At 44.5% G+C, this 67,611-nt stretch overlaps 1 protein-coding gene across 2 annotated transcripts; it reads left to right on the top strand.

Moving 5' to 3' along the window:
* The first annotated feature begins 35,277 nt into the window (after window positions 1-35,277).
* On the top strand, window positions 35,278-48,807 carry Pdyn (prodynorphin). Of its 2 annotated transcripts, none has more exons than XM_029536694.1 (4): window positions 35,278-35,395; window positions 36,603-36,662; window positions 45,444-45,589; window positions 46,796-48,807. In XM_029536694.1, the coding sequence occupies exons 3-4, from the start codon at window positions 45,458-45,460 to the stop codon at window positions 47,408-47,410; spliced, it is 747 nt and encodes a 248-aa protein (XP_029392554.1). In that variant the 5' UTR covers window positions 35,278-35,395; window positions 36,603-36,662; window positions 45,444-45,457; the 3' UTR covers window positions 47,411-48,807. The 2 variants fall into 2 exon arrangements, with proteins under 2 accessions (XP_029392554.1, XP_021050608.1); XM_021194949.2 differs by having other exon boundaries at window positions 45,441-45,589.
* Window positions 48,808-67,611: the final 18,804 nt, after the last annotated feature.

The raw sequence follows: 67,611 nt of genomic DNA, 5'->3' as shown, positions 1-67,611 counted from the left end.
AATCCGCCTGCCTCTGCCTCCTGAGTGCTGGGATTAAAGGCGTGCGCCACCAAGCCCGGCAACAGAAGAGGGTGCCAGATCTCATTACAGGTGATTGTGAGCCACCATGTGGTTGCTGGGAATTGAACTCAGGACCTTCGGAAGAGCAGTCAGTGCTCTTACCCACTAAGTCATCTCTCCAGCCCGGCTCTAGTTTATAAGTCTTTAAATATATAGAAATTCTGCACTCCCATTTCCCTAGTATCCGTTGTAGAGTTATGAGGAGCACTGGTATTAAGTAAACTTGCATTCTAGAGCAAGCTAACTCCCTGACTCCAACATGACTTCTTTTCTCAAACTGTGGCTAATTTTAAGAACTGTTCCACCCTGTGTGTGTAAGCTTTTCTGTAGTTACCTGAGTATCTCCTTGGACTCCTAGCCACAGATAAAGTAGTGGGTCTTCCCCTACCTTGTGAAGTTCAATCAAAAGCCCTGACTCTGCCTGAGTAGTGGTGGCATTCTGACTGTGCCTGAAGAGGCATATCTTTTTATTATTTGAACATACTCCTGCATCTTGCCCCCTTTCACTAACCCAGTTATGAGATATTTTACAGCAGGGGCAATTTTCTGGCCTTTTGTGTCTGCTGTCTGTTCTTACCCTGTGACTCTCCTGAGCAATTTCCTGTCACTGTTGTACACCAGCGACACTCTGGTCTGTCAAGGACAGAGACAATAAGATGACCGATTGTCACCAAGTAGTTACTGTGCTTTTTGTCTCACCTCAGTCTTACCTCCATACCACGAGGTAACTCCATTTTCACCCTCCATTTACAGACAAGTGCACTGAAGCTTAAAAATGGGTAGTCACTGGCCTAAGGTTACAGAGCTGCTGATTGGCAGAGCCTCGACTGAATGCAGGTAGTCTGACGTCAGAACCGTGTTTCTCTCAGTGGCACCCTGCCCACCTCCTCTGCCATTAGAGAGATGGATAGGACTATATTTGTCCTACTTGCGTCAAAGGATGGTCTGAGCACAATGAAATGAAATAACTGGAGAGGGTTTTAAAAATAATAAAAAAGAAGTTAGAGATTCAAAGGAAAAGCATTGTCATTAAACCTCGGGGATTTCCAGACATCATTGCATAGTTCCGGTTCTCTGACATTATTATCTGCTGCCATCTGCCCCCTATTAAAGGTTTCCCAAAGGGATGGTGTTGATGAGGACCCAGTGGTACTTAGGAGGAAATTACCCCCCTAAATGCTTCTGGGTGACCCTTAAACCTCTGCCCTTGCAATCAAAGCAGGTTCTGAGACATTCAGTTTTGGTGTTTTATTCAAAAGGATGACAAAGAAGTGGGGGAAAAAATCATTGATTTTCTGGGGAAACTTTTAGGATCTGGTTCTGGATATTGTCTGTCTCCCTTTCTTCAGGCTCCCCTGGGGCCAGAGTCATACCCAATTCTGTATTTATGGCTCACAGTTGATCTGGGGAGGATGCTGTCTAAGATGATGATTGAACATTCAGTAACTCCTATGGGAACTGTGAGTGTCTTAGCAGGTTAAGAGAACTTGCTGCCAAGCCTGATGACCAGAGTCTTGTAACGACACACATAAGTCCTGCAAGTTGTCCTTTGACTTCCACATAAGTGCCTTGGTACATGCACACCCACACACATACTCATACATGCACAGTGTAATAAATAGCTGTGAAACCAGAAACTCTGTCTTGGTCCAGAAGAGGTGTCACCTGTGTGGTGGTGGTGGAGTGGCAGGACACTCTAAGCACAGATGCCACTGGTCACATTCCCTAGTCACAGTCAGGTTCTCATCCTGCTCCAATCAATGGGAGACAGCACAAGCAAGCCCTACTCATTTTTGCATTGACCAAATAATTGCAGAGCCAGGAGCCAGAGAGTTGACTCAGAGGTTAAGAGCACCTGCTGCTCTTGCAGAGGACCTGGGTTCGGTTCCCAGCTTTCACCTTGCAGTTGCAGCCACGTGTAACTCCAGTTCTAGGTGATTTGACACGTTGCTAGCTCACATCCATACATTCATGTAGGTGAAACACTCATACACATAAAATAAAAATAACTCTTTCAAAAGTTACAGAGCTCACTGCTGACAAATCAAGAGAAACTGAAGACAATGTAACTCTGTATCCATTAGAGAGGCTGCTGTGGCTGATACTGACAGTCCCCATTTGCTGTGACAGGAGTGAAGACTTGAGCTTCCTAAGCTCATCTCACTTAACAGCCTCACCAGGTAGGTTCTATTATTATCCCACCTAACAGAGGAAGACACGGCGCTTGGGGCGGTTGAGTCACCTGCCCAAGTGTTCAGGTAGATCACACTCCCCTTTCTCCCCTAGCTTTTCACCGCAAAAAAAGTCAAATCAATAGAAACCTTGTAAAACAGACATTTAAAAGGGTACAGCAGCAGCCATGTGCTTCAGTGGTTATGCTTAATCCTCAACCTATACTTTCTATAGTTCTATTTGATTTCAATTTTCAACATGAACCTGTAGTTGATGAAATGCTAAAATACAATAAAAAATTATGTCTTGTGTTTATACACACCATACCCAGGAGGCGTTACTATGTAAAGGGTTGAGTCCAAGTGAGAGAAAGCTATCTATCTCAGACTGGTTGAAAGGAGAGACGTCCTGCAACAGTTACAACCAGAGAGAAGTCTTAGGAATTCCATAGAAACTTCTTGGGAGTATCTTTTTCTCCGTCTTTGAGTAACTGCTTTTTGTCCTTTCTGTTCATTTGTTGTTGTTGCTGTGGTTTTTGTTGCTATCGCTGCAGGGTTTTTTCCTTGCTCTCCACCTGCACATTTGTAACTGACAAGAGGGTGTGAGGAAGAATGAATGATGGGAAGTGCTAAAAGTTAATGCACTCAGCAAACAGAGAAATCCTAACCAGTAATAAGCATAATTGCTCTTCAAAATCCACCCAAAGCCCTCGCCCCCAACAGCAGGCAACAAAGAGGCAGAACATGTTCACATCAGACACCTCCTTAGCTGGAGGGTGGGAGAGTGTCGGAGGAATGAGTCAGTTGTCAGCTTCTCTGCGAGTTCATCTTGGAGCCTCAGGTACCTGGGCCCGGCTCCAGACTTGATCTGTGTCTCCTTGTTCTATGGCGGAACACAGGGGTTCAGGAGGGGTCTCAAGGTCATACCTGCCTTGGACACTGTGTTGGCATGGCTATGCTCTCATGAACCTGTAGTTTGTGGAACACTAAAATACAATAAAAAACAAATCAGTGTTATGTTTCGAGATGCCTTGTCCACGAGGTGTTACTATGTGAAGCCTTCTGAGTCCAAGGAAGAGAGAGTTATCTCCAACTGATTGGAAGAGAAATCTCGGCAGCTTTGTCTCCCGAGTAGGAGTTAGGAACATGGTCTATTTGTACAGCAGACATCGGGATGATAGAAGACTGTGACCTGTTAATTTATTCAAAGATGCAGGTCGAAGCAGGAGGAGGAAGGTGTAAGAGGGAAGATGGGATATAAAAGCAGTACGTGTTTGCTTTTTGTTTTGTTTTGTTTTCTGTGCTTTGTTTTGATTGGCCTAGGCCCAGGCCGGCCTCGCTCAGCAATCCTGTACGTTAGCTCTCAAAGGCTGAGCTAGCAGGCATGTCCCCACCCAGCGGACAGATACATAGTCCCTGCTCAGATAAGTGAATGGGTTTTGCTGCTAGGACAATAATGTTGAGAGTTTCTTGGGTTGAATAGACATAGAACTTTGGGCACATTATCTTTTTAGCATCACCTTTCTCATCTATAAATGAAATCTCTTAGTCACTTATGTATTAATAGTAAAAGCCAGAGAGAACATTTTTTTTTCTGTTGTTTGGGAAAAATAATTTGATGAGCTTGTAGAGGGTGAGAGACAGATGCCCGCTCTTCCCAGGGCCCCAGATGTGGTAATGTACTGCTGCAGGGCCAGGGAGAGGATGTATTTTGATCCTGGGAGGGGGATAGGTAGCAAGGGAGGGGGGAATATAAGAAAGTGGTCATCAGTTCAGTGTAAGCTTCTCCCTTCCTTCCTGAAACTTCCTCCGAGTCTTTATGCAGGCTGACAAACTCAACAACTGTTCAGTGTGAGCTGCGTTGTCGGATGGATAAATGAAAACGCCGAGCAGATCCAGGGATGTAACAGAGACCATCCTGATAGGTCACCTGTCAGTAAGTAACCCCGCCCTCCATCTGTGGCAATCATAAAGGCAGGATCACAAAGCTAGGGTCTGTATGAGCAAAACCCTTGGTGGACAGCAATGTGTTTAATTTTCACTTAGTATTCTCAGATGCAAGAAGCAAAACTGTTGTGAACCAGGAACTTCAGTTTTGGAGAAATAAAAAATCTTAAATTGTGTAGGCAGGAAAATGAATTGCTATAACTTTTCTTGACAATTTAACCAAAAATTCATCAAATGCCTTAAAAATATGTGTGTTCTTTGACTCAGTAGATGGGTGTTTGCAAAGATTTAGTTCAAGATATACTATAGGCTTAGGTTTTTCAAAACCTACTTTATTTAGGGTTCTTAAACTCTTCAACCTCCCTTCTAGCCCACTGACCAGAGGTGGGGGAGAAAGGAGGTTTACAGGAAAAGGGAGTTGTGGATTTGTTTAGAAGAAGCTCCTTGGGGGCAGTTCTACTCATTGTTGTCAGGTTATCAGCAGTCCTATTCAAAAGCAAACACCAAACACGAATCCGAATCTATAGTGGTAGCTTGATCCAGCAGAAATAACAAGGCCCTGCTGGATGGACCTGAGTCAGGGGGAACGACCAGAATCACCTGGCCTACCATGAGAAGTACTTTGGGGGCATTTCTCTCTAGGAAGTGAAGGCCAATAAAGATCAACTTAGACCAGTGAAGCATTGCACAGCATAGCAATGCAAGAGCATCCTCTTATTGTTTGTGGGGTTCCATTCATATTCTTTCTAAACATCATACCCTCTCAGGAATCTGCTTTCAGCAAAATACCACATGCCCTCTCACAAGACAGCTTCCAGAAAAACATCACTTGACATGACTGAGTTGTTAAAAAAATAAAAAAAAACCAGAAATTTCCACTTCATACTGTGCTGGCCATTGCACTGAAAACAAGAGAACAATAAACAGTTGAGCAACCGAACTTTCATTTGGTGAAATAATGGCCTACCACCTCACAGGACGGTAAAGCAGACTAGATGATGCTGGAAATGCATTGGTTGTTTTCATAGAGAGCTAACTGAAAAGAACAAAGAACAAAACAGAGGGCTGTAGTCCCATGAACAAGCCTCTCATGGCATTAGAACACTGGGCTCACAAGTCAAGCTAGCCAACAGAGGCCAACCCAGAATGGTGATAGACCTTGCTGGAGACAGGAATGAGTACTAAAGACCACACATGCTTCAAGTTGTCATGTCCTTCTTGTGACCATGTGGAAGAGCCTGCTTACCAGGGAGTGGCCCAAGAGAAAGACTACCAATAGTGAAAAGAGCCTTCCTAGAACAGAACTTTCTCTCCCGTCTATGATCTCCCCCAGGTGGGGGTTGGGTAGGACATGTGGTTAACTTCATATTTTATAGCTCAGTGGGGGCCAGGGTAAGTCAATATCTTAGCATCTTTGTGACATCCAATGTGCAGAATCACATTAGGAGCAGCTGCCATATCAGGTTAAATTTTTTTTTCTTAATTACAAATGTTGACAAGTCTTTGAAAAAGCAATCTGGCAGCATGTAGAGCATGACTTAGAATGCTTATGTTTGAAAGTAAAAACTCTACTATAAGGGGTTTACAAAAGAAATAGAATTTATTATTTATCATGATTTTTAAATATTAATTTTTAAAATCCAAGCCTTACTTGTGGGGAAAAAATAAAACCATAGCCAGCACATATTATCAGAGGGAACCTGTGTAAGGTTCTTTGACCTTCTGAGAAACAGAAGACCTGAATAGAGGGTGTATCCCTAAATACCAGGGAAACAGAGAAATTGCAACTACAGCCCGGCTTGGAATTAGTCCCATCCTGATCACTTTAATACCTCTGGTGAAAAAGGAAAGGTGTCATGAACCAAAAAGTCAAGAGTTAATACACATTTTTTATTAAAAAGACTATTAATGGTCTCTATTCCCCTAATAAGATGACATAGACTAACATATTGGAGTAGAAAACAGGATCTGCCTCTTTGTTGTCTCAGAGGAATACAACTAACCAACAAAGACAAATATCTCCTAAGGGTAAATGGGTAGAAAAATGTATTCTAAGCAAATAGAACTAAGAAACAATAAGTGTAGCTATTCTAATATTTGACAAAATCAACTTCAACTCAAAACAAGCCAGAAGAAATATGATGTAAACACAGAGACTCCCAATTTCATAAAAGAAACACTGTTGAATCCACATCACATTGTATCCCAGCAGAGTGATCGTGAGTGATTTTAATACCCCTCTCTTACAAACTGATCATCTGAAAATAAGCTAAAAGAGAAACTATAGAAGTAAATGACATCATAAATCAAAGGGCTTAACAGATATCAACAGAACATTCAACCCGAACAGTAAAGATCTTATTTTTCTCAGCAACCCATGAAATATTCTCAAAAGTTGATTACATATTAGGAAACAAAGCAATATTCAACAAATATGGAAAAATTGAAATAATAGCATGAATTTTATCTGGCAGCAATCAAATAAAGGTGGATATCAATAGTAATACAAACAACAGAAAATACATGAATTTGTAGAAATTAAACACATGCTAAATACTAGTTGGATCAAAAATTAAACCAAGAAGAAAATTTAGAAATTCCTAGAATTGAATGAAAATGAAAATACTACACATCAAAGCCTATGGGACACAATGAAGGCAGTTGTAAGATAGAAATTTATAGAACCTACATAAAAGATTAGAGAAATCTCAAATCAATAAATTAATGAGAATTCATGGTGTAGAAAAAGTAGAGATAAAATGCAAATTGAATAAACATACTATTTAATGAAATTATAGCAGAAAACTTCATAAACTTAGAAAAGAAGTAGCTAAACACAAGTGGTATAAAGAATTCCAAACAGACATGACCAGAGAAAAAAGTCTCCATGACACATCCTAGTGAGGATGTAAAAAATGCGAAGTAGGAGCTGTGGAGATGACTCAGTGGTTGAGAACACTGGCTGCTATTCTAGAGGATCCAGGTTCTATTCCCAGCTGCCAAATGATGGCTCACAACCATTTACAATTCCAGTTTTGGGGACCAAATGCCCTCTTCTGGCCTCCAAGTGCACCAGTAATGCACACAGACATGAATAAGAACATTTTTTTAAAAATCCAAAAAATTGAGATAATTCCTTATATGCTATCAAACCACATCAAAATAAGTCTAGTAATCAACAATTAGAGAAACTACAGACAACATAAAATAATTGTAGATTAAACAATACATTTTAAATTGGATTACCCAAGAAATGGGGGAGAAAATTTAAAAATTCCTAAAGACGCAGTGGTGTGCCTTTAATCCCAGCACTTGGGAGGCAGAGGCAGGTATATTTCTGAGTTCGAGGTCAGCCTGATCTGCAGCGTGAGTTCCAGTACAGCCAGGGCTACACAGAGAAACCCTGTCTCGAAAAGCTCAAAAACTCAATAAAACAAAACAAACAAACAAAAAACCCTCAACAAACAAACAAATAAAAATTCCTAAAGTCAATGCTATTGAGAACACAGTCTATCAGGTCCTTTTGGATGCAGTCAAGGCAGTCCTCAGAGGACCATTCACAGTGATAAGCACTCACATTAAAGAAATATGAGAACTATCAAATAAATGACCCAATGATGTACCTCGACACTCTCACAGAACAACAAGCAGACAATCCAAAATGAAAATAAGGAAAGAAATCAATAAAATAGATACAAACAACAACAACAACCAAAACCAATACACAAAATCAAAGAGTAAGATTTTTGTTGTTGTTGTTGTTTTTTGAGACAGGGTTTCTCTGTGTAGCCCTGGCTGTCCTGGAACTCACTCTGCAGACCAGGCTGGCCTCGAACTCAGAAATTCGCCTGCCTCTGCCTCCGATGTGCTGGGATTAAAGGCATGTGCCACCACGCCCAGCAAGTTAGTTCTTTTAAAAAGTTAGTAAACTAGACAAATCCTTAACTAATCTGATAAATACAAAGAAGGCACAAACTAACAAAAGTTAGTGGTCAAAAGCATGCCATTCCAACGGATTCCATTATAACATAGAATGTTTTGTGAAGATTTATTTTCTAAAGGACTTGAAAACCTAAAAGAAGATTTTCTAAATGTATATCATCTACCTGTCATTTTCAGAGTTCCCCATACGGGCCACCAGATGCCGGGCGCCCCAGCCTCCGGCCAGCAGAAGTGGGGAAAAGACTACACGTATGCCAAGGCAGGGTATGCGCAGCTTCCACAGCGCTTCAGCTTCCTTTACTCTCCCTCAGCTTCCTTTATTCTCTCTCTCTTCCTTTATTCTCCGCTTTATTCTGAGGGATCGCCCAATTTATCCCCCTCCACCCTCTGCACTCCTCTCTCACCACTCTTCATCATCCAATCAGCATTCAGCACACTCTGTACACGAGCNNTGCACGCAGACAGGGTGGGTGTTGATAGGCCAATGACTCAATATCATGCTGTATGACGCTAGCGTGTGCTCATTCAGGTGCGTGATCATTCAGGTGTGTGTGATCATTCAGGTGTGTGTGATCATTCAGGTGCGTGTGATCATTCAGGTGTGCATGATCACTCAGGTGCTTGGTAAACAAGCAGGGATCACAGGGCTTGGCAATGAGCCAGGGCACTGTCTTGGCTGCTGCACGGCCGCACCCTCTTCCCACATCTACCTAAATAAAATCCAAAAGATATAAATAACTTAATCAGACTCATTATAAGCAATGATATCAAAGCTCAAATTCAAAGCCTTCCCATCAAAAAAACAAAAAACAAAAAACAAAAAAACAAAACAAAACAAAAAAACAAACCTGGAACCAGACAACTTCACTGCTGAGTTCTGTCAGACTTTAGAGGAGGAGCTCATATCAGTTCTTTTTAATTTACTCCACAAAATAGAAAGTGAAGGGACACTTCCAAACTCCTTCCATGACACCAGTGTTTTTTGATACAAGAAAACCCCAGTTACTATATAATAATAATAATAATAATAAAACCTACAGGTCAATTTTTTTGATGAACATAGACAGCTACAGTGTACTTACATATAATAAATAAATAAATCTTAAAAAAAAAATTTAAAAAAAAAAGAGAGCAGGCTGAGCAAGCCAGTAAGTAACATCGCTCCATGGCCTCTGCTTCAGCTCCTGCTTCAAAAAAAAAAGGTTATTTATTATGACTGGGTGGAGTTCAATCAAGAAAAGCAAAATTGTTTCAACATGAATAAATCAACAAATATACAAACATAAGGATAGATACCACACAATCATCTTGATTGATGTTGAAAAGGCATTTGACAAACTCCAATATGTCTTCATGATTTCAAGTACTGGAAGCATTAACACTAGATGGAACATACCTCAAAACAATAAAGGCTGTACACAACAAACCTATAGTTAACACTATATCCAGCAAAACTATAGTTAACACTATACACAGCAAATTTATAGTTAACACTATATCCAACAAATCTATAGTTAACACTATATCAAACAAACCTATAATTAACATTATATCCAGCAAACCATAATTAACTCTATATCCAGTGAACCTATAGATAACACTATATCCAGCAAATCTATAGTGAACACTAAATCCAGCAACCCTATAGTTAATGCTATATCCAACAAACGTATACTTAACACTATATACAGCAAACCTATAGTTAACACTATATCCAGAGAACCTATAGTTAACACTATATTCAGTAAACTTATAGTTAACACTATACACAGCAAACCTATAGTGAACACTATTCAAAATACCTATAGTTGACACTACTATATCCAGCAAACCTATAGTTAACACTATAACCAACAAACCTGTAGTTAACCCTTTATTAAATGGAGACAAGCAGAACATTTTTTCTAAAATCAGAAATAAGATGAGAATGCCCACTTTCCCTCTCTTATTTGATTTCATGCCTGAAGTCTTAGCTATAATAGTTAGACAAGACAAAGATGTAAAATGAATAAAAATAGGAAAAGCAGAAGTCCAACTATCCCCATGTGCTCTCTGCATTCATGAATCTTTACTTAAAATATCCCATAGGATCCACCAGAAAACTCTTAGATTTAATAAGAGTTAAATTAACTTTACCCAGCAAAGTTTCAGGACACAAAAATCAATATGAAATCCAGTAGGCTTCACATATCCCTTTAATGTATTCTCAGAGAAGGAAATTAGGAAAAATATCCCACTCAAAGCAATTCTAAACTAATAAATGTCTTGGATTATATCTAGCCAAAAAAGAGAAAGACCCCCTACAATACAACTTTAAGACTTTGAAAAGAAATATCACAGAAGATACTAGATGAAAGAAGATCTTCCACGCTCCTGGATTAGCAGAATTAATATTGCAGAAGTGGCTACATTACCAAAATGGATGTACAGATTTAATGCAATACCTACCAAAATACCAATGCCGCATTCCAGAGATTCTTATAAAAAACAGTCCAAGAATTCACATGGAACTCTAAAAGGCCATGAATACCTGATTTTGGGGAATAAGAAAACAGCTGGTGTTATCACAAATCCCAAACTCAAATTAAACTACAGAGGTACATGATAAAGACAGCTTGGTATTGGATAAAAATGGGCACATATATTAGTGGAACAGAATATAGTTTCTGGAAACTAGCTGACAAAGATAGGGCCACATAATTTCTGACAAAGGATGCAAAAACACAGGAAATTATACTCACCTAAATTTTTATAAAGATGGGCTGTTCAACTAATGGTCCTGGAAAAACTAGATCTCCACAGGCAAAAGAAAATTAGATTTGCATCTTTCTCCTTGTATAAAAAAATCAGTTCAAAATGGATCAAAGACCTTAGTTTAAAGCCTGAAATGCTAAACTGCTGGAAGAAAATGTGGAAATTATTCTTGAAGACCTTGGGGTATGCACAAACTTTCTGAACAGAACTCTAATAGCACAGGAACCAGTCTCAAGTGTCAACAGATGGGGCTTGATGAAATTTAAAAGTTTCTACACAGCAAAGGAAACTGTCAGCAGAGCACAGGCAGCCCACAGAGTGGGAGAAAAATCTGCCAGCTACACTTCAAATGGGCTAACAGGCAGAATTTATAAAGAATTGTAGGAATTAAATACCAAGGAAATAAAATTGCCAAACAACAAATAGGTTAGTGATTGAAAAGACAGTTTAAAAAAACCTAAGTGGACAATATAAATTTTTAAAAGTGTTCAATATCCCTAGCCATCCAAGAAATTCAAATTAAAGTAGTTCGAGATACCATCATGCCCCAGTCAGAGCGGCTGTTATTAAGAGACCTGACAATAAAGGCTGGAGAGGATGTGGAGGAAGAGGAGCCCTTGTTCACTGCTGATAAGGGTGAAAATACAGTTATGGAAATCAGTTTGGAGATTCCTCCAAAAAAAAAAAAACTGAAAATAGCATCATCATACACCCAGAAAAATCCTATACCCTACAAGAGAAATATTTGCACCCCCATGTTTATTGCTGCCCTACTCCCCATAGCAAGGGAATGGAATCAACCTGTTGTCCATCAACAGTTGAATGGACAATAGGAATCTGGACCATATATTAAAAGGAATACTATTCAGCTCTAAAGAAAAATGAAGTCACAAAATCTACAGGAAAATGGATGGACTTAGAATTTATTATACTAAGCAAGGGCACCCATATCAGAAAGAAAAAAAGGCACGTGTCCCTCCTCATATGTGCACATTATATGATAATGCACACAGAGTGTATGTAAACAGATGTGGCTATAGTCTGTCAGTAGAAAGGAGAAAAATTTGATAATATTAGGTGATGAGGAAGGACCAAATGTAGGCAAAGGGTACATGAGTTATAAAAAAGAATGAAAATACAATGAAGCTCCGTGGCTTCACAATGGTCATTCTAAGCATGGGAAGCTTGCTCTTGAGACGTGTTGACTTTAGGTCTGGGCAAGTCCTTGTTTGAGTTGTGACATTAAACTAGCTGTGTGAGGCTTTTGATTTGCATGCCCTAAAATATAATAATGTGATTTTTATTTTAAAAGTATGCATGTATGCATCTGCTGCATGAATGTGTGCACATGTAGGTGCTGTGGAGGGCAGAACTGTCAGATCCCCTGGAGTTTTAGTTATAGGTGGTTGTGAGTGGCCAGACATGGATTGCAGGAACCAAAACCAGGTCTTCTGCAAAGGCAGTACGTAATCCTGAACGCCGGGCCTTCCCTCCAGACCCCATGGCTCTGTCTTAAAATCTTCAGTTTCTAATTGCTCATTGGTACTACACAGAGATATTCATATTTCTACACAGTGGTCTTGGGTCCTGTAACTTTGCCAAACTCACCAATGGTTCTAGGAACTTTTTCTTTTGTAGATACCCTGAGATTTCTTATATTATCTGTGACATATGACCTACAGACATATTATCATCTGTGCATATGAACAGTTTGTTTCATATTTTCTAGTGTGGACCTTATATTTCTTTGATGTGCCTTATTGTAGTGTCCAGGGCTGATTGTAGAACATTGAAATGACACATGGGTGTGGACCTCGTTCCCAGTCTTATGCAGAATGATGTCAGCCATGGCATTCTTACAGATATACTTTGCAGGCTATGGAAACTCTCTTCTGATCCCAGTTTGTTGAAATACTCTAAAAACAAATTACAACAGGATATTTAGTATAACTAAATACTTTTCTGAATCAATTAATATGACCTTTGTGGTTTTTTTCTTTTACAGTGTTAACATGGTGAATTGAATTACTTTTTATATATCGAGCTAGTTTTGTGCTTTTAAGATAAATCTCACTAGGTCCAGACTGTGTGTGTGTGTGTGTGTGTGAGAGAGAGAGAGAGAGAGAGAGAGAGAGAGAGAGAGAGAGAGAGAGAAAGGGAGAGAGGAAAAGGGGAAGAGAGGAGAAAGAGAAAGGGAAAATGGGAGAGCCGGGGGCAGAGAGGAAAGAGAGAGATAAAAGGAGATTTACATATGTAAATAATGATTTGCTAAGATTTGTTGAAATCATATGCATGGACCTGTTGTTAGGAATTCTTTTTTTTTTTTTTTTAAGATGAGGTTTCTCTGTATAGCCCTGACTGTCCTGGAACTCACTCTGTAGACCAGGCTGGCCTCGAACTCAGAAATCCACCTGCCTCTGCCTCGCAAGTGCTGGGATTAAAGGAGTGCGCCACCACTGCCCAGCTAGGAATGTTCTTAACTGCTGACTTATTTTTATATTTAAAACTGTTCATACTAGTTAAGCGTATTCTCCTTGCTACTAGTTTGAATTTTTTAAATGATTTGGAAATTTTTAAGTCATTATTGTCTGAGTTTTGGTAATTTGTAACTTTCAAGAAATTGATCGTTTTCCAGTAAGTTGTAGATTTAAGCCACAAACTGTCAGAGCACAGTCCAGAAGTGGAGTCTTGTGTGGAGAATTCTGAGTGCCCGTGAGGACATTCCAAGAAAACAAGACAAGAGTCTTGCAACCTCTGTTTCTTCCAACTATGGAGTTATTCCTGGAGTGCGTCTTCGTGCTCCTCCCATAGGTAGTGGAGAGGAGTGAAGTTCCCTTCAGATTACCCTTTGTTGCTTGCTGGTTTTATTCAATTAAATGTTTGTATGCCTCTGTGGGAAAACATGTTTTTGCCACATGAGACCTGTACTTGTGATTGTATACAGGTTGAACTCGTGAGAATTTTACTCATGTGACCTTCTTAACCCCCAGAGTATAAATTGTCTGAGGCTCTGAATAAAGTTGTTTATTGCATGAGACTTTAGTCTGCCTCACTTATTAGCTCTATTCTCCCAGGTCCCACTGCCTATAAAGTGGTGACAGTAAACCTACTCATGGTATTGTTTATTTAAATTTTTTTAAAAATATATTTGCTTATTTATTTTATTGTAGGAATGCTTTGCCTGTGTGTGTGCATGTGTTCATGTGCACATGTGTGTCTGGTGCTCAGAGAAGTCTGAAGAGCCCATCGGTTCCCCGCCTGGAACTGGAGTTACAGATGGTTGTGAGCCAAGGAGTGGGTTCGATGTACCAAAGCCGGGTCCTCTGAAAGAGCAACAAGTACTCCTACCCGCTCAGGCATTTCTCCAGCCACCAGGACATTTTCTTTCTGCAGCACTCTGCTGTTCACCCTGGGTATTGGAAATCTGATTAGTCCATCTTTGTAATTCTAGCTGGAGATTCATCAACCGTATTGGCCTTTTCCCAACAGCAACCTTTGTCTTGACTTTGCCATTTTTCTGTTATCTTTCTATTGACTTCATTAATTTCTGTCCTTTATTATTTCCTTACTTCTGATTGCCTTGCATTTTTTCCAGTTTCTTAAGATACATCTTAGATGGATCACAACGTTTTTCTTTACTTTTTTCTTTTTGATTTTTTTATGTTTTGATTTTCAAACATAAGCATTTAATTACATGCACTTTTATTTTGAACCCCCTGTTAATTGTATCCCACTAACTTTGATACAGGTTTTCAAACTCCTTCAGTTTAACAGTTTTTGTTAGCGCCTATTCTTAAGTTTCCTCAGTGAAACCTGCACAGGCGCTGTTCTGTCTTTGTTGTTGTCTGTTTGTTCTTTCAAATCATCTATTCAGTGATTCACAGTGAACTTGAGCACCATCTGCAAATCTTACCAATCAGAACACACACACACACACACACACACACACACACACACACACACACACACAGGTCCCATTTTGGCCATAACAGTCCCCAGGAAGCTCCAGGAGCCACCTCATTAGCTAAGTGTGTGAAGGGAGAATCTCAGTAGATGTCTTAGACACATCTACTGAGAGAGAATCCCTCATTCCCCAGCTAATGAGAACATCAGTTTATGACTTCTGCTTAACTATATTTTGTATATTCCACACAGCAGAACCAGGCTAGGAAACCGTAAACATCTTAAGTCGGAAAGGTAGACTTGAAAAAGATGAAGAAGTCTGAGTCTGGAAATTAATTTTAAGGAATTCTTTGACCAGAGCAGAGCCATCTACTCATAAATACATCTATCTACTTAGTAAAGCCAAGTACTTTTGTAGTAAGCATGAGGGCTGGGGTCTAATCCTAGCCTATTCTAGACTGATGGGACACACCAATAATCTCAGTACTTGGGAGGTAGAGCAGGAGGTTCACAAGTTCAAGGTCATCCTTGGCTACATAGCAAGTCTGGTGTTGGTCTTGGCAAACAAAGCACAGCGCAACAATAAAACTTGGCTTATATATTTCCTTTCCGCACAGAGGTAGGCTATATGTCCCTTGCTCTTAATCTGGATGGACCTGTGATGGATTTGACTTTTTGAGCACAAGTGAAGTGATGCTGTGTGACAGCTAAGTCAAAAGAAGTCATAGCTTTAACTTGTTTTCTGGAACACTGGCTTTTAAGAATCCTGAGCCCCTATGCTCGGGAGGCCATAGGTAAATGCTCCAGTCATTTCCTACGGAGCCCAGCCCTTGAGTCACCCCTACCTGGGACTGTGTGAATGAAGCCTCAGGCTATTTCAACCCTTAGTCATTTGGGTTTGCCCAGCTGAGACCTCAGATATGTGCAGCAGAGACAAGCCACACCAATTATGTGATGTTTGTATTCCTGGTCTAAGCACTGGGGCATAATGAAATAATTGTTTTGATGTCCTTTGTTGTGCAGTAATAGATAAACTGAGGAGTACCCTCATCAGTGTCTCATTGTAAGATGAAGGAACTGAGCTGGGTTTCAGAAAGATTAAACCGCTTGACCCAGGGCCCACAGATGGTCAATAGAGAGCCACAGCTGAACAAAGGTCTGGGTTATTGCAAGGTCTCTCTCTGTTATCCGAAGTGTGTCTTACCGGGTTAGGTTTCTGGCATATCCCAAGCTGCACATTACTATTCTTCAGTCTGGGAACTGTCTGTGGTCTATGTAGATTGCAATGACTGGGGCTGTGTTAGACAAACAGTCTCAGTGACACATTTGGCCTGCATTCTCTCTAGATAACTGAGAGACATTTGTCCCACAATTAGGTCCTTTCTGATTTCCTCTTCACACCTACTGCCTGTAGGAGCCAGACACTTCTGCCAAACCTGACAGATCTACTCCTCTCCCTACGCTGCCCTCAGTGTCCCAATACCCACTGGTTCCCATTAAATTCCAATCACACTCATAAGAGGGCTGATTCAGCCTCCCCTCTTATGCCCAGGAAGTGCTAGAGATGAGCAAATCTCTTATTGGAGTGATTTGGGGAGCTGAGGCAAAGCCATGGCAGGAAGCCACCCACTAACTAGAAACCCAGGACATCAATCAGCCAGACCGATTTCTCTGCCTTCGCAGCCATTTGAACAGTTATCATTGCTCCAGGCTTTGTTCAAAGTTACTCGACAAGTAGGTTCCTGGATGATAAGTCACCAGAGCCTCACTGCACTGTCTCTGTGTCCTGGGGCTCTCTTTACTCATTTCCCAAAATGGGCTGATGTTCATTTGCTGTGCTCTAAAAAGAACGGAGCCTGGATTTCTTGTGCTCACATCCTGATTGTAGCAGGAAGATGAAAAAGGAACCCGAGGTTGGCCAGGATATCAATATGCCTCTCATTCGATGCCCTAGGGAGACAAGGGGGGGTGATGCTTAAATTCACTTCACTGTGCTCCTACCATCCTTCTTCCTCAATGGCAACAGAGGCATGATCCGGCCCTGGGAGGTGACTTATATAGCCAGAGGTAGTGTGGCGGGGGCAGTGTGTGGCTCACAGTCACAAAACCTCATTTCCTCATTTCTAAATAGAGTAAACTGAGGCCAGAAGGAAAATACATGATGTGTCCAATGTTGACTAGTGAGAAATGTTTAAAATGAGAACCAACTTCTCCCAGGCTAGCATTTCTTTCTGGTTTCAGGAGTGCCACAGTGGCCATGGCTGGCAGAACCACATCAAACCAAGGGACTGGATTGGCACGAGCGTTCTCTTATAACTGTGGGAGGAGGCAGTCCACATAGCCTCAGTTTCTCTTCTGTAAGAATGGAAACAGAGGAAAACGAGACTTAGGAGGATTCATTTGTCCATGCATCCGCCAGAAATATCACTGAGGATTAACTGTATGCCAGGCTGTGGGCAGCGTACTCAGCTTAGGGATTATGCTGCTGTTGGCTTTAGGGCAGTGGTCTAGTTAGTAAAGTGGATGACATGCACACACTACAGAAATTCCACAGCCACAGGAAAGGAAAACCACCTTACCCATGTCTCCCTATTTTTTAAGTATCAGGAGGCATGGGATCCTGATCCATCTCTGCCAGTCTAAGAGTGTCGATGACTTGAAGAGATTAAGTTTTTAAAAGTCAAGATCACACAAATCTGTGTTCTCCAACATGCCCGGTCCTACAAGGTACTCGGTAAACATTTGTTTGGATATACAAAGCCGCCCTTTCTGTCTCAGGGTCATCTTACTCCCGTTATTTATTCTGGTTCCATTCTGTGACTCATCCTTTCCTTTGCCCAAAAACTAGACCCAAGATTTGCAGTAGGCACAGTCCTTGGGTTCATAGCATATGCTAACATTTCTGACTGAGTAAATCCTTGTATAGTTCCCATTGGTCCCCACTGGTTAGATTTGGGACCATGGTGAGCTCTAGGAAGGCAGGAGCTTTATTTATCTATTTATTTAGCTTTTTTTTTTTTTATCTACCTTTGTACCCTGTTGGACTATGACATTGTGGCTAATGCATTACAGGTGCTCTAGTCACTTTCTTGTTTACCCCAGCCACTATGCTTTGTCTTCCTCAGGAACATCAGCATTCTCTTTGGTACACATGCTCTCATACCGGCCTCCTTGCTGTTCCTTAGACATGTCATCTTGTTCCTACTCTGGGGACTTGCTGTTGTTGTCGGCAACCATGTGCCCACTGTATGTGCTTATCTCCTTCTCTTGATTCCCCTGCAACTGTTCTCAAATGGCACCTCTCAAAGAGGCTCACTTTATCCCTAATAGTGTTCTCTACAGTCATATGCCCCTCCCCGCCCACAGTTATATGAGAGCTCACTTGTGTAGCTTGTTGTTTGCTTTGGTTGCTGGAATGTAAGCTTCAGGGAGCCAGAGACCTGGGTGTTATTGTACCTACTTGTATTTATAAGTCCCATAATATGCCAAGACATGGAAGGCACTCAGTAAATGTTTTATTCAATCAATGACTAGATAAAAATAGTATCACATTATATTGTGGTCAAAATAAATCCATATCCAGTTGCAACACTCTTATAGCTGCAACTGATACCCCAAGGCTCTGCCTCTCTCTGTTCTCATGCTCAGTTTTGACTGAGGGCTATTTACATCCTTAGGCAACAGATATGGGTGAATCTCTTGACAAGGCACCAGTGAATTTTGTATTTTTATTGTCCAAAAACAGGCAGAGATAAGAGTCCCTCACTTTTACAGAACACTTTCAAATAGTGATTGATATAGATATATGCTCACTGTAGAAACCCCACCATGCGAGGACACAGATCTTCATATTTCCAACTGAGAAGAAATGCCAAGTGGAGACATCTGGAGAAAAAAGAAATATCAAGTTTAGATTTCAAGTGGTGGCAAAATGAAGTCGTCACTAATGCCCAGTGGAGGGACAGCTCATTACTCCCCTCGCCACTCACTTCCCCTGGGCCCTATTTTCCACCTCTGCACCTGAGACTGGCAGATAGTGAGAATTTACTTTGCAGCACCATGGACAGCGCTGGCGAGCCGCCTAGACGCCAGAGGGAGCCAGACTAGGGGCCTGCACCCATCTAGACAAATATGTAACAAGTTCATCCTGGGGCTAAATACGGGGATTCATGTTGTCCTGACCTTCAATTGTTTTTTCAAGTCTTCAACGTTCTTAGACTCATAAAGCTGCATGCAGGGCCCCATGTTTCCTGATATTTAAAAATAAAATAAAGTAAAATAAAAAAAGGGAGATTCAGGGAAAGTGGTTTCTTTTCCCACGGTTGTTGAATTTCTGTGGTGTGTGCAAGTTATCCACTTTATGAACCAGACCACCATCCTCACAGCCACAGACAACAGCATAATCAATTACTGCCACATCCCAAGACCCAAATAGACAGAATAGGCTAAACCTTAAGAAACAAGTGCATTAGTGCATTTCTTCTTAAACTTTTTCCTCTTGCAAACTCTTTTGGAGCAAAACATTCTAACGCAAGTCCAGGTATGTAGCTATATTAAAAGGATAGACAATTCAATCATTTTCTGATAGTGAACCATAAAGAAATATGCTTTTTGAAATATGAAATTAATATATTTTGTTAAAAAGATTTAGAAACTTATTCATTTCAAAAGTCAGCACAGCATTGTTTCTTTGTGAAGTAAACTAAACTCCTCAAATTTTTTTCAAAATATAATTTCTACTTGTCCCTTGGGAATTTTACAAACACACACACACACGCACGCACACACACACACACACACACACACACACACTATATTTTAATTATATCTACCCACATTCTTCTTCCTTCCACCCCTCCCAGAGACCTGCCACCGTGCCCCCTCCCATCTTTCTGTTCTTTTCTGTAACCACTGAGACCAATTCCAATTAGTTTGTCTATGTGTGCACAGGGTAGGGCCGTCACTGGAGCATGGGAAACCCACCAAGGGCGGCATCCCTGGAGAAATTAGATTATTCCGTCCCCAGCAGCCATCAACTGCTGCTGGCACCTCAACTAGTAAAAGCAATATAATTTGTAAAACAATTAATTGATATATAGATATAATTTTTCTATTTATTAAAGACAAGAGCAAACTGCATACCTAAATGGATATGTTTGTTTATTTTCAAGTTAAAAAATCTTCGCTGAATATTTGTTACTGAAGAATGTAGAGCATCTTTGGTATCTATCAGGGTTGATTGATGCTTTAATCATAATTCTGAGAATGCCACGTTGCACAAATACATGTATGCAGAAGTATGTCTAGAACAATTTAATAAATTGTTTAAAATTCTGTCCTAATCTCATGCTGAAATTTTTAAATAATGTTTTTATGAAAATTAAGTCAGCAACTCAAATGGCAGTTTCAAAAGACCAAAAATTTTATTGCAGTGCAGCCTCAAGATACATAAATGTAATACAATGTTAGAAAAACACTGAGGAACAATGTTAGGAAAAAAATTAAAACTTTATTTTCTGTAATTAAACCACCATCTTTTTGTAAGAACAGAGAACTTAATATGTACATAAAAACACTTCAACTCACAAGACACACTCAAATCTGAGCCACACTGATTTAGACAGCATGTATTGATGTTGTATGCCATGTATCTGTACTGTGTACAGAACCACATTCTGTTACACAATACCATATGTGTGTAGTAGCATGTGTGTGCACTACGCCATACATGCCAACATTAACCTTAGCTAAGACAAGTCATAATTTTCTTTTGACTATCAGACATTCAATTCATTACTTTGACTTCGGAGGGGGAAAAGACTGGAGCCAGAGAGATGGCTCAGCAGTCAAGAGCATCTGCTGCTCTTGCAGAGATCCTGGGTTTGACTCCTAGAATCCACATCAGGTGCCTTACAACAACCTGTAACTCCAGCTCCTGGAAACCCTCTTTTGGCCTCCAGAGATACTGCACACATATGGTGCATATACATACATGCAGACCCACATGTGCTCATAAAAAAAAAGGCTAATCCTCTCCCTGTGAAGAGCCCGTTCTGACACTGCAAGCACCTGCCGTCTCTGCTCCTCATGTTTAACTTACTTCACCTCAATGCTGGGAGGGGACGGTGAGGCAAAAAGGAACAGCTGACATTTGTGGATGTTAAAGGGTTGGAAACACCACTCATATATTAACTCCGTGTATGTAACAACTCTGTAAGTGCCAGTTTTGGTTGTTTCTGACTTACAGAAATGATAACCAAAGCAGAGAAATCCAAAGTAGCTTGCCAAGGATCACGCAGCCGCTGAGGGGCAGAAATAGGCAGTCTGTGTGCCTGTGGAGCCCTTCCTCGCTCTTGAATGCTGTACTATGTGCTAAATTATATACAATCCCACCAGGGATAGATTTGATTGAACTTCAAATCAAACCCCAACTTACCCACACTGCACCACGTGTCTTTCTCTCTGGCAATGCAGAAAAAGAAAAGAAGAGAGTCTATTATTTGACATCTTCGTAGAGGCACAGAACAATTTTAACTATGCCCATGAGGATTTTATTTAAGTGGTGATTGGCTCCGTGCAGTTGTCTGATGTTCCCTCCCACTTACTTTTCTCAGATGAGGAAATCACACTGCTCGCGGTGCACCCTCTCCCAGCACATAAATGTTTCACCAAGGAAGTCAAACCTTTTGTAAAGGACTTAGGTGCTCAGAAAGTTCCTTTTTTTAAAAAAATGCCACCATTACAAGAAACCTGTAAAGATGACTCAGAGAGGCAGAAGCTATAATGGGAAATTAATTGTTCTATCAGAGATGGAATACAGCTGAAGACTCCGCTTCAGTCTGACAATAGCTTTACTCGGAGGAGTTCTAAAACTGAGCAGCAGCGAAAGGCCAGTGAAGAACACGGCTCCAGCAGCTCCATTCCCTGCAATAAGATCCCTCAGTGTGTCACAGACTGAGAGAGGATGAGGGGCACAGCATCATAGGGTGTGTTTGCATGAGCACACTGAGGTTGCCGTGGGCATGGATGCACACGTTCTCCTGCAGTTGTGCTTATATGCATCTGTATGTGACAGTCCTAGTAAGGGTCTATACAGTGACCATGTTGTGTGTATCTACTCACATTGGTGCATGTATGAATGAGAAGGCATTTGTTATGAGCCTTATGCATAGGATTTGGGTACCCGTGGGTCTCTGAGGTGTATTCTCGAATCTCAGTAAGGAGAAATACCTTAAGTGGGTGATGGTCGGTGTTGGAGTGGAAAGAGAGATTGTTGTGTAAGCATGAGGGCAGGAGCTTGGCTTTCCAACACTTACCTAAAAACCTGGGTATGATGATGCCTGTGACCTCAGTGACATGGGGCAGACAGGAAGCTCCATGGGAGTTACTGGCCAGCCTGTCTGGCTGAAACAGTGAGTTCCAGTCTCAAAAAAGTTACAATGCAGAGATAGAGGAGGACACTCAAAGTCGACTTTATGCCTTCTGAATGCACACACAGGTAAGTGTTCATGCACATACAAGTGCACACATATACCACATGTACACCTGCACAAACTTAAAAAAAAAAAGAATGAAAACAACCCTTAAGTTTTTCCCATTGAAGTAGATTGTCTGCTGCTAACTAACCAGCAGCTTGTAAGTTACGAAAGCACTGTAGAACCATCATATCCACGTACATGCCACACACAGCATTGCCATGTTGCCATGAAGCCCATTTCAACTGGAGTTCAGGGAAGGATAACCTGTTCAAAGTCACACAGGTAGGAAGAGTGGGACCCAGAAGATCCAGGTCTACTTCCAGAGCCTGGTTTCTCCACTCTTCCAAGTCCCAGTGCGTTACCTGCACCAGCCCCCATCTAGAGAAGAGGAGCTCAGGATAGAGATAAGTGGGGGGAAATCAGGTTCTGGACTCAGCTTGTCTGTAGTTATGCTGCCTTAAGACATCAGAGAGGGGACACAGTACTGCTGTGACAGAAATGAGACATTGGATTTTTCACCCAATAGAGACCTCCTGCTCTAGCTGTATGGCCACAAAGGAAGGAGGTCCTTGTGGGGAGCCTTCCTAGCACCATGGCAGTGATGAGTTTGGAGTACTCAACACTGGGATACCGAAGAGTAAATTCAAGACTTTTCTGCCTATCCTAGACACATACTATCATATACCTATTATATATTTCAGATTTGCCCTTTTCAAATCTGGCCAAAGCATTCCACACTATTGTTCACCAAGTCTAGATCTGACACCATCACCATCTTTTTCCTATTGTCTGACCAGCAAAGAAGTCAGGAACGTGCTCTAAGATGTGAGATCATGACTATGAATGAAGCTTTTAAGTCCAGGACCCAGGTTGTCCCTGCCTGCCATGTGCTGGCCCAGCATCTTCTCTGATAGCTCGGAAGGGAGGAGGGCATTGTGGGTAGATGAGATTTGGACTACAGACCAAGCAGACTTTGCCACAAGTGTGGTTCTACACAAACCAAATGCATAACTTGGGAAGTCATCTCTCCCCAACCCAGAGTTTCATTTTCTTCATCTGCAAAAAGAAACTTCTCATAAAGAATATGTGTTCCTGTTCTTATCACTGAACCTGATGCACAATGACTCCCTCTAAGTCACGGTATTCATGTATGGGCCACTTTTGGGTTCTGGTTGCCTCTGTAGTTGGAAGTTGGATAAACCTCGAGTTTCTCAGCTGTGTGACCTTAGGCAAATGACTCCTTTCCAAGTTCAGTTTCTTGTTTAAACAGATGAAGGGGAAAATATCATCCACTTTGTTTTGATGGTGAAAGGATGCAGTACATAGAGATTGCTTAGCTCCAAATAGAAAGGAGAATAACTACAAAGAAGGGTTGAGTGCTGCTGTGTTGCTAGCTGAGACAGAGCTGATGGAAAGTTTTGCCCATCAGGAATGGGACTCTTTCCAGTTCCAGTTCCCTCTCTGTGCCCCTGGTATTGGCTGGGTAGAAAAAGCCAACAGCTCTGTGTTTTCATTGCTGCCTGAGAGCCTCTGTCCTCTAGGAAATGAAATGTTTATGAATTCAAACCCAGAGCACATGTGTACCATGTCTAGCTTGGTGTCTGGGTGATTGGGTCCCTGAAGCTTAGAGTGAGCCACTGCCAGGATTGGCAGCTTTCTGCCAGCTCTTGGCCTGGTTAGAGGATGATTCTCTCTGAGGATGTCCCTGAGCTCTTCCTGCTTCCTTAGTGACAGCCCTGAGCAGCCGGGGACTATAGCAAGCTTTGAAAGCTAGGGACCATGCTTTTCCATCTGGCGATTTATAACAAAGTTCTTTGTTCCAGCCTGAAGCTCTGTACACAAAGCCACTCTCTTGTGTAGATGGTGTTGCTCCTGGCCATCCCAAGCTTATGTCTTAGTCAAGATACCTAAGTTGGTTGGTTTAATGCCAATTTGTCACAAATTACTATCACCAGAGTAGAAAGCCTCACCAGAAGAAGTAATCAATTGCCTTGGCTTTTGTGGGAAGACCTACCAAGATTTGGATCAGCATCTTCTGGTAGCAGCCCAGATAAAAAGAACATGGCAGAAGGGACACCATCTTGCCTTTTGTACACCTGGCCTTTTCTCTTCTCACTGAGTTGATTTGCCCTGTTTCTTTCTGATAATGCTTATTTCTTTGCTGATGTCAGAACTAGTCTTTCTTGGCTTTCATCAAAAACTAGGAACCAGCATTTTCTACACACCTTCAGGGATCACTTGAGGAAAGCTCCCTCTATCTAAAAAAGGCATATTCCAAGGTCTTTTCAAGTTCATCCTTGTTTCAGTAATTGAAGAAGATATCAGAACATGGAAAGATCTCCCATGCTCATGAATCAGTAGAATTAACGTAGTAAAAGTGGCCATTCTACCAATCTAGAGATTCAATGCAATTCCCATCAAAATTCCAACATTAATTCTTTACAGGCCTTGAGAGAACAACTCCCAACTTCATATGGAAAAAGAAAAAAAACAAAACAAAACAGGATAGCTAAAACAATCCTGTACAATAAAAGAACTTCTAGAGTTAACACCATCCCTGACTTCAAGCGTGACTACAGAGCAATAGTAATAAAAACTGCATGGTGTTGGTATAGAAAACAGACTCATTGATCAATGGGATATAAGATCTAGAAATAAATCTATATACCTATGAACACTTGATCTTTAACAAAGAAGCTAAAACTATACAATGGGAAAATGAAAGCATCTTCAGCAAGTGGTGCTGGTCTAACTGGATGTCTACATGTAGAAGAATGCAACTAGATCCAAAATTATCACCCTTCACAAAACTCAAGTCCAAATGGATCAAAGACCTCAATGTAAAACTGGATACACTAAATCTAACAGAAGAGAGAGTGAGGAATAGCCTTGAACACATTGGTACAGGAGACAATTTCTGGAACAGAACACCAGTGACTCAGGCTCTAAGATTAACAATTAATAAATGGGACTCCATAAAACTGCAAATCTTCTGTGTGGCAAAGGACACTGTCAATAGGACAAAACTGAAGCCTATAGACTGGGGAAAGATCTTCACCAACCCTGCATCTGACAGAGGGCTATTATCCAAAATGTATAAAGAACTCAAGAAATCAGAAACCAACAAACCAAATAACACAATTTAAAAATCGGGTGCAGAACTAAACAGATAATTCTAAACAGAGGAATCTCTAGTGGCTGAGAAACAAAGAATTGTTCAATGTCCTTAGTCATCATTGCATCAAATACAAATCAAAATGACTCTTAAATTCCATTTTACACCCATTAGAATGGATAAGATCAAAAACTCAAGTGACAGTTCATGCTGTCAAGGATGTGGAGCAAAGGGAACACTCCTTCACTGCTGGTGGGAGTGCAAACTTGTACAACCACTTTCAAAATCAATTTGGCAGTTTCTCAGAAAATCAAGAATAGTTCTACCCCAAGAAACAGCTATGCCACTCCTGGGCATATACCCAAAAGATGCTCCATTATACCACAAGGACATTTGCTCAGTCTCCAAGTTACTATATGAATGAAGGAGAACCTGGAAGCATAGCAGGTGGGAAGACATGGGGCTGAGGCAAGAGTCTTCTCTCCAATAAAGGATAAGGAGCCTCTGGCTCCTTCAAACAAATCTCTCAGGTCAGAATTCTTGTTTTCTTTTTCTTTCCCCCCCCCCCCAACTTTGTGATCATGACGTAGCCATCTTGCTTTGGAGATATTATATATATAATTTACCATTGTAGTAAGTTGCTTATTTAACCAATCATGGTGGTCTATGGCCATCATCCACTTTAGTGACTTTTTCTTCATTCCAGAGACTTAGGCAATGACCCATATGTTCCTCTCCCCCGGTACATGATGAGTTAATTCTAGCATACAATTGTCTTCCAAAGGTGCCTATCCAGACTCAGAGGGCTGCTGCTGGGTGTCGCTGCCTTCTGGTTCATCTCACTGTGTTGGTAAGCCTTGTCTGCCACAGCATACACCAGAACTTTGCTCCTTCTCTGAGCCAAACAGTACTGTATTCTGTATGTGGATAGTTTGTCTTATGTAGTCACTGATTAGATTTTTTTTAAACCCAGGGTATGTGCATCTTTTAAAATTCCCAATTCCAACTTTTTAGGGGTTTTATTCCTAGAAGTAGAATTGCTGGGCCATCTGGGAATTGTATAGTTCTACTTTGAGGAACTGCTGAGATTCTCATCATCATAATTATGCCATGCATGATTTCTCTACTTTCTCAACCTTGGTTCTTTGAGGTGTTCTAGGAAACCCATCTTGGCTTCTTTGGCAAGATCCTATTTATTCTTCACAGCCCACTGGGCAGAGAATCCTTCCTGAGCATGCCTATAAAGAGATGAGCTCTGCGGTCTCTGCCTCTCCAGCTACTTTTCTTCTGCAGCTGTTTCATATTCTTATGCATACACAGTTCTCTCACAGGATTATGAGCTTGATAAGGACAGGAATCATGTTGCATTTGAATTTGAATAACCAGTATCAAAACAGTGAGAAGTGCTTCTTGTTCAGGGGCTGAGTAAGTTGTTTCTGGATCTCTGGGTTCTTTGTTGATAGGAAGAGCCATTTTCAGTCTTTGGCAGCTTTGGAAATCTATTCTGAAAATTGTGTTTCTCCTGAGGCCTGGGTTCCTACATGGCCTCTTCTCTCCCTGTGCTTCATCTTCTTCTCTGTTCCTGTCACTTAAGACACTCGGGATTCTTTTGGTCATTAACTCAACAGATGTTTACTAAGCACCTACAAGGTATTTGGCAAGACTATACATTTCCCTTTGCAGAGTTCACATTAGAGGAGGGGTAGCTGGCAACCATTTCAGAAGCTAATAGTCACCATACAAACAAGGGACAAATGTGAGGATGGACAGTTGGATGAGCGATAGTGACCTGCATGAGGCAGCAGGGCTACTGTGCTAGAGGGAGTAACACTTCTTATGAGCCATAAAAGGAATCTGAAGGGAAAGGTAGCCCTGTCGGAATACAGGAGAGTTGAAGCTGTCCAGGGACAGACAGACACTTTATTCAACCCAAGTCCCAAGCGATCTCTCTGCCTCCAGTCACCTTCTCAGTGTGGCTTGTGTGTAGGGACACACCATGAACTTTATCTTATTTCTTATTTTCATTATGCACACTCATCAGACATGGTGCTGTGTTGCACAAGAACCTTTTTATATGAGTCTATACTGACCATTGAGGACATGCCTCTATATACCTTCCCTTCCCTTGTCACAGCCACACCTTGCATTTGTCCCTTTACTCCTCTCTAGGATTCAGCTTCCACTTTCACGTCATACATGAATTTATGCATCTGTATAAAACTCCAGAAGCCACACATGAGAGAAAAACTATGATATTTGTTTTTCTGAGATGGGCTTAATGCATATAATATAATCATCCCTGATTGCAGCCCTTTCCTGAAAACATAACTTTATTATTATTCATGACTGAAAAAATTCCGTTGTGCATGTGCATCATTTTCTTTATCCACTCCTTTGTCATTGGACAAATAGGTTGATTCCACAATTCAGCCTTTGTGAGTAGTGCCGTGATAGACATCACTGTGCAAGTGTCTCTGTCGTTTTGACTTGGGAGACCTTTGGGTAAATAGGAACGGTACAGCTGGGTCATGTGGAAGAACTATTTAGCTTCTTGAAGACTTCTGTAGTGGCTTGGCTAGTTTACATTCTGATGAGCAATGTATAGGCTCCCTTTTGTCCACATCCTCACCATCGTTGTTACTGACCAGGTTGTGATAGATTCTCAATAAAACCTTGACTTGTCTTTCTCTGGTGACTCGTGAGGTTGAACAATTTTCATGTCTAGTGATTATGTATATGTCACTGTTTGCAGAATCTGTTCATTTCGTTAGCTTAATAAACTGAGTTGTTTTCTTGTTTAGGTTTTTTAGTTCCTTGTATATTTTAATATTAATCTTCTGCCAGATATATGCCGGTTATTTATCCTGTTCTGTAGGCTGTCTCTTTACTTAACCTCTCCTTTGCTATACGGAAGCTTTTTAACTTTGTGAGGTCTCATTGTCAATTATTAGCATTATTTCCTGATCTATCAGCTGGAGTCCTATTCATCTATATCATTGTTCTGGTTATCTTTTGTCAACTTGACACAAGTATTTTCATCTAGGAAGAAAGAACCTCAATTGAGAAAATGTCCCCATCAGATTGGCTTGTAGTCAAATCTGTAGGGAATTTTCTTGATTAGCTTGATGTAGAATAGTGCAGCATATTGGGATGGTGCCGTCCCTGGGCATGTGGTCCTGAGAGGTATAAGAAAAGTATGGGAGGGGTAGGGATGATGACTAGAGAGATTTCTTGGCTGTTAAAGTGATTGTAGTGCAAGCAAAACATTCATGCACGTAAAATAAAAGCAAATATATCTGTTTTTAAAAGGAGAGAAGGGATGAATGGATGAACAAAAGAAAGGAAGGAAGGAAGGAAGGAAGGAAGGAAGGAAGGAAGGAAGGAAGGAAGGAAGGAAAGAAGGAAGCTAAAAGTGTGCCCAAAGAGCAAGCCAGTAAGAGACTCTGTTTCAGTTTGGATCTTCAGGTCCCTGCCTTGGCTTCCCTTCACAACAAACTCTAACTCATAATAAAACCTTTTCTTCCCATGTTAGTTTTGGTCAGTGTCTCATCACAACAATAGAAAAAAACTAAGATAGAAATTGGTACCAGAGAATAATATGTTGTTCTAAAGAACCTGATCACATTGTCTTGGGGGAATGTGAAAGACTTTGGAACTTCCGGCTAGAAAGCTGGTTGAACCCTGTAAGAGGAGTAGAAGCCTACAAGAGTATAGTTGTGAGAGTTGTGTAGACTGTAGAGGCCAAGCTCAAGGAGGTTCACAAGGAAACATTGATTTTAACAGCAACTGAGCTGGAGACAAAAACTGTCTGCCTTTTGCCCGTGTCCTAAGAACTTGCCTGAGGCTAAATTAAAAAGCAATGAACTAATTTTTTTTTTGACAGAAGAAATTCCTTCCTTCCTCCCTCCCTCCCTCCCTCTCTCCCTTCCCCCTTCCTTCTTTCCTTCCTTTTTCTTTGCCTCTTTCTCTCTCTCTCTCTCTCTCTCTCTCTCTCTCTCTCTCTCTCTCTCTCTCTCNTCTCTCTCTCTCTCTCTCTCCCTCTCTCCAGGGATTCTATGTGTAGTCCTGACTGTCCTGGAACTCACTCTGTAGACCAAGCTAATCTCAAACTTAGACATCAGTGCTGGGATTAAACTACTAGCTTGTAGGGGAAATTTCAGGAGTGTATGATGTTTAATCTGTGGTATGATTATGATTCCTATTGATAACTTGTATGCAAGTCTACAAAAAAAAAAAAAAAAAGACAAGTGGGCCAAAAAGAAATAGAAATGCACAGTTTAGAAACACAAAGGACACTAAGAAGATTAAGGTCACAGCCAAGGCTTGTGCTGAAGAGATGTAATTAAGATTAGCACCATTAAGTAGGCAGATATCTGAGTTTGAGGCTAGCCTGATCTACAGAGTGAGATCCAGGACAGCCAGGGCTGCTCAAAAAAATCCTATGTTGAAAGCACAAAAGACAAAGAGAAGATGTCCGCTCTGCACTGGAGTAAGGGAAAGATGGCCTCGGGCAAGCCCCTACCCAGCTAAGCTTCCAGCTTGGGACAGAGAGCTGCTGAAGCCAGAAAGCCTGAGTGAGGGGCTCCCTGCTTGAGGACCCCATGAGGGAAAGAGAACGTGGATGGCCAGTATGTAAAGCTGTTAAAGTGAAAGCAGAATTTCAGTGGAGACCCTAAGATGGAGATGCCAGAGATGCGGAAGGAAAATCCATGACCCCTGCGCTGCTGTGTCCTTCATGTCTCTGAAGACAGCCTTTAAACCACACTAGCAGCTCTCTTTCCCAAGTGGGAAGCTTAGCAACAAACAAAAGTTGCACTACTACAGTCCAAAGTGTCCACCCCAAGACGGTAGTTAACTTGGCGGTGTCACCCTGTGATGCTGGTTCTATAGGTACAAAGGATATAAGAATGAAGGGGTCTTGGGTTCTTCCTCCATGGCTACGGAGAGATGCTATGTCCAGGCACTGGGAATCCCAAGATATTGGAGATGCCTGGGCCATGGATGCCCTGTCAAGGAGATCAGTGTACAGGAAGTGGAATCACCCCGAAAGAGAGAGAGAGATGTGTACTGCAGGCAATGAACCTGGAGGGCCAGTGCCATCTAAACTCTTTAAAACTAATGTCTAGACACCAGATGTGGAGTCTCAGGATTTGGTGTTTGCCCTGCTGGGTTTTGGTTTTTCTGTTGAGCAGTATTTCCTCTCCATGATCTCATTCCTCTGTTTTGGAATGGTATCGTATGGTCTATGCCATTATATGTTGGAAATACATAATTTGTGTTTTTTACTGTTATAATTTAAGAGATTATTTTGAGTCTCAGAAAAGACTTTGGACTTTGTTATTTGTAAACAGTGTTGGAGACTGTAAAAAAAAGACTCTGGGGACCTTTGAAGTTACACTAAATGCATTTTAATTGCTATGAGCCTATGGGGGCAAATAGTAGAATATGATAGTTTGAATGAGAAATCTCCTTCATAGGCTTGGGTATTTAAAATGTGATCTTCAGCTCTTCAGCTGATGGTGTTGTTTGGGGGGGGGGCGGGGAGGTAGGAGGTGTGGTCTTGCTAGAGGAATTAAATCATTGGGTGTGGGCCTTGAAGTTATATAGTCTTACCTGTTTCCAATTTGCTACCCCCTCCAGCCTGCTTCCTGCCTACTTTCACAGATGTGATCTCTCAGATTCTGGTTCCTGCTGCATCCCTGCTGATCGAGCCCATGTCTCCATCCTGTGATGGACTCTGACAACAAAGGCCCAAATAAACTCCTTCTTCTTTCAGCTTCCTTGGCCTTGCTATTTGTGGTGGTTTGAATATGCTTGGCCAAGGGAGGTATGGCCTTATTAGAGGAAGTGTGTCACTGTGGGCGTGGCCTTTAAGACCCTTATCCTAGCTGCCTGAAAGTGAATCTTTTCCTGTTGGTCTTTAAAACACATTGAGCTTTCAGCTTTTCCTGAGACACGCCTGCCTTGGTGCTGCTGTGATCCAGCCTTGTTGAAAATGGACTGAACCTCTGAACCCATGAGCCAGCCCCAATCAAATGCTGTCCTTACAAGAGTTGCATTGGTCATAGTGTCTGCTCACAGCAGTAAAACCCTAACCAAGACAGTATTTTATCACAGTAACAAAAAGAAACTAATATATTTCCTTACTTTTTCTTCTATAAGTTTCAGAGTTGCAGGTCTTATGTTTAGGTCTTTGATCCATTAGAAATTGATTTTTGCACAGGGTAAAAGGTATGTTCGTTCTTCTCTGTGTGGTTATCCAGTTTTCTCATCACTGTTTGTTCAAAGTGTTATCTTTTCTCCAATGTATAATTTCTTGCATCTTTGTCAAAGCTCAGGTGGCTGTAGCTGCAGGGATTTGTATCTGGGTTCTCAGCTGTATCTCACTGGGTCACTTGTTGGCTTTGTGCCAGTGCCATGCCCATGTGGTGATTCTGCCAGGCAATACTCTTTTCGTGTAGGATTGCTTTGACCATGAGGGTCTTTGTGCTTTTATAGGGATTTTAACATATTTTGTGTTTCTGTGAGCCATTGGCTTCTAATGAGCACTGCTTTTGGTGATATAGCTATTTCCACATATAAGTTGTCTAATCCATGGTCATGGGAAATCTTTTTTTTTAAAAGATTTATTTATTTATTATATGTAAGTACACTGTAGCTGTCTTCAGACACTCCAGAAGAGGGAGTCAGATCTTGTTACGGATGGTTATAAGCCACCGTGTGGTTGCTGGGATTTGAACTCCGGACCTTCAGAAGAGCAGTCGGGTGCTCTTACCCACTGAGCCATCTCACCAGCCCATGGGAAATCTTTTTTATCTTAAAGTGTATTTTACTATCTTTTCCTTCAGTGTTTTAAAGTTTTCATTATTTTTTTTATACCTTTAGATTGCTTTGTTTAAGGTGGTTTGTGTGCCTTCTCTCAGCCTGTTTCTTAGTCTGCATGCAGAAGGTAAGGGTCACAGCTAATCACAGGACTGTTGGTAGACGAGGGGAGTATACTACAGTGGAGAGCGTAAGAGCTGGCTTTAATTTTCTTTTTTCTATTTCCTAACATGATCCTCCTGAAACCTTCCTAACAATAAGCCATGGGGGCTGATTGTTTCAAGTATTTCCTTCCTTTTATTCTTTGTTTCTTGTCCACTTTAAGATCTGAACCAGAGGTCATCATTCCCTGACGACAGGGAGGCAAGGAGAATAAGAGAACTCGGGAATTAGTCATGACAGCTAGACAAAGCTGGTACTATCTTCCTGCCTTCTGAGGATGACTTGGGCATCTGTGCATCTAAATGAGGTACCTGTCAGTTGTGATGGATATGGTAATCACACAGGGCAGTCCAGTGAGCCCCGCTTCCTGTTCTCATTTGATGGTGCTCAGAGACCTGCATTAGGACCCCAAGTGGGAGGGGTGTCCTAGCCTAAGGGAGGGAGAAACTTTGTGTTAGGGTCTGCAGGGATAAGGAGAGTCCTTTTCTAGCCTTCTCCTGCATGTGTGGGCAACAATTGTGTTTGTGTGTACAACATTTGTGTGAGTGCATGTGTGCATGTGTGTGCATGTGTGTGTGGTGTTTATAGGTATGTGTGTATGTGTGGTATTTAGAGGTGTGTGTGTGTGTGTGTGTGTGTGTGTGTATGCTGCGCGAGCACACATGTATGTTTAGAGGACATTGCAAATAGAGAGGAAAACTAAATGCCTGAAGTATTTGCTCCTGAGGCTCCAGTAGACTCAAGTGAAGGCTACTCAACACCGAGCATCTCTGCCTCATGATGTCGTATTTTCACTTCTCTCCCTATTGCCTGCTGACTTTCAGCAACAACGGGAGTGACTCCTCCTCGTCTCTTACAGAATCTGTCTATTCCAAGGTTATTGCCAAGAGCTTATAAAAGTAGAACTTAGGAGACGGGGAATTAAGGAAAATGGGAGCGAATGGCCTGAGCCTGGGACATGAGGATGAAGACACAGTTCATTCTCGGGTTGCGAGAGCCCTGGGTAACAGTGACTCGGGAGATGCTCAGGAGCTCCGGCTCGGCAAGTAGGCAGACAGCTTGAGACACAGCCACCAGATGCCGTACAAGTGCCTGTCAACACCAGCACACATTCACCTTGGGCTAGGAATCCTGCAGAAGTTAGAGATGAGAGGGCTGGGAGCCTGGAGTCAAGGCCAGAGGGACAATGGAAAGCTCCACTCTCCCTTCTTGGCTGGCACTACACCACACTCCACAGCTTGATTATGCGAAGCTGCAGGCTGACAAACCCGCCACAGCACTGCTTGTCTGAGGGAGGATATGGTGAAACAAGTGACAACGTCTGTGATGTACCAGGTACTCACCAAATAGCCCTGTCTGTCATCCTGGTTGTATGAGAGCACCAATGTTCCAGTGGCAGGAAGAAGATGGTGCCCCAGAGAAGTGCAAAGTGTGGCTGGTGCATCAGAGTCTGATGACGTAATCACCGTTACCCTGAGGACAGCTGTAAGGAAGTACTGGCCACATGCCGGCTATGGCAAGTGCTCTTGGCATTTCCTCCTTTTACTATGCCAAGATCCCAGTGGGATCCCATTCTACAGATAAGCAAACTGAGGCTGAACCCACTAACTTGGCTTAGGGCTCTGCACAGATGAGTGGCAGAGGCAGAGACCAAGCCGATACATCCAGTGTTACTAGCTGTAGCTCTCATCGGCCTTGTTCAGCCAAACAGACCAAGTCACATAAATGGACGCTGCAGAACCAAGTCCTCAGGGTGGGTGTTTGTCCGGTAGATGATGGTAAGGACCAGATCCATTTGGGTCTGGATGATGACTTGCTGTGTTCTGGGGCCAGTTTCTAAGCTCTCCAGCCTCTGCCGCTGCGCCTGGCCAGAATGTGAGGATTAAAGTTGACATCTTTGCTCATTGCCTGGTGCAGCCCAGGTGTTCATGACATGGACTGCCCAGCCAGCCTCTGCTACTCCCCCCCTCCCGCCCCCCCGCCCCAAGGGGAACAGCTCTGCTGCTGACTACAGAGACAAGCATGTTTTCTTCCAAACCCAGAGACATGGGTATGCTGGGAGGTGTTTGCAGCCATCCATGTTGCTGCCAGAGAAAACTGAAAATTGAACAGCAGCCCCCTGGTTGTGAGGAAGGGCAGTCAGTGCCTGGCATCAACTCAGACAGGTGCCCAAGTCACCTGGCACTCTCAGGCAAATGCACACTCATACGTGTGTGTGTGTGTGTGTGTGTGTGTGTGTGTGTCCATGCCAACATGGAACTGAATGTTCCTCTTCTATAACCGTGAACTCTGACTTTGGACACTTCAACACATCCTTTGGTTCTCTATATTTTGAGACAGCCTTTGTTTCTTGTGCCGGCACTCTTCCTCTGACTCCCTGTTCCTCTTTTTCTCTGCTCTTTGATAGCCTCTGTGGCTGTAGCTCTTTCTCTTTTCCTCTTACTTTGCCTAGGCTTCCTTGTGCCTCAGACATCACCTCTCTCTGTTTCCATTCTCCGATTCCCAACTTTCTTTTTGCCTTTCTATTGGACTCTCTGCGCCTCTCTGACTCTCTCTGTCTCCTCCTATCTCTGCCTTTCCCCCACCTTTGTCTCTGTTTTCCTGTGACACTCTCCTGGAGATGCTGAAAGTGGCCGCATTGGAAGTGACAAACAGCGCTCCACCAGAATCCACCCCCAGGCTTCGCGAAAGCATCCTCCTCCACCCCCACACCGCCAGGAGCAGCTATTGTGTCTCATTCAGGCCCAGGGAGTTGAGTGGAAGGACCCGGGGGTCTGAGCGCTGACTGCTCTGCCACTCCCCCATTGGCTCCTGGCAGCCTGTGCTCTGTGAGGAGCGCTGAGAGGGCTGAGCGACAGGGGGAGACTCTCATCTATAAAAGGGGAGTAAGGCTCCAGAACTGCCATAGGGGGATTTGGTAGCCCTCACCGCTTCCTCTGTGACACTTCTCTGCGCTAGAGTCAGGGTGCCTTCTGAATCTTGGATCGGCCACCCTACCACCTGATCAGCCAGAAGCCTGCCAGGGACAAAGCAGTAAGCAGGTAAGATCCTCAGGGAGCTCAGGCTTTCTGGCTTTATGCTTGTGCTCCTGATGCTGTGCAGGGGGACCCGTGGGAGCTTGGGCAGGGGGAAGTTAGGTTTGGGTCTGGTTACTCAGCACAGGAAATCATAGTTTCAAGGTGAGTTTACAGAAGCTCAGGGAGTCCAAAGAGCTGTCTGTCCTCTGGAACCCATGCCCTGAACAGTCCTGGAGCCCACAGGTGCTAGCGGGGCTTCGGCTCTGCCACACAGCAGTCCCCACGCTGATCTGAGGAGAAGGGGGCAGCCTGGGTGGAAGACTGAGAGGTTTCACTAATTAGCCTGATCTTAAAGGTCAACGTTCTCACTGGACTTAGCTTACACAGGTTGGGAACGTTAATGCGGTTCAGGACTCTGGCATTTGCCAAGTACCGATCCGCACCATCAATGCATAAATAAGTGCCGTCCCTTTTCACTCTTTTTGAATCACGCTTAATCTCCGACAAGGTGCTGACTTGAGTGGCTTCCTTTGATTTCACTCGGAATGAAGTCTGGGGTTGTTTGGTTGAAAGGGAAGTAGGAAGGAAGGCAAGAGCTCAGGCTGGATACCCAACCTGAGGGGGACTTCCCATGTCAATTTTACTTTGAAAGGACTTGTTGCTTTCCTGGAAATCACAGCCACATTACTGCTGGAGGCAGCTAAGTTAGGCTGGAGGAGGCTCTTTTGAGGAAAGTCACGGGCTCTCTGATAGCAATGCTCATGATTAAAGAAAGTATTGTAGAACCCCAAAGTTTGACATCAGCAAAAAAGCTGGCGAGCTTCAGAGACAGCGACTGTAGTCACCTCCATGACTGAACAGTAAATTCTGTGTCTTGTCACTTTTCCCTGTGTGTGTGTGTGTGTTTCTGAGAACCTCTCAAGATTTACAAGTATCCCTTAATAAAGCCTCCGAGCTCTTTAGGTTATTGGATCTGGTTTCGAGTACCCTCCCACAGAGAGCAGACCTTCATTATCACCCTTCTGCCAAGGGTTGGTGAAATACACATTGCAATCTTTCTAATCTGACAGGCATTGCTGTCAAGATCTGTTGCAAAACCTTTCAGAATGTCAGTCCTTTTCTGTTCCTCGTCACGGAGGCTTCACGACTACGCTCTGCTCACCCTCCTCCCCTGCTCACCTCACCGGTGCTCCCATCCCACCCCATTTTGTCTTTTGTTCTCTTTCTGCAGGTCATTCATCCCCAGGCTTTGAGACCTGCGTGGGGGAACTCTTGAAGCAGCCCCAGCAGGGTGAGTTATGTATGTGTGTGTGCGTGTGTATTGACATAATCCTGAGCCCACTGCTTTGTCCTCTTTTTGCTAAGTGTGATGGGTGGCAGGTGATTCCCCTTGACTCCAGGAGTAGCTGGCAGCTAGGAGTGTGGTGTCTCAATGGATCCACGGATGCTGTATGGTAGGATCCACTGTTTTGACGCAGTAGGCTACTCAAGTGGTTGGATCAGGGCTGTTTGAGAAAACACATGAAAGGGTATGATAACTCTCAGGACTTCTGGAGCCTTACCTCAAGAATTTTCCATGAATTCCCTAAGTGTGTGACCCCTCCTGAGCCTGTGCTGAGTTCAAACCCAATAGTCGTCTATTATTTGCTGGGTGTAACTTTGCAACGATTGCTTTTCCTTTTACGGTCGTAATCTCCTCACCAATATAATGAAGATAATAATAATGTCCTTTCCCTATATCACTGCAAGACTCCCATGGGAGGCTGTATGCGCCTAGCATTTGGTAGGCACTCAGTAAATGCTATTATGGCCACATCTCTGATGACTCAAAATGGCCGGCATCAAAATGAAGCCCTCCGTTCTCTGATAAGGCATCGTCAGTCATCCCATTCCATCCTGCTGCGCGCTCTTCCGGGGAAACCTGACAAAAGTCAAATATTTCTGGGACCAGTGTTTCTCTCCCCACTCCTACAGATGACACCATTGCTTTATCTGCCGCTCCCCACCCCCACCCACCCCTGAACAATGACGTCCCTCCATGACATCCCACCCCACCTCCAGTTATCCTGGCACAACTTTTCCGTTTATCAGATCTCTCCCTCGTTCTCCGAGGGGTCGGCAGTTGCTGGTTTGGTTTCAGAGCGCATCTGAGAAGGTGTGGTCAGCAGCTGGTCTCTCTTCAGCGGTTTGTTCCTCTTGGCTGATAAGTGATTGGCAGATCTTACTAGGTCTGACAAGGTGCTAAGACAGCACACAGCTGACCACAGTAGGGGGAGATTGTAACATCAACTGAGTCCTTTGCAGCTCAGCCTGGACCTCACCCCATACTTCCACAGGGGCTCAGTGGTCCTATCTATGAGACTGGTAACCTGCTGAGGAGTTCCCCTCACCATACCTGCAGATGCCCACTGGCCAGGATGCTTAGCCACTAGCCGCAGACACACTTGCCGGAGAGTAATGTGTCCGCAGTGGCTTCAACTGCCTTTGTCCCCAGTCTTATTCTACTTAACTTGATAAAGGTTTACCGAGCAGTTATTATGTAGCTCAAGAGGCAGAGTGGGGACGGAGCAGGATACCACATTGGCATTGCCTCGTCTTCTTTGCCCCTCCCCTCTCTTTCCCATTCACCCACTTGCCCAGTATCTTCACTGCCAATGACCTTTGGGTAAGACCTGCTCCTATGTCCACACTTTGATACTTGCTGAACAATAGATTGGCTCATTTTCTGCTCAGGACCCAAGCCACACTGCAAACTGATCGCCCGTGCTCTGTCCATGATCGTATCTCAACAAGGAGCACTTCCGAGTTTCAGAGCCTTCCTTCGCCAGCCCCTTGGGAACCCACCAAAACGAGCTTGCTGTTTTCCAGTAAGGTGAAAAGTCCTGAAATTGTTTCATTTTCAGGGGTGCGTGAAAGTCTTGAGGATAGCCTGCGGGACATGCCATGTGCCCTTACACTTTCAGTCAGTTTGTGTAGTCAGCAGATGAACTCTGTGCCTAGTTCCTATCTTTCTGAGCCACTGTATTCCCATCTAAGTGGGGCTGATAGTGCCTAGCATGCTCATGGAGGTTAATTCATGTAAAAGATATAAAGCATTTGGCTGTCAGGTGGGAAATACTGTGAATTCCAGCCTCACCACTAGGGGTGCTGTTTCTCTCAGCCCACAGTTTTCCTCTAGAGCCTAAGCCTTTACTGATAGCCTCTTGAGGAGCCATCTGGAGACATTCTGCCTGACACAGAGCAGTGGCACAATCTTTGATAGATTCTAGGGTGGTTGTCACTGGAGAGTCACAGACCCAGTGATGTGGGTCAAGGAGGGTGTGAGAGCTGAGTCTTCCTGACTCATTGTGTGACCTTAAGCAAGTGACTTCATTCTTACCTTTTCCCATTTCCTCTTCCTCCAAATAGGAATAATCATATGCATACATGGCTCCCAGGGATAATTGTGATGTTAAATCATGCTATTATTATTCAGCCCTGGCTTTTCAAATAAAAATGCTTGCTGCCTCTGGAGCGCTGGCTGACTACAGTAGCAATGTCTCCGAGCGGAGGAGGGGGCAAAAATCAAATCCAAAGAAACCCAACTCTTTCGAGGAACTCTAGATCAAGAGTGAAAACAGTTCCTACTGTGTGCTGGTCCTTCAACAGACACCGTCCAGAGGCACAAGGAGAGAGAGAGCTGGGGGCTGTCTGAGGGGCTCATGGTTTGTTTGACCTCTCAGAGAATATTAAAGTTCCAGGTGATGACACTTTTCCTTAATGGATTCTGCCACCAGCAATGGCTTTGAACTTGCTGGGGTGCAGGATGCAACCTGCCTCTACTGCAGGGAGCCCGCCTGGCCTCCTGTCAGGAGATTATTATTAGATATTATTAGATAATATGTTTGCATGTCTGGAGACATCGAAAAATAAGCTGAAAGCTATCAGACTTGTGTCAGTCAAATGAAATGGGCTCAGCATACTTTCTTGGTGAAGGGTCAGACAGTAACACTTTTGGCTTTGTGGACCACAGAGCCCTTGTTTAAGAAGTTAAGGATGCTTTGTGGCATGTACACATCTGTGGACAGCTGTCAGTGGGGCCAGGGTTCTCCTGATCAATGGAATCCATAGAATCCCATGGAATCTGTGAGTGGAAAGAAAACATTTGGGCCATGTGATTATGGACTAGGGTGTGTCCTGATTACCCTTTTCTGTTTGTTAGGATGGTCAAACCTCTTCCCTCCACCCGTCTTTCTCCACTGCGTGTCCTGAGTATGGCCAAGGACGAATTTTGTAAGTGCCAGGTGAAGTGGATTCATCTGGGAAGGCTCCAACCTACCTTCCCCTGGCTGAGCCTCACCTCATGTTTGCCTTCCTACTTCTGAATCCATTCAAGGCTAAAGCTGCTTTCTCCTCTGTTTGCCACAGTTGGAGACAGTACACAGCAGGTCTAACTTCCCAGTTCTGTCCCTCAGGGACAGCTCCCCTATGAAAAGGTGGAAATCCCTGCCCCATCCTGACTCAGGAGCCACCAACTTTGCTCAGCAATTTGTAAATCCTTTAAAGGTGTCAAAACAAAACAAACAAAACAAAACAAGAAAACCACAGCCTTCATCTTAAAGGGTATAAGAGAGAGTTTATTCTGGAGCCATTTTAAGTGACCGTGGTCTGGGAACACAGATGGAAAATCCACGTTCTGATTTCAGATTCATGAAATTTTATCATTTTATGGAACTAAGAAAGTCAGAAATCAAGGCAAGTTTGAAATACACTGGTGGGTACATCAGAGAGGCAGGTACAGGAAGATAGGGGAGGCTTTTCTGAAGGCCCAAGATGCTATCTGATGACATTCTTAGCTTTTGGGTTGGAAACCAGTGTATCTGCTAAGACAATAGACTCTGGGGGTGGTTTTTTTTTTTTATCTATTAGTCACAGGATATTAGCTCTGACACAGAGGTGGGTAAGGGATGGTTGTTCTGGGAGCTGAAGATAAGAAAACTAGCTTCCATACCGTTAACAATCCAGTCTCTCCACAGTGCAGAACTTCTAATCGGTTCATCAGTCTGTAAATACAGCTTCTTTTCAGGAGTGTGTGTTCACAAGAAGGAGGAAATAAGATGGGGGTTGTCTCAAGGCCATGACACATTCAACCTCAGGGACGGAGCTGATAAGCTGGATCCTCTGTTCACAAGTCAAGAGAACTCAGAGGAGCAACTTCCCTTCTCCAAAAATCATTGACCTCTAGGGATTCTGAGCGAAATCTGTATAAGCTTGCTACATTGTAGCTCCTGAGAAGCAGAGATTGTTACAGGATTGGTATGCTCATGAGGGGCACCTGCTCCCCTTCCTCAGTAGTAGGCCCCCATGCGGGACAGAGAATGTATCCATCACATGTTGGTTCTGTGTCCTTTTGACTCTTTTCCCTTCCTTTGTAGCCCACATAAGACCAGACTGCTGCCTTCATATTTTCTTGTTTAAAGCACCTAGTGTGTGCCAGGCATAGGCTTAGAGTGCCTAAAGCAACCCTCACACTCTTTGTTTCCAGATACACAGCAAGGTCAGTTTTCCCCAAGAGGTGGTTAAGTGGCCAGCTGGAACCTGCGCTCTCCTCACTAACTACACAAACTCAGGGGCCTGCAGCCAGATCGGGTAGGATCTGACCTCGCCTTTCTCAAAATCACTGAACCCTCTTCCCTGTCCCAAACTGCTTCTCCAAATTGTTTGAGTTGGCCATCTAAGGGTGGCAGATACAAGTGTCTGTTAGGTACTCAGCAAGAACAGTGGGGGCCCAGTCTGTGTGTGTGTGTGTGTGTGTGTATCCCACATGACTATGGTCAATGTAAGATGCAGGACTAATGTCTCAAAGGCTTTAGATGTTTTTTCCAAACAAGTTGGAAATCAAGCTTTTTTTTTAATTTAAAATTTTTCTACTTTTAAAATGTCTGTTTATTCACTCACCAAATTTACATGGATCTCCTGGTCTCATCTGAATTCTGGGAGATGATCCATTCATCTGTTCAGCTACTCATCCATCTACCCATCCATCCATCCTTCCATCCATCCATTACTGCACGCATCAATCCATCCATGCATTAATCATACAAATTGGTCTTCTCATGGCATTTTGAACAAATGAAAACTATAGCTAGGCCCATGAGGCTGGCACAAACTGGCCTCTGCCCTCTTCTTGGCATTTAGTACTCCAGTGTCTCCTTTACATATTTTTCTCAATGTGGCCTGCTTCTCATGGTCAAATATACCCCACACACTCATAGGCAGGAGCTTTGTCTTTACCAAATCACCTCTTGTGTTAGACTCAGATGGTCAGACACAATTCTGTGCTGGGGCTAGCATGGGTGGCTGCAGGAGATTCAGGGAGGGATCATGTCCAGACAGACTCCTTGGTTGTAATACCTGAGGCTGAATTCTAAAGAATGCATGAGAGTCAGGTCAAAAGGTAAGTGGGAGTGGGTGACAGCTGTGCAAGGCAGAGGGAACGCTGTATGCAAGGGTTGGTTGTATAGCATGTGTCCTTGGCTATGGAATGTAAGTGGCTTGGATGAGCCCAGGTCAGGCCGAGCTCACATCAGGATGCTGGTGTTGTGTGTACTTGCTAGGATGCTGTGAACACATCTCTTTGCACCTCCATGTTCTCTCCTCTACAGGAATAATATTGGTTTCAGCCTTATGGGGTTGTCTTGAGGATGTACAGGATGGAGCACAGGCATGCGTAGTGCGCACTTCACAAACACAGGCTCTTTGTGTTGTGAGGGATGCTGAGAATGGTCAGAAGGGTCAGACCTTTGGAAGGCATTTCAGAGCCTGAAGGGCTGGCACAGAGCTGGGTAGCAGCACAGTCAGAGGGGAGGAAGTGTCAGAAGAGGCCTCTGGCTACTGTGCAGATTGTGTTTAGGGGGATACGCTTGGATCTGCTCCAGAACCAGGCAGAGGCTGAAGGCTGCAGGGTGGAGCAGCCTGGGAAGTCATCAGTGGACATGAAGGCACAGTCTGCAGTAGACTGTCCAAGTGCCAGTCGCCCTTGGCCCCGGGGGAGTCTGTAAAGCAGGCATGGTAATGGTGCTCGTGCCTTGAGTTGCTGTGTATGTGGTTAGTTCAGGAGGCTGCTCAGAATGGCAGGTACTTAGCTACTTCATCACCTATATTCTCACACAGAAGCTAAGATGCTGGCACCAGTTTTGTACAGAGAGGTTGAGTCTATTATAGAGCTCATTGGTATGGGAAGTCTCCCAACAGGTTGCTCAAATCCTATAACAGACCAGACCTGCTTTGATCAGCATCAGAGGGGAAAAAAAAAAAAAGAGCCATTTATTTTATCTGCATGGAAATGGTGCATTCATTTGCCCGGACCTTTGGTTTTGCTCATCTGATAGAACGCAGGAGAAACCCCAGGGGCACAGAGACTCTCAGGCTATCTGAGTACAGTTCTGTGTTTTTCCACTCCGAGCTTCCCTGTGCCAGCAGCAGTTGAGCCAGTCTGGGAGAAGCACATGGGCCTGCAGTTGTATGATTTCCCAAGCTTCTAAGCCCCAATTTTCTCACCTCTATCGTGGGCACATCATACTCACCCCTGAGTTGCTCTGCGGATTGTTGCTGGGGGCTCATAGAAGATTTAGCTGCTGCTGACTCAAACCTGTTCTGCAAACTGCAATTATGAGGTGGAGAGTCGACAGAGTGGGCCTGCGCCCCCCAGCTTCATTCACTGCTCAGAGCAGGATGTGGGCAGCTCTCTGCAGTACCAGCGCCCCCCCCCCCCCAGGGGCTTAGGATGGAAGACTCTCAATAACGGCAACTGAGAGGAGACCGTGTACATTAAGAGAGGATACTTGTCTTGGGGTATTCCAGGTTTTTGGCTCATGGCTGGGATCTTTGGAGCCCCTGAGCATCAGAAGAAACAGAGCAGTTCTCAGGAACCCGGAGGGAAGGTGGACACTGCTTCTTACCTTGGAGGCAGTAGATCAGGATGTCTGGGTGGGAAGAGCTTAAAATCCCCAGATAGCTGCCCAGGAGTCCCCGGGGCATCACAGCTCCACTTGTAAGAACACACAGTGATTTGACTTCTAACGAACTGTCTGATGAGGCGGAAGTGATGCTTCAGTTGTTAAGAGTGAACCCACGTTTCGTTCCCAGGACCCATGTTAGTCACCTCACAACTGCCTGTCGCTCTCGCTCTTGGGGATGCAGAGTACCTTCTGCTGGCCTCCAAGGGCACCTGAAATTATAGCATATATCATACCCCTCACACACACATAGACATATAATTAAAAATAAAATAAAAACCTTTTTAAAAATTGACTATGAAAGGGACTTGAACTTTTTGCTTTAATTCAATATAGTCACATCATTTTTCGTTTTCCTCCCCCCTTCAAGTCCTTTTCATGTCACCTCCCTCCAGCCCCTCCCATAGTCACCCCCTCAAAAGGGACAACTTCTTGTTTTTCTTTTTTATTGGATATTTTCTTTATTTACATTTCAAATGTTATCCCCTTTCCTGGTTTTCTCCCTTCTGGAAACCCCTTATCCCACCCTCCCTCCCCCTGCTTCTATGAGGGTGTTCCTCCACCCACTTACCCACCCACTCCCACCTCCCTGCCTTCGATTCCCCTACACTGGGGCATCTATCAAGCCTTCGTAAGACCAAGGACCTCTCCTCCCATCGATGCATGAAAGGCCATCCTCTGCTACATATGCAGCTGGAGCCATGTGTACTCCTTGGTTGGTGGCTTAGTAAAGGACAACTTTTAATAGACTTTTTAAAAAAATGAACCATCGGCTCATCTGCCAAGCATTTGCAAAGGGCCGACTATGTGCTGGCTGGAGTTTTAAATGCTAGGATAAGTAGTTAAGTCAGCTAAGTTCTGTGCCTTTGAGAGCTAATGTTCTAGTTGGGGAAATGATAAAAGCAGATACCTCAGCTGGTGGGAGCCTGTGACATTTACTTTATTTAATGCAAGAAAGGAAGTCTTGTGAAAACCTGAGGTCCGGTACGCCAGACAGAGGGGGAGAGTACGCGTCCAGAGGCAGGAACCGGCTTAGCCTGTTTGAGGCCCACAACAAGTACTTCGGAGAGGGCAAGAGATAGTCTGTGTTCAGAGAGTTTGTGTGTGTGCATGCATGAGTGTGTGTGTGTGTGTGTGTGTGTGTGTGTGTGTGTGCATCAAGGGGCAAAGCGCTCACACAGCTAGTTAGGGGGTGCACCAATGTGATGGAAGAGGTACAAGTTGCTGACAGGTGAAACCTAATCAAGGAAAGATAAGTAACAAGAAGACAGGAAAGGTTCTCCAAGAAGAGGAAACAGTATGCGCAAGACCAGGAGGTGAGGCAGAACCTGGCACAGCCATGAAAGTAGATTTCAGGTTTGATGTTGGGATTAGGGAGGGGGCCAGACTGGGGGGATGTGTGACAGTGAGGCAGAGGGGGAAGACTCACTCTACCTAATGGTCACCATCTCAGAATTAATGGCCGAGGAGGATAGTTCATGAGATAATTAGGGAAGCCAAGGAGGGAGGTCAGCATCGAGAGGGGTGAAAGTGAAGGAGTTGTCAGAGTGAAGGGCAGTGCTGAAGTCAAAGAGGAGCGTTCCAAAGACCTTGGGAAGAGCAGAAAGAGCAGGGTGTCTGTCAGCAGGACAGTGCTTGCTTCTATGTCCAGCGTCCAGCCTGGGGACTCAGCACATAGGGACAGACCTGGAGGTTGGTTGTTCGTCACAGTGTGACTTGAAGGTGGACAGACCAGATCAATCCCTGACTTACTGGCTTTCTAGCTGTGTGGAACCATTTTCCCATGCCTCAGTTTCTCCATCTGTCAGGTGAAGACTACAGCATAGCCTGCCTCACAGAGCTATTACATGGATTGTCTACAGAGAGAAGATCCCAGGAAGCAGCGATTACTCAGCTCTCATCCCTTCCTGAGTCCTTGGCCTTGACTCCTTGGTTCCCTCCCCAGCTTCCGTGTCCTTGACGACAGGGTGGGAAGGAGAATGCCTGCCTCGTGCTGCTCTTACGCCACACACTAGTAAGAGATGGCCTTGTCCGCTTCAGACACACTTCACCATCTTGTCCTTTCTCTCCAGCAGACGAGCGAGACAGAATGGCGTGGTCCCAGCTGATGCTGGCAGCTTGCCTCCTTGTGATACCCTCTAATGTTACGGCGGACTGCCTGTCCCTGTGCTCCCTGTGTGCAGTGAGGACTCAGGATGGGCCCCATCCCATCAACCCCCTGGTAGGTCTCAGCAAGGTTTCTCCATGTTATTCTATTTGTGGGCAGAGCCCAGAGAGGGGCGGTTGCTATGCCTCTGCCACAGTGCGTGGCATGAACAGCTAGGTACCAAGGTCTGAGGTTGTCTAGTTCCCTCTGCATTCTAGACTTCATTACCATGGCTCCCCAAGGCTACACAGAGGCTATGTCTCCAGGCAGCCAAGCGCCTGGCAACAGGGTGTAGACCATGGTGTACTCGCTCTCTCTGCCATCTGAAGCGCTGGGTACACATTCCAAAGCTTCCTTTCCTGACTGGTAGGCACCTCCAAATTCAGTCTCCTGGCAGAAGCTCTCACCATGACATTCTCAGAATCTGCTTCGTGGGGCTGGGGCTCTCCTGGGCCTGGGCCTTTTCTCCTAGCTTGCTGACATTATTTTGACGTCATGCTTTCTCCCATGCCTCACCTGGCAGTAGTGTTTGTTGGCTGACAGCGGTGGACAACACTCAGGCTCGGGTTCTGGCCCTTTCTTGCTCCCTTACTCTGGAACTCTCTCCTGAGTCTTATTTTCCTCATCTATAAACTGAGCGTTGATTCCCTGAGACCATGATTAATGTTTAATATCTGACTGGGAGCAAGGTGTGGTGGCGCACGCCTTTAATCCCAGCACTCGGGAGGCAGAGGCAGGCAGATTTCTGAGTTCGAGGCCAGCCTAGTCTACAGAGTGAGTTCCAGGACAGCCAGGGCTATACAGAGAAACCCTGGCTCAAAAACCTATATCCATCACACAGTATGTCTGTGCTCACTCTTAGGAAAGCAGTGTGGCTAAGCATGGGGACTCCAGCCTCAGACCTTCAGAGTGTTGCTCCTCACTGTCAACATCATTAGAGTCATGGAGGTGACTGAATGCTCCCTACAGAACTATGATGTAGATCTTATACCCCCCAACACATGCCCCCTCAGGTGTGATGAGCCCTTCCATCCCCCATGCACATTCTTTCTGCTCTTTTGAAAAGCTTTCAGTCTCTAAAGTGTTAGCAGTCCCCTCCATGCCTGATAGAGGTCGGGAGAGCAACTATGCCCTTTGAAAGAGCAAAAGCTATGCGCGGGGCAATCGGAAGATCTTGCTTCTACTTTTGGCCTTGCCACCCGTGTCTCTGTGCCTTTGGGATAGCTGCCTAGGCTCTGTAAGTCTAATTTCTCACATGACGAAGCTCTTGCATCCTTTCAGATTTGCTCCCTGGAGTGCCAGGACCTGGTGCCGCCCTCAGAGGAGTGGGAAACATGCCGGGGCTTCTTGTCTTTTCTCACCCTGTCTGTCTCTGGGCTCCGTGGCAAGGATGACTTGGAAGATGAGGTTGCTTTGGAAGAAGGCTACAGTGCACTGGCCAAGCTCTTGGAACCCGTCCTGAAGGAGCTGGAGAAAAGCCGACTCCTTACCAGCGTCCCAGAGGAAAAGTTCAGGGGTCTCTCTGGCAGCTTTGGCAACGGAAAAGAATCTGAGCTGGCGGGTGCTGACCGGATGAATGATGAAGCGGCACAGGCGGGCGCACTCCATTTCAATGCGGAGGACTTGAGAAAACAGGCCAAACGCTATGGCGGCTTTTTGCGCAAATACCCCAAGAGGAGCTCTGAGATGGCCGAGGACGAGGACGGGGGCCAGGATGGGGATCAGGTAGGGCATGAGGACCTGTACAAACGCTATGGGGGCTTCCTGCGGCGCATTCGCCCCAAGCTGAAGTGGGACAACCAGAAGCGCTATGGTGGTTTCCTGCGGCGTCAGTTCAAGGTGGTGACGCGGTCCCAGGAGAACCCCAATACCTATTCTGAAGATTTAGATGTTTGATGCATAACACTTCCCCTCTATGGAGTTGGGTCTGCCCCGCTTCCTGTACTAGAGCTCCCTGCTTCATCCTCTTGTGTTTGTTCTTCTGCTTGCTCCATTCAGCACGCCCATGAAAACACCTAAGCCCACCCCAACCCTGTTCTACTTGTTTTCAGGCAGGGACAGGGAAGAGTGGAGATCCCCTGCCAATAGGCCCAGTGTCTGGCTCAAACCCCAAGACCTCTAAACTACCACTACTAGTGGTGGCTTTTTGACATCAGGTAACCGCTCTGTCCCTGTGACCCCTGCCCACCCCAAAATCCAGAGAAACTTGTTCTTTATACCTATAGGTCTGTGGTTTCCAAACTTCACTGATCTCATGAAGAAGAAAAATGAGCACTCTCTGGCAGTATTAACTGTGAACCATGAGACATGCAGTGTAGAAACATAAAACCAGATACATGCAAATGAGGATCCTAACTGTATTCTCAGCCACAGAGGCTCTTCTTACGAACCCTACCCTGGAGGCCACAGGCTAAATGAAAAGCCTTTTCAAGGACAGGGATTATAACCCTAGAGAGGCCGGGCCTCTAGCATGCTAATTGTCTGTGCATCCAGAGTCCTCATGGTTTCAAACGTGTCCTGGAAAAGCCCAGCTCCTAGACCCTGGTTAGGGCGGTGCCTTTCCCAAGGATGAAATCCCCTTGCTCATGATGAAAATCCATCCTTCTGACGGCTGAAGTGATAAGGGGGGAGCAAAGCAAACTAATTTGTTCTGTACAACAAATTCAGAATTTGGGCCAGTTCCCACAGCCCTCATTACAAACGATCAGTATCCCACTTCTAGCCCACGAGTAACTGAATCGGAGTGGAGCCGATGCGGCTGAGCACAGCTGTGCTCTTCAGTAGGAGTTGGCTGCGGGAGCCGGAGCCATTTGGCTGAGCCATTTGGCCCAGTGTAGGCACTGGCACTGGGAAGGGGATCCAGAAGCGGTAGCTGAAGGAGAGACTGTCCCGCCTCAACACTACATAGGGCCTCATTCTCTCTGTCTCCAAATAAAAGCAGAGGAAGAAGACAACTGAATGTTCGGGATCAAGTGGATTCGTGTAACCGGTAGTCAGAGACAAGGAAGACCCTCTTTGTTTCACCTCCCCATCTCCGGGCAGGGATTTAGATGATGAGTTAAGGAGATGGGGCTGGACAAGAGAGAAAGCCGACTGGATTTGCCTATTTGATAGGGAATAGACTGGATTTGCTTATTTGCTTAATATATCTTGAGTGTCCCTCTCCACACACAGGCCACAGCCTGTAGAACCCTTAATGTGTTCTGAAATGTGTAGATTGTTTTACGGTGACTTGTGTGCTGCTTAAAAATCACATTTATCCAACCTACTTGGAACATGTGATCCTTAATAGGTCTGTGTAGTTTCCTGCTTCTCTGGTATAATAAATAAAGTTACGCGGATGGCTTGCTGTGTTTGCATGAATATATTTGCATCGTCTCCAGAAAAAGTGTATGGCAATATATATATATATATTAGATACTTACACAAGCACACACACATGTATAGCTGTATTGGAGGATTGAACCTAGTTCCTCAGGCATGATAGGCAAACACCACCAAGCCATAGCTCCAGCCCCTGTAGTCATAATAGAAAATACAGTGTGGAATAACAAAAAGCAAGAAAGCGAGTGTTTCACAGATTCACATCTGTAAATTGAGTCTGTGTAACTTTGGGCAAGTCATTGACCTCTCTGGACCTTACTTCTTATTTCTATAAAATAAAGATGAATAGGGCAGTGTTAGTAGTGTGGATGAGAGGATCAGATGAAATCAAACATGTAAAGTTCCCAGCACTTAGTAGGTTCAGTAAATGAGAGTTTCCTTTCCCCTGTGGTCTTAAGGAACAATGGCAAAGTTGGGGCATTTGGCAACAAACTAGGGAGGACAGAGAGGGGTGCTGCAGCCTCAGGGGCCACTTCCTGTGTAGGGAAACCAGAACAAGTCACAGATGTTCCTAACAAGAGTAAATGTGTTAGTGGCAAGCATATACTGTCCTCTGCTAAGCAGGCATCCATCACTGAGTGGTGCACATAAGGTGTCTTTATGTGGGATGTGTCCAAATGGCTGTAAATGTGGGCTCCGTGGGACCCTTGCTTAGAGTGACTTTCCAGAAAGCACAGGGCCAAGCGTGTGACACTCATTCTTTATTCATTTAATGAGGTACTAATTGAAAGCCTACTGTGTCTGAAAGACCTGTTGCTAGGTGCTGGAAGTGCAGGAGACAGCGTGGACATGTTCTCTGTTCTTACAATGTCATAGAAATCCCGCTTTGGGAACTGCACTCCAAAGGCTCAGCCTTATTCATAACTTTGCCAGCAGACAATGTACCACACTGCTTTGTTTAAGTGTGTAGTTTCTTACAGTTTTTATAGTTTAAGCAACAGGGTTGAATTCTCCGACCACCTCAGGGTCCTCTCCGGGTCCCATGACCACTGATAGGAAGTGTCTACTGTAGTTCAATCATGTCTGCAGACATGGGCATTGCTGGGAATCATTAGGACATATTGCGTTAGGAAACAGGGTTTGATGTCTAACCAGACAGCTGTGTCAACTATTTCTTAAGGTAGATTTACAGGCATTTGCTTTTCCTAAGGCAAAAGGAAAGAGATTGAACCAAAGCTGGCCAGAGCATAAATTTCAGAACTCAGTAAAATATGACTCATTCTATCTCTGCTTAGTCCTACTGCTCTCCGACTGAAACTCTTAAGGTGTTAGCAGTGCATGGCAGCAGTAAGACTGTCTTAGGTGCTTATTAATTACTCAATATTTAGGATAGATAAATAATATGTAATATTCAATATATAATATACAATATAGTATATAATAAATGATATATGATATATATTCCTTTTTCAACAAGTTAGAGGATCAACAAGTAAGGACAAATACTAGCACTTGCTATAAAGAAAATAATTGAAGCTGGGCATGGTGGTGCACGCCTTTAATCCCAGCACTTGGGAGGCAGAGGCAGGCGGATTTCTGAGTTCGAGGCCAGCCTGGTCTACAGAGTGAGTTCCAGGACAGCCAGGGTAATACAGAGAAACCCTGTCTCGAAAAAAACAAGCAAACAAAACAAAAACAAAAACAAAAACAAAAAAGAAAATAATTGGGCTGCAGAATTGAAGGACAGTAAAAATGTCCAGGAAATCCTTCTCTTTCTTTCTTGGTGGTCACAGGAAATGAAGTCTGAAGGAGCCTGAGTTTTGAACTCATTTCATCCAGCCACACCCAGGTCCAAAGCAGACACTTAAATCTGCCTGAACACATTTGTAGACAGACACTTCTCAGCATTGCCCTCCACTTTGGTGGGCCAGAGTGTCATCGCTATCACTTTTACCCACTGGGTCCTGACCCTGCTGTCTGTCAGCCTGGAATGCTCTTTAGGGAAGACCTTTCTGTCACTTCCAAACAAGTGTCTTATGACTATGACAAATGTCTTATGACTACAACAGGCAATTTGTTGGCTTATGAAATGCAAACACCGGCAACGTCTGCTTCAGGTAGAACTGGAACAAGGTACTCTCTGAGGACTTGAGGACCTGCCATCAGGAGGTTCCTTCTCTTCAGTGGTTAAGGCTCCTTATATTGTTCAGGTGGCTTCTAAAAGTTCCAGGCCTTGCCACCAATGCAGGTTTCTGTTTTATGCATTGTTTTCACAGCTACCCTAGCCAATGCTTTATTACACCTCTTCAGCAGCTTTTGGATCTTATGATCAATAACGAGCTACTTCCAGTCATCACAGATAGGTTTGTGGGGTGCCCTGATTGGTCAGAGCATGAACATCATGGAGATAAAGGGCTGGCTCAAGGTGGGTGGGGATGGGGGACTGGATCATGTTTCCCAGCAGGTAGGGAATGTGCCAAACCACACAGCAGCGAATCTCTCTCCAGCGAGTAGAGGGACTGGTGGGGACAGGGAGAGCTGGCAAGCAGATGCTGTGGGGAATGTGCAAGAGACTTCAGACATCTGGCTCTGCATGATGGCTCTCAGTTGGAGCTAAGTAATTATAAAAGAGGATTACAATATACACAGCTGTGTGCTTGACACCAGACATCCCTCTCGCACCACTTTATGATTTCATTTTTCAATTTCTGAAAAAATGAGAGCTAGTCCTTAAAATTTCCCCTATATGGGACTCCACAGGATGACCAACAGAGTCAACTAAACTGAACCCTTGGGGCTCCCCGACACTGAGCCACCAACCAAAGAGCAAGCACAGGCTGGACCTAGGTCTCCCACACACATGTAGCAGATGTGCAGCTTGCTTTTCATGTGAGACCCCCAACAATTGGAGCAGGCTTACCCTGATTCTGTTGCCTGACTGTGAATCCCGTTCCCCTAACTGGGCTGCCTCATCTGGTCTTAGTAGTCTAGTCTCAGTGGGAGAGGATATGCCTAGTCCTGCAGTGACTTGATGAGCCAGAGTGGGTTGGTACCCAGGGAGGGCCTCCCCCTCTCAGAGGAGAAGAGGAGGTAGGAGGAGGGGAGGTGTGAGGAGGGACAGGAAGGAGAGGGGATGTGATTGGATGTAAAGTGAATAAATAAATAAGTTAATGAAAATAATTCATCCTATATGTTATGGATTCCACAATACTATTGTTCCAGCTTCCATTTTCTAGGTTACCTTCATGGTTACCACGAGGCATGCCTATGAAGGGTAGACAACTCGGCTCTAGGGGCACAAGGTATTTTGGGCTCAGATTTTCATTCTCTTGAGTGGAGAGGAGAATACTGACTTTACTGTTCAGAGACAAAATTTGGGAGCATCAAGTAACTTTCCAATACACCTGACTCGCCTTAAGCCATGTGTGCTACATACTCTTATGTTCTAAGAGTCCAGGCCCGTGGCCCATGTACTGGTCTAGCTCTGTGCACCAGCCACAGCAGGGGACTAGACCTCCTCAGAACCCAGTTTCTGGTGGTGACTCTGATCACGGCGTGTCTGATACCACCCAAGTGAGGCATATGCCTGTTGAAAGAACAACATTCTACTGTTGGTATGAAAGAAGTGGCATTAAGTAATTTTCCTGGGGTTGTATCCCATGTGCTATGAGAGACCCTCAAGTGTGGATACTTAGAACATTCCCACACCCCAGAGACTCAACAAGATCCGCTTTAACAAGCTATTTGTGGGGACAGAGACCACCACAGCCCTTCCAGATTCCTGTCCCTGCCCAAAGCCACTGTGCAGCGGTCACCGAGCAGACAGGCACTGGCGACCAACATACCAACACCCTGGTAACCTCTAAAAAGCCCATTACTAATAAGCAAGCAGTTTCCAGACAACATCGAATACAGTCACTAGATAGGAAATTTGTTCATAATGATCATGACAGTCATTACCATTCTCTGCTTTGGGTCACCCCTCCAAGTCCCTCATAGGAACCAACCTAGCTATGGGGCATATCTATTAATTAAAGGCTCCAAAGTGAGACAACAAAAATCCCACCTCAGCCTTGAGAACAACTCTTCCCTAATGGATGTCAGTTTGACATCCATAACGCTACACAGGAGTGTGCAGATTTATAACAAAGATTTATAATTGCTCCTCCAATGTGTAAATGTGCGCCCATGTTGCTCTCACGCACAATTTGTCGTGTTATGTCTAATTTCAGTTGAGTCCGTTATTTGTTCTTGGGAGCCTTTATTACTGCTGACAGGAAGTGTGTTTTCTGAAAGCGAGGACCTCCCTTGCTCTCCAATGCTTCCAGACCCCTGCCAGGCCCCTGCAGGAGCTGCCCTGAGGGGAGATTTCTGATTATTGACAAGAGGAGTAAAATATTGAGATTTGAGGAAGGAACACTGGACAGAGGCCAGCCAGTCCCATGGGTCTGAGTATTGTTCTAGCTCTGCACAGCAGCTGAGACAGGGGACTGGACCTCTTCAGTTTCCATTAAATGCTGCTGATAACATTTCCAGCTTTCAGGAGCCGCATAAGATGATTTGCATCAGTTGGTAAATTCTGCCCAAAGCCACCGAGTTGTCGTTGCCTCCTATCCTATCCTGTATTAATGAAGTAGATGGTTTCTACGCTATGATTTGACAACGTTCTCAGATACGGAGGAATACCATCTGGCTAAAAGTTGTTGCATAACCAGAGCAGTGTCTTCCCTACCTGAATTCATCTCATTTCTGATGACCACTATTGAGCATCTACTGTATACTCAGCAACAGGCAAGAGGCAAGGGATCCATTGGAGCTTAAGCAAAGGACTATTCCACAAGGTTCAATTCTCAAGGAGAGATGAAGTATTTTCAAAAGAATAAATGGATCTGACAAGGATGGGGTTAGATGGTTGTGAGTTCTAGGGGGGAAAAGAAAGGAGGAGGGAGGGAGGAATGGGGGGGAGGGTAGCCACTTAGAGAAGTCAAAATGGCACCTCTGAAAGGGTGGCATAGGACCAGAGATATATGAGGTTGGAATTAAGCTGTAGTTGTCTAGATGTGTGTTTGTGTGTTTTCCATGCACAGAGAATAGCAAGTTCAAACGCTAACAGGAGAGTGTGTGATTATTTGCGGTAGAGAAGCAAGCAGGAGGGGCTGAGGGAGGGCAGGGAGTGGAAATGGAGCAGAAGCTGATGGGAGCAGATGGCATTGGGCTTCCGCCCTGTTCTACCTTACTATTACCCATGGCAGCCTCCAAGGGTCCTGCTCAGGATGGTTTATGACACTGTCGCCCAACTGATGGACCCTGGAAAAGACCCTTGACCCACGGGGGATGGGAGCTTCTGGAAGGATGTAATCTGGGCCAGGTCAATTGGCATCGCCAAAAGATGATGTTGGAAGATTCTGGAAGTAACCCAGGAACTTTTCTTTCCTGGTGTCAAGGACCCAGTCATAATAATTTCTCCAAAACAGGCAGCCAGGCGAATTAGGACTTGGGGTTCCTGGGTGGTTCAAATTCCCCACAGGCAAGGGGTAGCTCTGGAAATGTTGCAGGTGGGGGCTGGGAAGCCAGTTCGCAAAAAAATCAGTAGCACTTGAGAAATTAGTCTGCAGAAGACACATGGAGCTCCCACCTCCCCATCTTTCTTAGCCTGAAAAATGTAGCCTCATGCTTTGAGCTTTTGTGAAGAAAATTGGTCTCTGAGTTGCTTTATATAAAAAAGATTCATCATTGTCAAGTATATACAAATCATATATATATTTTTGCAAATCAAATTGGATTTCAGTGCATTGGAGACTATTGCTTTCAGTTTCTTTTTTTGATTTTGCAGGTTATACTATTTCTTGCCCATTTATAAGCATCTGAAAACCATCAAGAATGTTCATGTGAAATTAATCAACAGTCGGGGTTGAGACAAGGAGTTTTCACAAACCCTTTCTCTGGGGTTAGTGTATGACCCCTGAACTCAGGACTGTGTGGTCCAGCTGGGGAGAGTCCATAGAGCAGTGGTCCTCAACCTGTGGGTGACAAGCCTCGAGCTCCAGAAATACCTACACTATAATTCATAACAGAGGCAAAATTACAGTTATGAAGTAGCAACAAATGTAATTTTATGGTTGGTGGTCACCACAGCATGAGGAACTATGTTAAGGAGTCACAGCATTAGGAAGGTTAAGAACCACTGGCTTAGAGCAAATGCCAGTAGCAAAAACATGAAGAGTTATTCTGGCCATTCAGAGGAGAGAGAGGAGCTTTGGGCACAGAGAGCAGAGGCCTGGGTCCAAATGAAGACTTGAGGAGGGGCAGATAGTTAAAGTGCTACAGGGACATTTTAGAGACGGGAAGATCTTGATCATGTAAGCCCTGTAGGTGGCCAGTGGGCTTCATCTCAGAAATGAAGAAAGCAAGTAAAAGATGTAATCAAAGAAGCGGCATGGCCAGGGTGCTGATTGGAGCAACGATGTTATACCAAGGGTTTAAAACCTCACACTGCTAGGGCCATTCTGGTCACGCCATGAATGCTGCTGGATGCTACACTGTTGCTGTCAACTGATGCCCCCACATCATTCGTTCACTGCTACCCCAGAACTCACATTTAAGGCAAGACAGGGCTAGAGATGACTCCGTGGTTAAGAGTGCTTGCCACACAGACATGAAGACCTGAGCTCTGATCCTAGCACCTGTGTAAAAAGCAGTTCGTGGCTGTGCACACACTTGTAACCCCAATCTTGGGAGGCAGAGACAGGAGTGCCAGTGAGGCTTGCTGGATGCTACAGCAGCTCCAAGTTGAGTGAAAGACCTTGTTTCAAAGGAATAATGGAGAATTGGTAGAGCAGGATGTCCCCTGATGTCTTCCATGTGCATACTGGCACACACATGTATATACCACATGCACATACCACACACACACACACACACACACACACGCACACACACACAAAGAAAAGGAAGGTGAGCCTGGGCTTGATGGCACACACCTGTAATCCCATCACTTGGGAAGCATTAGCAGGTGGATCTCTGAACTTGAGGCCAGTCTGGTCTGTATCATGAGTTCTGGCTAGCCAGGGCTACATAGTCAGTCCCTACCTCAAAAACAAAAGCAAGCAAGCAAGCAAAAGAGAATGAGACAAAGGCAGAATGCCACCCACCACCTTACAGTGGCAGACACTCTCCTTCCCCACTCTTAACACCGACTGATTCTTTTACAGTCTCTATAGCAGTATCTGTTCCAAAATAGCATATGGTTGAAACGGTGCAGCACAGCCTCTGCAGGGGCTTCTTTGACCGAGTGAGGGACACTCAGGTTCCTTTATGTCTTTCCTCAGCATCCTATCTCATGTGGTCAGTGGATAACATGTTCTTAAGGAGCAGAGCTGAGGAAAAAAAATACATACTGAGAGGTTTGTTGTTGTTGGTTTGTTTGTTTGTTTAGCTTATACAGTATATAGTCTGAGCTGTCCAACAGTGTCTGCCTTCACACTGGGGAGGCCAAGGACCTGGCAGCTGTTCAGCCCACGAAACCAGTCACCCCAGGACCTCCAGTCTATCACTGTTGGCCTGGGAATTTCTGGAGAGCCACTGGACTTCTGTCCACATTGGAAGGTGGAAGAAACAGTTCTGATGTCGGCAAATAGCAGCAGCAGCAGCAGCAGCAGCAGCAGCAGCAGCGTAGATGAACCTGTAGTAAGAGTCAAATGGGGTCCGTGTACTTGCAAGCACAGTGACAGGGCAGCAGGGAGGAGCGAGACTCCACATTTGGGCTGCGGCTCCTCACTTAACAGAACTGCATCAAGAAAATCCCTTACAGGTGTGCCCAGCAGGTCTCTCGACCCTGTGAAGTTATCAACCCTCATGTGAATATTCTCTAGTTACTCCATGTATACACTGAAGGGCATCTTGGTTTTTTGTTTGTTTGTTTGTAAGAACATAAATGTACAACTAAGAGCTTTATTATTAAAGTTGTCACTATGTCATTACTTTAAAAATTTTTTTTTTAATTTACATATGTGCATGAGCCTGTGTGAGTTTCTGGGTGCCACTTCGTGTATCCCTGGAGTTCAGAGGACGTGTGTTGTTACAGGCGGGAATGAGTCACCACATGGGTGTTGTGAACCCAACCCAGGTCCTCTATAAGAGCAGTAAGTGCTTAACCCCCCCCCCAGCCATCTCTCTAATCCCTGATAATCCTTTTGAAGTGAGGCAGAATGAGCGAGGTCTACATGTGGTCAGGGTAGCACTCTCCAGGGAACAGCGTTTAGCATGAGACCTGAAGGAGAGCAAAGGGGCCAGCTATGATAGAGCCAAGGGAGACTCTTTAGGGTAGGCTTTAGTGAGGAGTGCCTGGTACAGCGTGGGTGGCATGGGGATGTGAAGGGGCAGTGCCTAGGGTGGCATGGATGCATGGCGATCTGAGTCGGAGTATTCAGACCAACAGGCATGCATGGGGATGAAGACTTGGAGAATCTCATTGACTCACCAGCTATAAAGCTACTGCAACATCATGGCCCAGGCTCCAGAAAGCTCCCCGGGTCTCTAACATCACAGTGTTTATGCAGAAAATCCGAGTCATGTTCCAACAACCACACTATGTCAGAATCTAGGTTCTATCTGAAAGCTAAAGAAACAGAGGCTGGGAGCAGGAGGAAGGTTGCATTCCTGGTCTGACCTGACTTTGGGAATAATAGAACACAGAGAGTGGAGTTCAAGGTGTCTGCCGTATCTACCAAGAGTTCTAGCCTGGGCAGACAGCAAGGGCTAAAAGAGCTTCAGAACTCAATTAGGTAATAAGGAAATTAATGAAGGAAGCCAGTGGTGACTTCCTGCGTGGGTGGAGGGAGGGCAAGGCAGGGGTTGGGGATGGGTGCTGTACTCTCAGATTACACAGAGTTAATGAGATGGCCAAAACCCAACCATCCACAAGATCCACTTCTTTAGAGAAAAATGGAGTCCTTTGTTGACATGGCAACCATTTGAAAAAGGCTCTGCATGTCTGTCAGCAGCAGAGAGAACTCCCTGCACATCAAAGCAGCTCAGCGTGGCCCACTGGTGTATCGGGATACAATGTATCCAAGACCCCCGAACAAAAATGGCTTAAAGCTCTTGGAAAAGTGAGGCTGGGGCAGCTTATGACCCTGCTCTGTTTAGCTTTTGCTGCATAAGCCGTCATAAAACTCAATGGCTGAAAACAATTACATGCACTGAAGAGTAACTCTCTGAGGGTTTTTACCTGGACAGAAATGGAGGGCTGCAGAGCTGGGAGACTCTACAGGTGTTCACTCCATCTCCTGATGGCATATGCTCGGGCCAGGGTCCCTCATCTTCCAGCAGGTTAGACCAGCTTCCAATGGAGTATGACATTTCCAGTCAGCATTACAAGCAGGCAAATATGAATGCTGCCTTAGACAACACCCAGTGCTGGTTTTGCCACATGTAATTTATAAAAGCAAGTCACAGGCAAGTCCACAGAGTGGGAGGAGGCAAGAAGGCAAGCCCACATTCCATGAGGCTTGGGTGGATGGTCTTACAAGGTAATCTCAGACTCCTCTATGAAGCCACCAGAATTCCAGAATCCTGCATCCTCACATTGCACTTGGTCTTCTAGGACTAATGGTGACAGAAGTTCAACTATGATGTCTATGGTCCAGGGGCAAGATGGAGGAACGGCTAAAATAGAGTGGGGAGGACACATATAGCAATTATGTGTTCAGAAGATGTTCTGGAAGCAGTCATATAACATTTCTGCTTAAACCTCACTGGCCATATCTTGGCCACATAGTCACTTTGTTACAAGGGATGCTGGGAAATATCATCTTGGTTTCATGTAACCAAGCGTCAGGGAACCATGGGTATTGGCTTTGTTGCACATGGAACTATAAAGGGTGGTAACTCCTGCAGGATAGAGAGCTTTTCTCTTTCTTGGGCAAATGCCTTTTAACCTTGCACACTTAGGCATTTGAGATGTAAAGTATTCACGACAATGGGGCGCTTCAGCATAGAGAATGAACAAATTAGCCTACGACTCTAATTTGAAATTTGTAATTGATTATAGACTTGTTGGTTTTCTGTTGAGGACATGTGACCACTGGTGTGATGTACCAGAGGTCTCAAGAGTCACTACACTTTAAGGTCTTAAATTAGATTTTCCAATGTGCTTTAAACTCTGGAAAGTTTTGCTTGTTGGGGCAAGTAAGGAAAGTGTTTTAAAAATGAAATTGAGTACATTAAATTAGTAAGTCCTGTGTTAAATGTTGAAGATAATTTAATTAACCACACTTGCAAAGGGGATAGATAGTTTTAATAGTGTTGACTATTAATCAAAAGTCCCTTGAAAGTGACTGCAAAGAAACAGACCAGGTTTTGAAAATTGAACTTAAAGGCTTAAGGACAACTGGGAGGTTTTTCTCAAGAAGCAATTGCAAGGCTCAGACTCTTAATTAAATAACAAGTACTTTGTTTCAAATTAAATAACAAGACTCTTTGCCTCATGCCTCTTAGACCTTAGCAGAACTAAGCTGGGCTTGGAGGTAACAAAGTTCCTGCTTGTCCCTTAGACTCACACCCTGCCAGCCTGGGTGGGGAACTTTAAGGACCTGGAATTGGCTAGCAACAACAGAATGGGAAGAGAATGCAGGGAGCAGGCACAGGAAGCAGGTACAGGGGCAGATATAGGTACAGACAGACAGGCACAGGGACACCCAGACAGGGACAGACATGTGTAGACAGGCACAGAGGGCAGGCATAGGTAGGTACAGCTGGCAGGCACTAGCAGGTACAGGGAGGCATGGCGTGTAGGTGCAGGCAGGTCCAGTGCGCAGGCGCAGGCGCAGGCACAGGCGCAGGCAGACATGTAGGTAAGCGGATGGGCAGGTACAGGAGGCAGCCCATGCCCACCTTGCCTTGTCTACCTCTCAAACGTACACACTGCTCTTCACTGGAGACTTTGTTTTGGAGGAAAGGGTCTGAAGATACACCTGTATAAGAATGAGAGTTGGCGTGGTGGCACACGCCTTTAATCCCAGCACTCGGGAGGCAGAGGCAGGCGGATTTCTGAGTTCAAGGCCAGCCTGGTCTACAAAGTGAGTTCCAGGACAGCCAGGGCTATACAGAGAAACCCTGTCTCGGAAAAAACAAAAACAAAAACAACAAACAAACAAACAAACAAAAAGAATGAGAGTTGGGACAGCCACCAAAGTCCTGGGGGGGGGGGTGTCTTTGAACAGAGGACAGTTTACAGATCACCCCTAGGCTCTCTGCCTGGGAGGGGACAATTTCTGCCCTAATAAAAACCAGAAGCAATCGTCACCCTTTTAGTGCCAGTTCCTGGTAGGGACACTGCTGCTTCCTATATTGACACCCGGTGCTCATCCGGCTGCTGTCTTCTCCAGAAACCACAATCTCACGCCCAGGCCACAGCCCCATGGAGAGAATCTGGCTGGGAGCTGGGCGACAGCTGAGACCACTTTCTCGTTTTCACTCCGTGAAAGCAGGGCTGACTGCCAAGAAAACTGGACTGATAGTCACGCTCCTACTCAACGCTTAGGCTCTTTCCCTTCCTAGACGCTCCCTTCCCCACAAGCCCTGTGTCTACATAGAGTTGAGATACATGAAGTCCAGGCATACAGTAGGTCCTGGATTTACTTTTAGCGTCCTCTCCAGAAATCCAGTGTGTTTTATGAAGCTCTTGATAAGTCTCAAAAACAATCCAGCTCCTTTGCTACAGTCTCCACAGGTGCCTGGGGACTTGGGGCATAATCACTTTGGGGCACACTATCTAAGCTCTGGAGCAACGAAGCATCCGCCGCAGGGGGCAGCAACAAGCCAGGTGGCTGAAGCCAGCGGTATCTGATCTGGGCGCGCCCCCTTGTGGTCACCTGGATCAATACACTCGGGGGAGTTTTGTCACCATCTGGGTAGGCTTAAGAATCTAAATTCCAACACTAAAAACTCTGGGTTTAAGGAGGGAAGTCAGTAGTGCACTGATTATAAATGGGCAGTTATTGGCATTAAGACGAAAAGTCCTTGGGCTTTTATCATTGTTGTTGAAATGCCTTGTTCTTCAATGTAGTCTTCTTTTTGGCTAGAAATGATTAAGCAACTTCCCAGTTTCAAAGAAAAGGAAACCAGGCTTGGAATTCTTGAGCACACCTGTGGACCTTGAACTTGGATGACTGCCTTTGGATTTCAGTTTCACTCAAGTACAAAACAATGCTCCTCTCCATCCACTCCCATTTTCTCCACTTAAAAAAAAAAAGTATGAAGCTAAAGGCAGGGTCACAATAGAGCTGCAGAGATGGCTCCAGGGTTAGAGAGCAGCTGTTGCTTTTGTGAAGGACCTGGTTCAGTTCCTGGTACTCAAGTAGTAGTTCACAACCATCTTAACTCCAGTTCAAGGGGATCCGACACCCTTCTCTGACCTCCCTGGGTCAGGCATGGGTGTGGTGCACTCAAATACATCCAGGCAAAATAGGCATAAAAATAAGACTAGAAATTAAAATGGCCTATGATATTTGGCTATGTACTCTGCCCAGAGCTCTAGGGGAAGTTTAGAGTAATAACCGTGATGAAAGCAAAGGTGATAAACCATAAATGCTGAGGTGTTCAACTAAAGTGGCCCTGAGTGATATTAAAAGATGACAAGGCAGATTTTATTCAAGGACACTCATGGCAGAAGGTATATGGACCAACTCAATAGAGGGGGTGTGGTAGTCATTATAGCTGGAAAATGGACTACACTCAAGTCCAGCTCTGAGGAGATGAATGAGGACATTGTATAAACCTATATGTACATTATACACATTATTTCATGTTCCTGCCCCCTGGGCCTGCCTGTACCTACTAGACTTTGTGGTGGCTACAGTTGTGTGAGCATGGGTTCATAATCAACCCTTATGGAATGGAGCTTAGCCAGCACAAAATTACCAAGGACATTAGGGGCAAGTAGTTTCTTGGTCCACTGAGTTGATAGGAGTACCACTATCCTACCACAGGCCAGCACAATACCAGATGACACCAGACACCAGGGATGGGGGCTCCTACAAAATGACAGTATGCTTGTTTGACCTGGAGTCTGGGAGGATAGAGAAATCTATCGAGCAGAGGACGTAGCTCAATCCATTCCTTTTAAAATTACCCATCTTCTTGTTTGTTTATGTAATTGCTTAATTGATCATTCATTTGTACCTGTATTCGCCTACTCCCCATTGACTCAACTCTTTATCATTAACACCTCCCCTAGTGCATATACTTACCTATCTGTGACTGTATCTATCAGTCTGACCCTCTCTCCCTCCATCAATCTCCATAAATGTATCTATCCACAGTCCTCCCTTCTTGCTCCTTCCCTCTCTCCCTCCTTCCCTCTCTCTTCCTCCCATCTGCCTCCCCTCAGATTGTCACTCCTTCCCTCCCTCCACCTCTCCTGCTTTCCTGTCTTTCCCCTTCGTTATCCTTCCTACATTCTTCCACCGAGTCCCCCTCTTTCCATCATCAACTCATCCCATCTTTGAGTCCTTTTGTTTACTCTAGATGTTTACAAATGGGATAAACTCCAGTTCAGCATCTAGGATGTGGGTGGAGGACATATTACAGTTCTCCCATGGGATTGGGGACCTGTGTCAGGAGTTTGGGAACACAAGGACTGGCAGGAGACCGCGGAGGTCCAGCTGCCTGACTTGGCCCTGTTTCTCTCCCAGGAATGTCCTTCTAAGAACTTTGGGCTCTGCACACTGTGTGGCCAAGATTCATGCTCTATCTCCCCCACCCCTACTCTGGCATCCCCTGGAGAACAGCTATATAGTATTGCAAGACAGCCAGGCTGTCTCACTCTTTTCCAGTCATTGCTACAATCAGTGTCTGGGTATCCCCTTGCTCTGTGCTTATACACCAGGCTTCAGGGATGCCTTCATAGAAATAGTTCCTAAAGAGGCTCCAACAGCCCTCTCTTCTACTTCCTCCTCATGCAGATAGGTTTCCAGGCCTTACAATTTCACTCTTCGAAGCCGGGGCGTGGTGGTGCATGCCTTTAATCCCAGCACTTGGGAGGCAGAGGCAGGCGGATTTCTGAGTTCGAGGCCAGCCTGGTCTACAAAGTGAGTTCCAGGACAGCCAGGGCTACACAGAGAAACCCTGCCTCGAAAACCAAAACCAAAACCAAACCAAAACAAAAAACCAAAACCAAAACCAAAACCAATTTCACTCTTCATTTACTTTCTCCAGGTGTACCAAATCCAAAGCTCAGCAATCCATGCCATCCCCCTGTCTCTCTGGGATCACCCCTACCTCCCACAGACATTCCTCTGCCTCCTGCGCTGCCTCTCTAAAACTCTAGTATGCTGATAATCTACTTGACAAAAATACCTTTCAGTAAAACTCCTTTCCAGGCCAGGGATTAAACTCAACCCCCTGTCTGTTCTTTCTGTTTCTCCCAGGTTCTATCTTAGACGTCTCCTTCCATGCCTCCCGAAGCTCCCCCAGCACATCTGCTCCTTCTTGCCTCTCCAGGAGACTGGCCGGTCGCTGGGTCAACACTCACCGCGTTCTAGCGAGTCTGTCCATCTCCATGCAACAGGCTGAGAGCCTGTGGTGGTTGATCTTCACTGTCAACCTAGCTGTCATGTGGGGGATGCACTTCTGAGTGTGGCTGTAAGAGAGTTCCCAGGGTTTTAACTGAGGAGGAGAGACACACCCTGAATATAGACAACACCATTCTAAGGGGGCGGATCCTGTACCAAATCAGAAGAAAAGGAAGTTGCCTTTGGGCACCAGCATCCATCTTTGTCTGCTTGCGGACTGCGGCTGCAGATGGGATGTGAGGCAAGCTACCTCACTCTCCTACTGCCTCGACTCGAGCTGAGCTAGCCACCATACCTCCTCTGCCACAAGTGAAAGCCACCTGAGGAATTTTATCATAGTAACTGGAAGGGCAGCTATTACAAAGGATATGGGAGACTGAGTGTGGTGGGTGATTTGAGTAGGAACGGCCTCTATAGACTTTTGTGTTTCAATGCTTGGCCCATAGGGAATGGTACTATTATGATGAGTGGCCTTGTTGGAGTAGGCATGGCCCTGTTGAAGAAAGTGTGTCACTGTTGGGGCAGGCTCTGAGGTCTCCTATGCTCAAGCTAGGCCTAGTGTGGCCCTCACTTCTGCTGCCTGTGGATAAAGATATAGAACTCTCTGCTCCTTCTCCAGCATCCTGTCTGCCATGCTTCCTACTGTGATGATGATAATGGACTGAACCTCTGAAACTGTAAGCCAGCCCCAGTTAAATGTTTTCCTTTGTAAGAGTTATCATGGTCATGGTGTCGCTTCACAGCAATAAAACCCTAACAAAGACACTGAGCCCTCTCGGAGTTTTTACTCCATCCCAGTCTCCCGAACAGCCTCTGGAAAACAGTAGGTGTTCTGAGAACACAGGCAAGTAGATCAACACAGTATCTCCATGGATGCCTGATTTGGATTAGATTAACGGCCACGGCATGTCTAGAAAATTAGCATTTCAGAGCACGCCTCCCCTTCCTCTGGCTTTTATATTTTTTTGGGTCCTTCTTCCTAATGTATCCCGAGCCTTGGAGGAGGTGATAGAATGTTCTGGCTAGCACCCAGTAGCCATCCATTTACTCTCAACACCTTTACAAATTCTGAGTCTTTGTATTAACTATTGCATGAAGAGGTTTGGCCAGCATGGACAGCAGCACTAGTGTATGGATATAAACATAAATATTTATAAGGCACTTTGAAAACATGTCCATTTAGCAAAATGAGAGTAGTGAGTGACCCTCTAGGGCCTGTGGCCTCCCCAACCACAGACTTCTGATGATGCACACATTCCCTTCTGTGGAGTGGGGTACAAATCTAATCACGAAGCTGATGGTTACCCCCATACCCGCCATACCACTATCACCCCGCATCTCACCTGATGGGGTTTGTATCTGCATTAGACTGGTGACAACCTGCAGAGCACCCTCCAGTTCTGTGGAAGCTTGTTAACTGGGATGAGGTTTTCAAGTCACTTTCAGTTTGATTTCTCCACATCCTCTACCCTGAGCATTCGGCGTCTTTATCAATGGGGTCCTACCTTGTACTTCTTGCACCACCAGACAATAGCTTATATTGCTTTGAAGCCCACTTACCTAAATTTGGGGCCCTCCTGATCCAAAATTCATCCAGAAGTATTTCACACTTGGCACTGGGATTTTTATTTGATAACATGATTTCTGGGAGTAATATTATTTACCCATGCAGGGTATTTCCATTCAACCTTTTAAAAGTTTACGTGTGCATACATGTTTTGCATGTGTATTGGTGTGTGCATGTGTCCGTGCATACATGCATGGAGGCCAGAGGGGGACTTGGGTACTCTCTTGACACAAGGTCTCTGACTGAAAATGGAGCTAAGCTTGAGGCAGGAAGCCTCAGGAATGCTCCCCCCGCCCCATCCCCCGCCCACAGCACTGGGATTGCAGATGCTTCCAGCCATACTTCATGTTGTGACCTGAATAATAAATGTCCCTATTAGGTTATGTATCTAACTTTTAGTCTGCAGTTGGTGGAAACATTTGGGGAATTATAGAACTCTAGAACCCTTTGGAGGACTAGCCTTCCTGGAGGAAGTATGTTCTGGGACTGGGCATTCTGCTTCCTGCTCACCACCTCCACTTCCTGTGTAAGGATGAGACATGATCAGCTAGCTCCTCACCCCATCTGCCCACCTGCCCCTACAGACTCTAACCCCGTAGAACTATAAGTCAAAATGAACTCTTTCTTCTGTAAGTTGTTCTTGGTTGTGGTATTTTGTCATGGAAACAGAAAATTAACCAACATGCCTGGTTTTTATGTAGGTGCTAAGAATTAAACCTCAGTCCTATTTTAGTCAGGGTTACTATTGCTGTGATGAAACACCACAACCACAAGCATGGGAGGAAAGCGTTTATTTGGCTTACACTTCCATCATTGAAGGAAGACAGGCCAGGAACCTGGAGGCAGGAGCAGGCCATAGAGGGGTGCTGCTTACTGGCTTGCTCATCATGGCTTGCTCAGCCTGCTCTTACAGAACATGGGACCACCAGCCCAGGGATAGCACCACTCATAATGAGCTGTGCCCTTCTCCATCAACCTCGAATTAAGAAAATGCCCTACAGCTGGAGGCATTTTCTCAGTTGTGGTTTTCTCCTCTCAGATGACTAGAGCTTGTGTCAAGTTAGCATAAGACTAGCCAACACAAGGCCCTCATGTTTGTGCAGCAAGTCACCGAGCTGTCCCTCCAGCCCTAAGTTACCTTTTTAACAGCCTACAAAGTAGTAGGTATCTATGTGACATTGTCATATCTCCTTTGTTTGGGCTAAGCCCCCTATCCCCTCCACACCCCATCTCCCATCCCTAAACCTTTGTATTCTTAGTATTTCCCCTCACCATTTACTTTCATTCCATGTGTTCTGCTATCCACTGCATTCCTAAAGCCACTGCCCACTCCCTTCCCATGATCCGTTTCTAGCTTTCCAGCCTCTATAAGCAAACCAAGCTAAATATATAAGCCTGCAATTGGAAGCTAGGATGTATGAATGGGAGAGAATATGTAGCACTGGTCTATCTGAGCCTGACTTACATTGCTCAGCAGAACATATGGAGACTTATTAGTCTAAGTCATCCTATTTCCTCTTATTAAATACTTTTAAAAACCCTATATGAACCTTCTATATGCCAGTGGCCCCTGGGCTGATATTTTATGATTTATACTTCACCCACTTCCAGATTTTTTAACTTATTATTTAACTACTTTAAACTTAAAAAATAGTCTAAGAATAATTTACTTTGTTGCACAAAGATAGCAGTTGCAAGAGACAGTATTAGAACCCAGGGTGTCTATGTCTTCAAAGTTAGCATCATGTCTTTCATAAAATTCCAGGCCACTACTGTGGCCTGTACAAACCCATTTCCTGCAGTTTGGGGTGAAAGTGGAGCCTTGCACTTTGGACCTCAAGACTGTCCTGTCATGGTGTCCTCTGTGTTTACAGAGGCCCTAGTCCTGACATATGAGATACTGGGAGAATTTTTACTGAGCAATTTCCATCGACTTCTCTGTTTACAGGATTCCCTGCCTCTTTTAATCCACACCCGTCTATTAAGTGGGAGGCATTCACCCAGCAGCAAACGTGAAGCTTAATCAGCAGCTGGGACCTGTGGGTCTCGCCTCTGCTTCCACAGGATAAGAAGTGTGGAGCCTGGCCAAGGCAGAGTCAGCTCATCAGAAAGAGAGGCTGGTTAGCCAACTGAACACAATATTAATTGAGGAATGTTACATTTTTATTTTAAAGACTTCAGATGTTGGCTTTAGTTGTCACTGGAATTTAAAATTTTGTTAATTTTGCATAATCTCAAAAAATATTCTCTTGGTTTTTTTTAAAAATACCCTTTCTTTTTTAACCTCATTTCAAGTTTCCTTGAAATAGTAAGTTTAATTCATGAAGTCATTTCTTTCAAACACATCTTCATGGTATCTGAAGGATGGAGTCATAGAGAATTGTGAGTTACCACATGGGTGCTGGGAACTGAACCCAGGTCCTCTGCAAGAACAGCCAGTGGTTTAGAGCAACAATGCTTTTAATCAAAGAACCAATAGTGTGGCACACTAATGAGACTAGAGAAGAAGATAGTCTTGTCTGAGACTGGGGGCGTGGCTCATCAGCTCCATGTCACTGGAAGACCATTTTTAAAAAAATCATCAAAGCTCTAATATGCAGAGGCTGCAGAAGGTGCAGAGGCTGCAGAAGGTG

This window comes from Mus pahari, chromosome 3 (genome assembly GCF_900095145.1).
Source record: "Mus pahari chromosome 3, PAHARI_EIJ_v1.1, whole genome shotgun sequence".
Taxonomy (NCBI): domain Eukaryota; kingdom Metazoa; phylum Chordata; class Mammalia; order Rodentia; family Muridae; genus Mus; species Mus pahari.
Note: the sequence above shows the minus strand (reverse complement) of the source record. Positions and strands in the feature narration are given on the sequence as shown.

Excerpts from the sequence above, each read along its gene's own strand:
- Pdyn (XM_029536694.1), top strand. The coding sequence starts at position 45,458 with ATGGCGTGGTCCCAGCTGATGCTGGCAGCTTGCCTCCTTGTGATACCC. Across the intron at positions 45,590-46,795 it reads CCCATCCCATCAACCCCCTG|ATTTGCTCCCTGGAGTGCCA; the intron begins GTAGGTCTCAGC and ends GCATCCTTTCAG.